We start from the raw sequence: 72,089 nt of genomic DNA on the forward strand, positions 1-72,089 counted from the left end.
AAAAATTATCCAGTAGCTCCTGCTTTGTTTTAGCTGGGTAGTGAAGTAATGTTAAACTAACATTAGTACTGTACAACAGTAAAACTATTATACCAGCCATTAACCATCATATTGTTGAATCAAATAAAGTCTAAACTATTATGAATACTTACTGTAATTCATGTTGTTATCATTGCTATGTAGTAACAGGTTTCAGAATGCAACGCAAATCTACAGTAACATAAACAGATTATAGAGGACAGAACTACTGAGAAAGTTTTAGTGTGAAAACACGTATCTTCACAGTGGCATGTTGCACCTTCTTTCAACACTAAAAACAACGATTTCGCTGTTAAGACAACCATGATTGTTTACAGTGTAAAAGACATTCTAAGTGTTACCATCATCTACGTTGTGGATTGGTTCTTGACTTTAGCATTAGCGCTGTCATTAAACAAGCAGAGGCACAGATTTTGCAGCTATTTAAAGCACTGTTAAGAATTATAGCTGAGTGAAACTTGAACGAAAATATTAAGTTTGTTGTTAAAATATATTCAATGTTGAGTCATTACTAAGCATTACATTTCTGAATCCATTTCCTTGAAAATAATGCCTGATTATATTGATTGGTCATTTATATGATTCTTAAATAAATAATTTTAATTGCTCATACTAATAGCCTCCATAATTATTCTTGAGTGAACTATTATTAATATTATTATTAATGCACATTTATGACTAGATTTCAAATTTTCTTTTATTTTTGTGTGAATGTTTGAAGGATTTTAAAACATTGTGTGCCTTTTATCTCGTTCATATTGAAATACCCATAATATAATTTATAGATTTGTCATTTTAATAATACATTAAGCCTTCTATTATAATTTCCTACACGTATTTAATAAAACTTTGACTCAAAAAGTCATCAAATTATATGAAAAAATGCATAATGTTTAAAAAAAAAAAATAACAAACTAATATTTCTAACTTGCTTTTTTCCAAAAAAAACAATCTTTCCCAAAAAGTTATAACTTTCGAGTTTGCATGACACTTAAGTGCACCCTAAACTTTTGCTTGTTTTAGAGTCCTGTACTACAGCTGTCCTCAGGTATGAGAAACTATACAGCGCCATCTACAGAAGGTGAGGGGCGTTGGTATGAGTGCAGAGGAACCTTCACCTCCGACCAATACCATGCACTGTAACTCCCACTTTGGAGCAGCACAATCATCACACCATCAGCTGCATGCAATAAAGGTCAACACATCTATTTTTAACCTTGATATATGTTTAATATCCAATTAAATCAAGAAACAAGATCAGAAAGTAATTTCTGGGGACTACTCGGGTTGAAATGTAAAGACAAATTATGGAAAAACTGACAAAATTAAATCGACAACTTTCACTAGTAAACGGACATTTTCATCTGAATTACTTTTATTATGGTTATTGTCCCTTTAACGTGCCGTTTGTCCGAAAAAATACAGGAATGTCTATTTTTTATCATTTTTATGACAATTTATTTTTTTCAATGTACTGTAAGCAAGAAGGTAACTTTTTTACTGTCTAATAAACACATGTTTGTAAGTCGGACTCTGTCTCTTATTTATTTTCCCTCCCCTTCCTGTCGGTGTGTCAGACAACTAGAGACCTCCTCATTTGGACCCCCATTTTTTTGCGCTGGCGAATCACAAAGTGTTGGCATCTATTGCCTTTGTCTGACAAGTCATCCATATAAGCAAAAAGGGGGGTCTGCAGAGGGGAGGAGGAGGGTGAAGAGTAGAGGGAGGGGAGGGTTGCAGCTTTTAGAACCACAGACACAGAGAAGAGGCTTCATTCTCAGCTCCAAAAATCCAGCCTCACGCAGCCAATCGCGCCAAGAAAGCGAGAAGCCGGTGTGTAAGCCTTTCTTCACCCGTGAATCGAGGCAACCAGGACTGAGGACATATCGCGGGCCCTGGACGGAGAAATTCTTGCGCGAAAAAAGGGAACCCGGTTCGCTCGCTGGTATGCTGTGAGAATTACCTCCAGCTTTGAGAAGCGCTCCTTCGGTCATGCCGTGCACCTGCAAGAAGACATCCAGCTGACCGGACCGGACTGCTGAAGAAAAAAAACAAGAAGAAGAGGGGGCAACTTTAAGGGGAATAAGTTGCCATTGGGTCGGGGCTGGACGGGGTCTAAACTATAAGTCCCTCCATCGATTAGAATCATCTATTTTTTCTCCACATTTCCTCCCCCTTGATATTAAGGCGAAACGGCGACTTCAGTTGATTATCTGTCTTTCCTTTGCTATCCAATGGATATTCACTGCAAAGCAGACCCCTTCACGGCGATGCACCGTAAGTAGCACAACCCGAGTTTGTCTGCCGCTGCAGCCTTTGCATGCATGCACATACATGGAGAAAAAAAAAATATTAAAAGGGAAACGTTTACTACCTGCATACTGCTGCAGAGCGCAGCAGTTTTTAAAGTGCAACCAGCATCTTAACGCATACAAAATACGCAGAACAAAGGCCAAACGAGGATGTGTTGGACTAATTGTGACTTAATAAATGTCAGTTGCAAAACTAATTACATTTTCTCACCCTATCTCTTACAATTATCCATGCGAAATGCATCCAAAATATTAAATAAACATAAAATATGTCACAGTAAACAAAGAACACAATTTTCAGCAGGTGCTTTCTCTATTTCCCATGTGCACCAGGCTGAGTCTTTCAGCGCCCAGTCTATATGCGCGTGAAAGGCCTTATAAATCAGGACATATTAGTTACACATCTATTATTCAAATTATCCGTGCAACTACATCCAACTTAAATGCTTATAAAGGATGCTTATTCCTAATTTGAGGAGTAGGTGTTCATAATTGATGACCTCTTTGTTTACAAGATGATTTGCAATATGAGTAATCAGAGTTAAAGTGTAGAGGAATATAATCAACATGCATGCGTGAATGATGAGCTCTGAAAGTGATATGCAAGAATATAACAGTGGGTGCAGATGGCTGTAAAGTATTCTGTTTCAATAAATTATTTTACATTTTTTATTACGTTTATAATTTAAAAAAAAACATGTAAACTTACGCGTCAGTGTAGACTGGGTTAGTATGGCATATAAAAAATACATATTTCTGAACTTAGCACTAATTGTAACATAATTTTTTTTTTCTATTGCAAATATTATTCTAGACATTTTAGTTAATTTTATTTAATTAAATCAAAATTAATCTGGCTGTTTTGAATGGATGCACGATAAGCAGAACAAAATTACGGTTTTAAATGTTCCCTAGTCCAAATGAGCAAAAATAAAGAAAATTATAAGTTTCAAAAACTGGAAGTGTATAATTATTAGAAAGCATGAATTTTATTTTATAAAACACATAAATCAGGGCTCGCTGTGAACACTGTTTCTGACATATATTTTAACAAAGACGTTTTTAAATGAAACCTTTTTTTATTTCAATCACCATTTTCGTGCGTTATAAACGGTTTTTATAGCTTATTTTATTCTTTATTCCTCCTTTTTTCACAACGACCTTATGTAATGTTACGTCTGTGTGTGTTTTTGCTGCTGTTGTATCCCACGTAGGGCACGGAGGTGTGAACCAGCTCGGCGGGGTGTTCGTGAACGGCAGACCCCTCCCGGACGTGGTAAGGCAGCGGATAGTGGAGCTGGCCCACCAGGGCGTCCGGCCCTGCGACATCTCCAGGCAGCTGCGGGTGAGCCACGGCTGCGTCAGCAAGATCCTCGGCAGGTGAGAGGCGGATTCTGCTGGAAAGGCACTCCTAAGTCTATAATAATCAGCTTGATTTTTCATCGTTAAAGCGCTCCTCATAATGATGGGAACTTTTGGTTTATAAGAGGCGCTTTTGTAAGTTCAGATTCCTTGTGAGCGCAAAACTTCCCAAAAGTCGCGTCATGTTTTTATACTACCTGTTTTCTTGGATGCTAAAATGTTTTGTGCGATGCTACATCATACCTAAACACCAAAACGGCAACTTTTTAAATTAAATAAGTAAAACTTTTCCACTTTTTTATCTTCAAACGTACAGTGTTGACTTAAGATTTTTTTTTTTTCTGCAGATACTACGAGACTGGCAGCATCAAACCAGGAGTTATTGGTGGGTCCAAACCCAAAGTGGCCACACCGAAAGTGGTGGAAAAAATTGCAGACTACAAGAGACAAAATCCCACCATGTTTGCATGGGAAATCAGAGACAGACTGCTGGCAGAGGGAATCTGCGACAACGACACTGTTCCCAGCGTCTCATCCATTAACAGGTAGAATAAATGTGTTATACAGCTTTAAAATGTGAACTAATTATAAATGTGCATTGCCTTTGTTTATTTTAAGTTCAATAATAATAATATTATGAATAATAATCACAACAACAATAATAATAAAGGGTTCTTTATTTCTTTATGATTAATTGATTTTTAAGCAAATACAAATGATTATTAAAAAAAAGTTGATTTTGGGATTGATTTGAAATAAAATAATAAAAACAAATAAATGTTTTTTTTTTGTTTTTATGTCTTAAAAAATACAAATATTGATAATCAAAAGAAATAAAGCTTTTTTTGTTTATTTTCATTGTTTATTTTTTGTTTTACTTGTTTTTTTATTAAAAGAACATTATACTGATAAGAATTTATTTTAAAAAGGAACCAAGCTTAGCTAAACATAACTGGTGTTGACGTTTAATGAAAGGGGCATACACAAATTCAGACTATAAAAAAAATATAACAATAATTTATCACATTAGCCCTTTCTCTGCGGCCAAAACCCGAAGAATATAGTTGGAGCAACTTTGCGCAGATACCTCTGAGAATTCAATCTTTGAGACAGAATCCACTCCCCCTCTCTCCTGCAATCAGCAGCTGTACATCCAGGACTGAGTGAATCTGTCGAGATGAAAACCGATCAATATGCGGTGACCAGAATCCTGTGGCGCTATAAAGCAGGCCAATTTTCTTTAGCGCATCTAATGTGCAGGAGGGCTGCACAGAAAGAGAGGGAGAGACAGATCAGTGCTGGATATTTTTGCAAGATGTTGCTTAACCAGAACATGTAAAACAAAATGTTTAAAAAGTCACGACGATGTACTGATGCAAATGGTGATAATGATGTGTAACAGTGCATGGAGGAATTCTTGTCCTAATTGAGTTCAAAATTGGGGCAAATTTTGCGTTTAAAATCTGGACGTTTTTTGTTGTGGCTAAACCCAAACCCAGGACCACCTTCCCCTCACATCACCTGTTTTCTCCCCACCACCACCAGAGATCCCTGGTGATGAACTTTGGTTAAGAGGCACTGTTCCATATAGAGGCAGTGTCAGCATTACATTTTAATGAGCTGATGGGAGAGCCTGGACAGCTCCACACAAGACATCTTTTAAATAGAGAGACATAGAGAGAGAAAGCAAAAAAAGGGTCTGAAGAAAATTCATTTCATGCTTTGTGGCTGCTTAAAAAGCCCCATTTAAGGAAGCTCAGACACATGTATGTGATAAATTCAAAAGGCACGATAATATAATCAAAAAAACACTATAACTTATTTCTTTCTATTCCAATTAAAGGTGGGTTTATTTGGGAAAGGATGATGGAAGTGGGGGAGGCATTGTGTGTCTTTGTTTATGTGGGGAAATTAAATTGTGAGCACAAAGAGCTGTAATTCTATCAGTCAAATAGGAGAGCTGGTGTGAATTTCTATCAGAGGCGGTTCTTGCATGAATACCGTCCCGGGCAGGCCTCTGGTTCACGTGAATATAACGGGGGAAATTTAACTATATTTGAGAAAATATTTTTTCAATAAATAGGTCCACAAATCCAAACTGATTTGCAATCAGTGATGTTTAGTCCTGGTTTGATTAGTCTATGTATTGCGATTTATCTCATTCTAAGGTAGTCTTGATGCAAAAAGAAATATGCTCTTTTTGGTATGTTGTCAGAAACAAATATTTCGCAAATCTTAAAATGTTTTCAGAATATCTATTCAGTGTTGATTGAGGTCAAGGTATTTTACATTTTAAACAAGAGTTCTTTAAATACCGTGCAGAGGCCTTTAATTTAGTGCTCTATAGGAGCCTGGAAACAAATTCCAGTTTCAGTGTCAGACAGATGGCCATATGTTTTACAATGCTTATATTATGCACAATACAGGGCCCTCCCACATTTCCATTGACTAGACATGAAAATAAGTATAAAAAAACTTATTTGGGATGCAACTGAGGTAACTTTTTTTGAGCGACTGCGGCAACCCCTGACAGAGTGGCTCCTGGGCGAAAGCCATATCGATCACATCAAATAGCAAAGTTAAATACTGAACATCTTACACATTGTAAATGTTTTACTCTCTTGCTCTGTATATGATATATGTGTATGATATAGCAGGTGAACACATCTTTAATGGTTAAATTTTGGGCATATTGTCACTGGAGATTTCCAAAAGAAAAGGATTAAAACCATTCAAATGACAGGAGGGTTTTTCTCTCAGGTTTTTAAACAAGAAACAAAAAAAACCCCACAAAAAACCACAAGCTCTTTTCCAGTTGGGTGCGCCAGTGGCAGACAGTCTGACCTCAGAGCCATTAACAAAAGAGGATGCTCGATTTAAACACCTTTCTCCTGCATGCATTATTAAATGCAACAGAGATAGTGTTGTAGTCATACAGAGCCACCAAAACCAATGCTTTCTGTTGGGCATAAAGAAAAAAAAAGCAACAAAAAAGAAAAAGGTCTTCAATGGTGCTCGATATTATTGATTCAGAAGTAAAGCAATTTTAATATCTCTTCAGGGGATTTTCAGCAACAAGCAGGTCATTAATTCATTCAGCTAAATTGCTTATTCGATATGAGGAACATGGATACCGAATAAAATCTTTTTAATTTATGTCGCGCAGACGAGTCGAGGGGCCAAATAACTGTTGTGGGGGGATAAAGGGGGAAAAAATTAAAATATCAATATATGCTTTCTGGGAAGGTGTGTTTTAGGCGGATTTTCCTCCAAGGTGAGATCTTTTATTTGTGACATTGTCAGATTTCTTTCTTGAAAACCTGCAGGCTACTGCAATAATTTCAGTATCTAAAATAACTCATATTATACTGCTCAATACAGAAGACAAAGGAGCAAAATCCCCTAAAATTTCTCAGCAGACCTCTCGTAACTGGCTCCTGCAGCGTCCATGATGAATAGTTTTAAAGTTTACAAATTATTGTGACAGCTCCCTTTCTCCCATAGTGCCATTCAGATTAAAGGAATCTAATGCTGGCGTAAGCTTGTGCAAGGCAATAAGGAACTATTGCTTTCCTGTCACATATAATTTATAGCTTTCTATTTGCATCTGTTTGCCCGTGTGACTAATCCCCAACTTTTTCCTCGCACTGGCCTCAATCAATACAACCTCATCCGTATTGGCACACGGGGGGCCACGGGTTGAGTTTGATCGGTCACTGTGAAACCCCTTCCAAACCTAGGTGGGTGGAGGCAGTGGGGGGTGGAGGTGGAGAGTGCTGATTAGTGTGGGCCAGGTAGAGCCAGTGAAGCTGATCATTGAGGTGAATTGATGTGATTTCATGCTTTGTTTGCAAGATCACCCAGACTAAAAAGTGCAATAGAGAGTTTTTTTCAAGACTTTACCTTTTAAGACGGAACCAATGACCAGATCCATGTTTGCATATGAGTTGCATTTGATATCTTTACCAGAAAGTATATCTGTGGTAGCTGGTGTGATGCTTAAATTAGAGGGGGGATCTGGTCTTAGTCCATCTTGTTGATTTGCTTTCATCCTACGAGTCTGGGTCTGGGTCTCCTGTTGATATCTAGCTAAAACTAGTTGAGGTGCATTTTCTCAAGCCTGCCTGTCAGCCAAAGGCAGCTGAGAGTCTGGGTGTTTTTCAGCTAAAGACACATTTATTCAGGAAGGCTTGCAGTTTCAGATAATTCAGTATTTTCAAATTGTTTGATTATCTTTCTGGCAAGTTTAAAGTCAAACAATTAATATCAAACAACAATGACAAAAAAGCTAATTTGGTATGGCCAACAAGAATGATGACGAGGGATAAGGTAAATAAATAAGTACAATTTGATCCTAGTTATGAAACAATTCGGTCGAGCTTAGGTTAATTATGCCCGCTGATAATAACATTTTCTAATGATGGGAGCCCAGCCAATCGCATTAAGTCACTGACATTGCATCAGTCTGTCCTCCTGAGCAACTATGTGGTGACAATGGACAGTTGACTGCATCAAGTCATCAACTTCGCAGCAGTCCCGCATACTGAGCATGCATGTGGTAAATGGAAAGAAAAACTTCTTTTGTTAATGGCAGCATGAGAAAGTTGAATTATTGACGGAAAAGTAGAGTATAAAGATTTATATCTGTTCTTGCAAGGCTGTCAAACCACGAACAGGCCACAGGTGACTTGGTGTAGGAGTCGGGCATCGCAAGAGTCCTAACCATCCTGAAGCTACACCAATAAGCAAAGAATGCCTTCCCTAGCCTTAGAATTTTAATGTCCTCATTTCCTTGTCCTCTAAAGCAATTTGATTATATAATATATTTGTTTGATCGTTTTCTATGTGTTTGTTTCCTTGGTGTATAATTATGTTTTTATGTCTAACTGTTTTAAACTTTGGTAAAGCACTTTATGTTACACTCATCTGCATGAACATATGAAAATGCTTTAGAAATAAGTTTTACTGAAGAAAAAGTTTACTGAGAATCCCTCATGACGTCTCCTTTTTTCTTTGTTCTCCAGGATCATCAGAACAAAGGTGCAGCAGCCATTCCATCCGTCTCCTGATGGGTCATCACTTTCAACACCAGGCCATACAATAGGTAAATAAATATCATCTTAGAACCTACAGATGTGGACATAAAGTTTCAGATCCATATCAAGTTTTGATGTTTTTTCATGAAAATTGTGAAGACGATGATGGAGATCATTTCTAAACCGTTAACTTACATCTTTATTTGAAACTGCTACATTCCCTGATAAAATAAAAGCAGTAAAAGTAAATTAAAGGCCTGAAATTAAAGACCTGTTTACCTGCTGGCACAATTCTCAAATCAGCTACTTTCTGACAGTCAGTGTGAATTTAGAACAAGGTAGTCTCAACATTGGCATAACCAGATCTCATTAAAAAACTCCAGGGACAAAATTATATTTACAGTCTGGATAGTCATACAACAACAAAAATATCCTCAAATATTTTACAAAAAAGCTGTAATGAACAGCATTCTTTTCTTTGATGCAATTTAAATCACATTTAAGTCACTGATTGGAGGTCTGGGAAAATAATTATAAAAGTTAATTATAACCACTGTATTAATTGCAACAAAAGAGCCAGAAGACGCACACATAATAACAGATTATTAAACACTTTTAAGATTTTTTAAGTACAAAAAATATGTATTTATATTGGTTGTACTCAGAACAGCACTGGTTATATTTCCTGTGAGGATCAAACTGTTCCGTGACAGAGAGTGTTATAATTTAGTTTATACGTTAAATCAGTAACTAGCACTAAACGGGGTAGGATTAAACAAGAGTAAACTTCATCCCACTCCTTTTCAGCAATGCAAATTGTGAGAATAATTGTGATGGCTTTATCGTTATTGTTTACATTCAAATGCTCAAAATAAAAAGTAAGTAAATCGATCAATGAATTTTCTTTCTGCCTTTTCCACAGTACCAAACACAGCTTCCCCACCTGTAACCAGCGTCTCCAATGACCCTGCAGGTTCCTACTCCATTAATGGGATTTTGGGTATTCCTCGATCCAATGGAGAGAAAAGGAAAAGAGATGAGGGTAAGAAGAAAATCTTTAACATTTTGCTTTTTAGACATAAAAAATGCCTAAAAAGCTAACAGAAAGTTTTGCATTTTGAACTGCTTTATCCTGCAAAGTCCTCTTTGCTGAGCTTGCATTAAAACCTGCCTCAGTTCCAGTAGATGACCCCTATAAAACACCTGAGTCTGGACTCTGTTACACTGCTGTGTCAATCTGCCAACGAGTCTTTTGATTTGAAGACACGACCTCCGCTGTTGTCTCCTGCAATTAATCTTTATGGAAGTGATTAAGGGGCTTTAGATAATTACATGTCAAGATGATGTAGCCAACCACCCAGGTCAGTCAAAAAAGCCGCTGTGGCTCTGATGAGGGCTTTTCAACTCCTCCTACCTCCCAACGACCAAAAGTAGCTTCACTTCTTCTGCAGGGGTGATGGATATAAGGAGGCTTGAGGCGATATAGATTATTGGTTCTGTAAGCAATAGGCCTCCCTAATGTCACTACATGAGAAGCTGATGAGAATAGCTAAACGGATGCAGCTGAGTTAGAAGGCCTGCACGGGTACGGAGCAGTTATCTCAAACAGGGTGGGGAATGAGTGCCTTATTTCTGCAGTTCTCCGGAGTGAGAGCTAATCAGAGCTTGGCGGCAGTTTACATAGCGTCTTTCTTTGTTCTGGCGTTTGTCGGGGGGGGGGGGGGGGGGGGGAGAGGTTTGTGGGATATTGAGTGGAATTGATGTTTTATGTGTGTGCAGGGAGGGGAGGGATGACTAATGACCTGTCAGAGGTAGATTTCCTGGCAAAGATATAAAAACCAGCATGACGTGGACATGGCAAATGACATAATCAAGTCTTTTCCCTGTAAGAGATGCAATCGCAGGGGCATAATGCAAACGTCTGGTGTTTTCAGGAGGTTCATTTTCAGTCGTTTGAGGACCCCTCTTGTATTAGCCAGGGTGTAATGTCTAGTCACTGAATGATAAAATGCAGGCATTTCTATGCAGATTGCTACTGAAGGGCAAAGAGGTATTAAAGGGCATGCAGGAGAATAAGCAGTGTGTTTGAGGGGAAACAGGCAGGCCTCCTTTTTGTGGAGGTCTTCTAGCTGACAGCACAATGTTTCTACAGCTATTCAGCCTCAAATGATTCCCCTGATGTGTTGCCATCTCCATGATTTAGGTGCTCGGTTAGCGTTACGATGAAAGAGAAGAAAGCTGTTCTGTAGGTGTGTGCAAGGGTGTGTGTTTGTGTCCCAGCTGGAGCATGTTAATATATATATATATATATATACATATATATGTGTGTGTGTACATATACAATCTATCAGCACCCACCTGGTGTGTACCTGGAACAATGGGGTCACAGATGCTTTATCTCTTCTGATCATAAACTTCAGATCTTGGCCAAACACACAAATGTGCTCAGATACACACACGGTTGCAAAAGGAATGTCTTGCCTTGGGCCACAGTTTGTAAGAATAGTATATTACACAAGGTGCTACCCTGTAGACACAATCGTACTCTTGCTCTCTTCTCTTAAAGAGCACCTCACCATAAACTAAAAAAATGCAGAATTGAAAAATTATTTTTAGGGAGGTGACAGCATGTTACCATTTTTGTATTGATAAAAATCATTTCTATTGTTTCCTTAAGTGTGCTTAGTGGGAATCTATATTAGCCTGCATTGAATATTAAGTTTTTCTTTCTTTTATTTTTAAGTAAGACAAACATTATTAAACGTGACTACAAGCTTGATCATGTTGAACAAAGTTAATTTCAAAGTTTCTTTTTAAATATTGTCAAGTTACTTTAAGTTTATTATTGCATAAATCTTATTCAGAAATCCTATTTAAATCCTACTTGCAGTATATTACTTATTTAAATGAAAATAAATGTGATGCCTGATTTAGGTTTTCTTCTTTTTTATTACAATCTGACTATGAAAATGTGAAGAAATATATAAGAAATATATAAGCATTATTGATATTTTCATGCCTCTGCACAAATTAGATATCCTTATTTTCAAATATTATTATTTATGTTTTTGAAAGATCAATTACCTTACAATTTGTAGGGTTTATGTTCCTTTAATCAGGATGGTTGATCAGGCTGGTTCAGATGTTTAAGTCCCTGTAGGTGATAATCTTCATAATTTATTTTGGTAATATTTGCTTTACTTTAAATAACTCAAATATTTTGCATGTTTACGTGGTTATTAGAGGAGCACCGCATCACAAAAATCAGCTTATCAAACTTAAAGTTTCCCATTTACCTGTTTGTGATGCCTAATGCCTTGTGTTATATTCAATAAATTAGAATATTATTAAATGTTAATTTATTTCTTTAACTCAATTCACTAAAAGAAACACATTATACAGATTAATAACACACAGACTGATGTTTCCAGGCCTTTATGTCTGTTAATTATGATGATTGAACACACATTTTTGATTAGAATATTACACCAGACGAATAAAAAAAGTATTTCTAGTAAAGGAAATTTGGAATAATTAAATGTATGACTAATACCTTCTTAAAGGTTGTTATTATCAAAAGGTACTTTTAATCTAACAAATTAGCTTCATCAGAACTCATATTTTTCTGAATATGACTATACATCCTGCAAAATGCAGCTCAGTAAAGACAGTTCGACTGCTGTGCTTGCTTGTTGATTTTTGTTGTGTTTCTGCGATGGCTTGTTTGCTATCCAGACATATTTTGCCTCGCTCAGTAGGCTGTAGTCTATACTGAGTTAATGCTTGGATTAAATTTCCTCACAGTGCAGTAGCTTCCCTGAGCCCTATTTAAGTTGGTAAGCCTCATGATTATTATGGCACAAGCAGTCATTATCAAAGGATGGAAACACGAACAAAAAATGAAGAGAGGGAAAGGAGGGGGAAAACACAGGGTACTGGGAGGGGAGTGCAACATAAGCTCCAATGAAATGGATTGGCTGTGCAGCTTGGAGTATTTGTTTTAGGCTGTGGCTGTGGCTCTCCGCCAAGCAGGCAGACAGCTCCTAAGTTTCCAAGTCAGCAGTGCCCTTAAAAAAGGCTCCCCCACCCCATTACAGGAAGGATGTAGAGATAATGTAGTGTGACACACGTTATGTACACTGGGTCTCTGCAAGAAGAGCTTCAGGGACACAGGTGTCATAAGAGCCATTAATCTACCATTGTCACATGTTATTGCAAATTAAAAGCACCGTGTTACAGTTGGCAGCTATTGTTGAGAACGGACAGGGAGCGGGAGTGCGGGCGAGACCCCTGGAGACGGTGACCAGCCTTTGGTGAACACGGCTGTCCGAACCTTTTACAAATTGACACTTATTAGAATTCACAATTCTGCAGAGAAAAGCTATTACCTCTCAGACTTAACATCCAAGTAGCTTTCCACCACCCCCACTGCTTCTGACTCTATTTGCTTCAGAAAAAAGAAAACAAAAGATGAGCTTAAGCTGCTCTTTACTGAGAAAAATAAAGACATTTTGTTAGTATTTAGGAATCAATTAATGACTTTATTTTTTCACAGTATAAAGGCTCCTTAGCACACATCAAACATGAAACCTAAGGTGGTTCTTGCATAAATTGCACCCAGTTTCACCCCCCCCCCCTCCCCCCTTATTTATTTATTGCTTTTACAAATAGAGTAGTGGTTTCATCAATCACAAACCACGTCTGTAATCAGTTTAGAAGCAAAGCGCTTTACTTTAGCAAAAGGTGCAAATTAGATACCATTCCTTCAACATAACCACGTTTTTTTAAGCAAGGAACCCCCTACATCTACCAGGGCAGGGGTGCCCAAGTCTAGTTCTCGAGAACTACCATCCTGCATCTTTTGTATGCATCCCTTCTCCAGCACACCTAAACCACATGGCTGAATTCCCTCATCGGTGAGTCATTCAACTCTGCAGAGGCCTGGAAACGAGTCAGTCATTTGATTCAGGGGTGTTGGAGAATGGGTGCATCTCAAGTTGCAGGATAGTAGTTCTGAAGGGCACACCTTTATCAGGGTCAAAATAATTTACCAGTGTGGAAATTTCAGCCCAGAAAAAGGCCCTGGTAGGGAGGTACCCAGTTAACATGTGTATGTGGGCCCAATATGGATTTTGTCATTTGCCAGTAAGGCACCCCTTGCAGGTTTTTGCTGGGTCCCAAATTGGTATGAAAAAAACTCTGTTAAAATAAAACAACTCATAAGAAACCAAAATGGGTCAGATTATCACAAGTTTAGGGCCTAGAACGGGGTAAAGCAACCTGCAGCTCCAAGCCACATGTTGATCTTCAGGCCATCCAAAGTGGGTCTAAATAACCTTGGCCAGAACTGACACAGAACTGAGCAGTGTTTTTAAAATACAAAAGTAATAAAAAAGTTGTAATTAGCTTTTCCTTTCATGCAATATGTACATAAACATTCCACAACAGAATGACACTGATAGCAAGATAAATAATTTTTGTTTTTCAGCAAATTTATTGTCATTACAAATTATTTTCATAAATATGGAATATAGAGAAAAAGTTGCCTTTATTCTAAAAATATAACAAAGAAATACAATCATGCTTATTTAATGGTAAAACAAACACATTTCAATTCAATGTGCAGAGCTTGATAAGTTACGTTTTTTTAAAGGGTTTTGTATGTTTTGTGACTGTAGACAAATGTTAATTAGAGGAAAGAAGAAAAATTACTTTTTGTATTGCCAAGGTTGCTGAACTCCGATCTTGAACAACGGGTGTGAATTTTCCATTCACTTTAAATAAGGAATCCTACAAAGAAAATCTGAATCCTAAAGAGAAAATCTGCTATAGAGCAAAAAACTTCCTTTTCCTTGCTGATGGAGTGAGAAAACAAAACATCTGAATCTGTGTAATCCCCTTAAAGTTTGTTTAATCTGTAGTGACTTTATGTAGGTTATTAAGTGTAATAGCTGTTACAGACTGATCTGTTATAACATTATTGCTATAACAGCTTTTTATTTACACAACATGAGCCTCTCGCTCCCACACACAAAACATTGCTCAACACTTTTGGAACAAAAGGAGAGACTGGCTAAGCAGTAGCGGATGTAATTTAGCTGAGCGGCAAAGTTTTGAACCCCACAGTGGAAACGTACAGAAGAAAAAATTAGGGTAGAATAGAAAAATATAAGGTTCCAGGAAAATAAGTTCCATGTGAGACAGGTTTAGGGTTGGATAGTCAAAATGCAGTTTTTTACAGAGTTTTTCTTTTTGATTTATGAGAGAAACACAAGCAGAGGAATTTTATGATAAAAATCATCATCATTCACTGAAGCAACACAGATAGCCAGAAGCAATCAAAATGTACATGATTGTGTGCTACAGTAACACACCCTGCTCTGTTTATCAGCATTTGTTTCGGGGGGAAGAAAGAACACAGGAAGTCAGAGAGCAGCAAAATGTCTGCCCCTAAATGCAACAATCCAAATTAGATTAATAAGGCATTTAACTCCCAATTTCTTCAGGTAATCAATTAGGCTCAGCCTGTAAATGCATAACCCTACAAATTTTTAGCTTTTAGTGAAAGAAAAGCCGCAAATCTTAGTTTTCTTTGTGTTAATTAATTGAATTTCCATCAATCCACTGAACAATTTGCGATCCAGTCCTTAAAAACTAATTACAGATCTTTGGCGATGCAGAACGAACATTTTACATTCCACAGACAGTATTTCATTTGTGTTTACATAATCAAAACATTCAATTAGAAAAGCAAAATGCAGCTGAGTTCATCCAAATGGATGCAAATGAGTTTTAATTTGATTCCATTTAGCCCAGAATTGCAATCAGGCCGGGAAATTATAGAGGTGTGTTATTGTGAAAATGTATGACGGTTTGTTAAGGTTACCATGCGAATATATGTTGGCATGTTATTAAAATAAATTGTAGAGTGGGTATGAGGAAAAATGAGTGGGAGGCAGAAAGCTTTCAGTGACCTTAAGGTGCCGGCTCAGCCTTCCCACACATCGAACAAAAACATCCAAGACCTCCATTTTTATTTAATCTGAGCACCCTTCCTTCCTCTGCTCAGGACAGGCTTTTCAGAGGAAAGTAAATGTCATTTAAAGCAAATATTCAGTCTTTTTGTTATTTTGAGGGCAGTCGTTCAAAGTCAGAGCAATCCTCAAAGATGTGTTGGCTGAAGCTGCCTGCTGGGGGTTGTGACCCTTGGGTGCCAAACCTGCAGAGAGGAGTCTGCTTTTCGGAGCTGGCTATCTGATCCAATGGAGGCTGTTACCTCGTTACCAGAGTGTTAATGCAGACTGATGTCAAGATGAATATTATCATTCTTAGGGATGACCAGTGAATGACCAGCGAGAATGGGATGGCATGTAGCTCACACATACAGAGCCACTCAGGTCAAAGATTGTTATAACTGCTTAGAATGGACTCATTTAGGTACATCTAAACACTTGGTTTAACTTTCCATTGTGAAAATCTGCTCTGACGGTGGACACTCTGTGGGGCCTTAAAAGTCTTTAAAGGTTAATATTTAAAAGCTTAGAGATCTTTTATATAAGTTTAATTAGCAATGCATATAAAATGAATAAGGCAGCAATCATAAGCTGATGCAAAAAACAGCAAATAATGATAAAAAATACTAAAGACCATCACCTTTCATTCAGGGCTGGAAGTTAGAGTAGTTGTCAACACTGTTACCTTGCAACAAGAAGTTTCTGAGTTCAAATCCTGGACTTTCTGTCAGGATTTTCTGCCCACCCATGCCCACCCATGAGTGGGTTTACTCTTGGTACACTAGTTTTCTCCCACAGTGAAATGCACATTAAGGTCATGACATAATCTCCTCATCGATAAACACAAGCTTCTTGTACTTTGCGGATAAGCACTCTCCCCTACTCATACTATTTTTAGCACAGCTGAATCGCAGCATTCTACCCAGAGAAAAGTTTTATTAAAGACTCTTAAGGGATGATATTGTGCTGGTTCATATACACTGACCAATCAGTGGAGGAGAAGAATAAAACAACTGAAATGAAAGAAGAAAGTGATTTCACACCAGAATCTCAGTGCAGTTTCTTTGTCCCTGAGAGATAAATTATGCAAACTTGAAAAACAGCATTCTATTTCTTCAAAGCTTCTGCTCATTATCTGATTTTTTTTTTATTAATCTACTGTGTGTTTGGGGCCACCCTCTTTTGGGGTTATTATTCGACTGGTGACTTGCCCAGGGTATCATATTGTGAGAATCTCCCCAGGCCCATGCCTACATATTGTCATGCTGTTATTCGAGCTACAGACATATCTTTATGTGGCATTTTTAATGGAGATGTCTCAGAGCGCTGTAGGTTTGTCAGAAGCAATGAGGGCAGATTGGACTGCCCTCAGTTTGAATGGGAGGAAGAGTGTGCAGCTTGACCCAGGATGGCTCATCTTGTGCGTGGGAAGTAGTGAATGACAAATATGGTTGTGGGAGGCTATTGATCAGATGCTGTGGCTCAGGCGAGCTGATGGAGAGTAATTAATGACTCTCTTTGCTTTAGTAAAAAGGAAAACAATTCAGCTTGATAGTGACAAAGAGCAGCAGAAGTAATAACAGGTGAGTGACCTTCGTGTGGCTGTGTAGAAAACATACATTCATGTGATTGAGACAAATTGTCACGGAAGGAAAAGTCAGTTGTTTTTATGAATATTTGGAGGATATATGTCCCATTTTTACTATTTCTCAGTTTGATATTAAGCCAAAACCACTATATTTATATGCTCAAATTAGCATTTTGGGGCAGTTTGGACAAAAGTGCCATTGTTTTACAATTTCAAATCACGTTTGTTGTTATAAGCATGGAGGCATAGGCAGTGCTGTGAATTGTCTACCTAAACTCACATCAGTCTTCTGTTGTTACCTCCACCCAATCATCACTATGAAAAGTTGAAATTTGACAAGTCGAGTGGCGAAACAAATAAGTGACATAAAAGCTGTATATCACACCAGTGACTTGGGCAAAGCTACTAAATGATAAAATGTTAAAAACGCACAAGTTTTCAACAAGTGTGATGTCGCAACAATATGAAGGCTTAAATTTTACTTATTTTCGATTCCTAAAAACATGAAATGGTCTTCTCAACCTACCAACACTAAGACCTCAGGTTTCTTTACATAGTTCTAAAGTACACACTCCTGTTGAATGAATGTTTTATCAGGTATTTTAGAAAGGACCAATGTAAACCTCGTACTCGTACTTGTCGTCTTCCGCTTTATCCGGGACCGGGTCGTGGGGGCAGCAGACTCAGCAGAGACGCCCAGACGTCCCTCTCCCCAGACACCTCCTCCAGGTCCTCCGGGGGGAACCCAAGGCGTTCCCAGGCCAGACGAGAGACATAGTCCCTCCAGCGTGTCCTGGGCCTCCTCCAAGTGGGACGTGCCTGGAACACCTCCCGAGGAAGGCGTCCAGGAGGCATCCGGTATAGATGCCCGAGCCACCTCAACTGGCTCCTCTCGATGTGGAGAAGCAGCGGCTCTACTCCGAGCCCCTCCCGGATGGCCGAGCTCCTCACCCTATCTCTAAGGGAGTGCCCGGCCACCCTACGGAGGAAGCTCATTTCAGCCGCTTGTATCCGGAATCTCGTTCTTTCGGTCATGACCCGAAGTTCATGGCCATAGGTGAGGGTAGGAAGGTAGACCGACCGGTAAATCGAGAGCTTCGCTTTTCGGCTCAGCTCTCTCTTCACCACAACGGACCGGCACAGCGCCCCCATTTCTGTGGCATCCGCACCGATCCGTCTGTCGATCTCCCGCTCTATTCTTCCCTCACTCATGAACAAGACCCCGAGATACTTAAACTCCTCCACTTGAGGCAGGAACTCCCTTCCAACCTGAAGAGGACAAGCCACCCTTTTCCGGTCGAGAACCATGGCCTCGGACTTGGAGGAGCTTCTTCATCCCAATGTAAACATTTCACCAGAAAATATCATTTTCTGGTGACATGTTTGCTGACTGTACTGTTGAACCACAATGCATCACCGTACTTTCTTATCTTCTGCTCTAAAATGTGGTATAATTAACAATAAATGTGATACTTAAAGACAAAAAAAGTAAACTACTTAGAGTGTAATAATACAAGACAACTGTCACTGCAAAGATCATAGTCTGGTGCATCTAGTTATGAGCAAAATCCTACCATAGTCACAAGGAATCAGTAACATTTTTTACTGCTTTGTTTTAAGTGCCATTATTGACAAGTAATATATATTTATATATATATATTTATATTGATAGCAAAGAGAACATTTGCATGCTTTGTCACAAGAAAACCGCTGACTATATGGGACTTAATAATGTTATTTTTAATAATATATTTTTTTCATAAACAGTCATATAATATTTATGTATTTCTATATTATTTTTCATGTATTTATTTATTTGTCATTTATATTGTTCAGATAAAAGGTAATGCTAATCAAAATATTATTTTAATAACTCGTTCTTATGTTTCAATTATATTGTTCTATAAAAATCCCTTGTACTGAGCAGTGCGCATTCCCACAAAAGCGCATTGAGTTTAATTTCACGTATTCAGATTTTCATTACTTCTCTTCATCCTTTCAAATATTATATTCACATTTCGTTGACAATATATTCAATGTTTCATCCTTGATTTTTGGGCTCTTTGTCCATATATCCAAACTTTGGTACTATGTTGTGGAGCAGATCATTCAACTATTGCGCCAGTTTCACACTTGGCACAAAAAAGCTTAATATTCTATACAAGACGATTATGAGTATGAGATCAACTTCGCCCTTTGAAGCCAAGTGCTTCAAAAGCCACCAGATGCTACAACACTATAGCTGAATACAGGTGGGCACATTCATTAAGCTATTTGAGGGTACTAAACTTGTGCATATCAGGTTTGCTTGGCCTTCTAATTCTGATCTTGGAAGCAAACAGATTTACTCCTAAACTAGCTCTACCGAGCAAATAACATATCTCTGTGCTGATACAGTTCACACACTCTTAAATTTAGTGTTATGTATGCATGTAGAGAATGGCCTGGTCACATCTGTGTATATTTCTTTTGAGAACAAATAGCTTGGCATTCTCAAAGACCAGAACAGTTTTTTTCACTCTGATTGCACAGACAAAGTACCATCTGCTGAAAGCTAGTGGTAATTTTGGTGAAGAAAAAAAAGAGAAAAGAAGTGGTTACTATATAAAAAACAGCAGAAACATTACTGAAGGTAGTTGAACTATTATACTTGAATTTGAATGTTGAACTATTCCCATAATGTACTCTCATACATCTCTTATAATGTCCTAAGTAAAGTTTCTAATAGACAAATTGCTTTGCCAGAGGTAGCTTATCTATCTAAAAGCCACCTCACTGGCAACCATGATTTTTTTATGTCTTGTATGTCTATGTTTTTATAAGAGATATTTCCTGTTCTGTACCAGTACACCCGAACACAAAACAGAAAAGGAATATTATTGATATTTTCAATTGTCCTATGTGGAACTTCTCAGCATTTTAAAAGAAAGCTAAAGGAGGCACAAATGTAAGTAATTCTGCCTGAAATACTACTCCTTAATGCCCTACGTGTGTGTTATTTGGACACAGTTTTTAATATGCAGTAAACTGACTATATCACATACAGGGAGCTGAGAATAATAAAGAAGAAAAGCTTTAAATGAGCTAAGAAGCAGAGGTTCTCTGAAATTGAAACTGATAATCAAATGAGAAATCGTTATTTTTAGTAACAAAAAGGTTTATAGAAAAATCGTAGCTTTCTTATTTTGCAGCTGTCAGCACAAATCTGGTTATACACATTTTACAGATGCTCAGAAACTCTCCCACTCCATTCTACATCTTCTCTAGCTCCTTTTTGGAGAGCCGGGTACATCGTTTGACCCCGACAAAAGGTCATGGAACCAAATGGAAAGGCACTAACCCTCCCAAATGGTGCTATCGTGCAGACATGATTGATCAATTGAATTCTATGGCAGGGGAAAACGTGGGATTAAGTAGAGTATTATACGCACAACGAGTTGAGGCATGATGTTCATTTCGAGTTCATTTCAGCTCCCTCTTTCCACCAGATCAGGCAATCAATAGCAGGGCCTTGCATATCATATATCACCGCTCTCCCACTGAGGGAAGAACATAATCTGCAACAAATTTAGAATGACAGATTTGTAAGGGAGCTGAAGCTTTTCTTTGGGTCTGGAAGGAGACCTACGCTGCAGCCACTGAAGGGGGTGGTGGGGCCTGTGAAAGAACTGTCTGTAAAAACGTTTTAAAGATTTGCACACTGTTATAAAAGCTAAGGCATCCTCCTCTGAACAGCCAGGTAATCAGGTCAGGAGTCGGGAGAAAATTCCCATGTTTGAAGAGCAGGGATGATTGAACTAGACTGTGCAGTTTTATTCTGCCTCTTGTCCTCTACTTCTGCTTCCAAATGGAACTGCATGCTCAAAGATAATAAAAGCAGTATTGAATTGTAAAAGGGTGATTGTACTTTAAAAAGCCACGTGATTTTAATGTACATTGGGCTTTTTTTCAGGAGGAGAAAGGAAGAACGAGATTCTATGGTGGGAATGAAAGTGAAAAATCACTATAATGGGCTCACTGCCGCTTTAATTATTTCACACACTTGCTTCAACGAGTATATCTGTGCAAGTGACTGTAATCCATCAATTAATAGATGGATCTCAGATCATGATGGCATAAATTCTTTGCAGCAAAAATTACGTGTGATGTAGCAACTTTCTCACCAAATCAAAGTAGATGGAAAGAATTTGCCTTTTTTTTTCCTGAGACCGCCTTACAGAGATGCAACGCAAAATACATGAGGAGAATATAAAGTGCATAGCTTGAAGCTTGAAGTGAAGGCCAGCTTCCCGGGGTCAGTGTCTCGAATGTTGCTCTCTCTTCTTGTAGATGGTTCAGATGGTTCTGGCCCAAACAGTGATTCTCAGGGTAGCGTGGAGAGTTTACGGAAGCACCTAAGGGCAGACGCCTTCACCCAGCAGCAGCTGGAAGCATTGGACCGGGTCTTTGAGCGCCCCTCATACCCAGACGTCTTCCCCACATCGGATCATGTCAAACCGGAACAGGTTAGTGGCATCTTTTCACACTCACACACAAAATAAAACACAAGTATATTCCCAACACAAGGAAGAACAGCTAATTAAAGAAATGGCTAAAAATGGCGAAACACAGAATTACAGTTCGAACATGTATAATACTAGAGGGATCAGTAGGAAAACTCCCACACATTATTGATTTTGTAATGAAAAACACATTCCTTGTACTTGCTGTAATTGAGAAAAACAGTCAAGCAGCATGAAATGAATCAATATCCAGATTTTCTTTAGGTTTTTTTCACTGCTTCCTATCTTTGTTCTTTACAGGGCTACCCTATGTGTTAATTGGTAGAGACTAAACATGGGCAAGTAGGACATTTTCATGGTGTAATAACTGCATAAAGTACCACTGTTATACAGAATTTAAATGTAAATTTAAATAAAACTGTATAGGAGGGCAGAAGTGCTTCTATTTAAACAATCGCCTACTGTTAAACCATAAACAAAAAATATGGAATAAAAACCCACTAAATGTTGTTGAATTCAAATCCCTTTCAATTTAGTTTGATTTATATAGCGCCACATTACAACAAATGTCCTCCCAAGCTACTATACAAGATATATCCATATCCAATTATATACTGTATGTCGAAGTTAATTTCAGATCAGTCAAAATAATACAATTCAATCATATAGTTGCATTCATATTTAAATACATGCAGTCCAATACCATCCTACTTATAGCATAATACAATCAATGTTGATCACATCTAGGAAAGCTCAGTTGAATGTATCAAATGGCTGGCTTTGCAACAAGCATGTGGCCACAGTAGGGAGGAATTACTCTCCTTATACAACTTTAAAGCAGATCCAGGTTCAGTATGAGTGTGTATGAGTGGCCATCTATGGTAACATCGTGGGGCTTGAGAGGACAGAAAGTAAAAACAGACCAAAACAAATTAACTCTGTATTCAATGACTCAAGTATAACAAACTGATATTAGATGGTTAATTAGCCGGGCTATCTGCTGTTGGCTACTTATCATAGTTTTATTTTTTCCATCACAATCAGAATTGTGTATTGCATTTTAAGTTGCAATATATACATTTGGTGGTAAATAAAAAGGATTTATTTTCTTAAGAGAAATTGTTATACATACAATATTATTACAAAAGAAGAAACTATGCAAATATGCATAGTGCTAACAACACAAATAAAATGAAAGCATATCTAAAATTCTGATGAGTCTGGACAAAGATTTATTTGAAATTTCTTTTTATTTAACTTTGAGCTGGATGTTGAAAATGTTCATATCTGCCATGTATGGTCAACATGAAAGGCTGGTTGGCTTGTATGTTTTTCTGTTTTATCTTTTGGAATTATGCCAGCATGTGTTACTGAGTTTGGGGTAAATACACTAAAAGATGATTCTACACTTGAAAGCCAAAGACCACAACGTGAATTTTATTGAGTGATTTATTTTTATCAGGTAGCCTTTCTGTCACAACTAACAGGTAACCTTTTCTTGCAGCCAGACCGAATATGAGCAGCATTGCCTATTGTCATTATCTAAAGTACAACTTTCCTGCCAGAAAATCATGCAAATTGGAGATTTTAAACTTTGGCCATCGCTGTATGGAACAGACAAAGTGGGAGTAATTTCTCCAAACAGTCAAGCAGTAGCTATCTGTTACATGTCCTGACACAAAAGCAGCACCCCTCTGCTTTCAGTGTCGAATTTGTTTTTTGTTAGCAAGGGAAAAGTGTTATAGCCTTTTTTCAGCCAGCTGACGGGGCAGCGTGCAGCAACAAGTATGAGAGGGATAACACTGGTTTAGTCTTTGCTCCAAACAGCAAAAGAAAAAAGACTAAACTTTATGAAATACAAATTTTTTGTGGTTATATAACCGCACCTTTGAAAAACCTTGGTATACTGTGATAAAGATAACTGGCCCGTGCCAAACATAGACAAACAGCATCCAGCAAATACATATCAACATATGAATACCATACTGTTATTTGTAGAAAAAATTAATAAGCATTTACGAAACTGCTAACCCCCGCACAACAAATCGACACTCAAATACCACCTTTTATTAAAAGCTCTTGGCTTATTACTATGGATAACCTTTATTTACAGTTCTTTCATTATACTATTAAATAACAAGAGACTATTAATTTATCCCCCCAAACTACAAGTCAGACCCATAAAACAAAAAGCAGTCCCCCTAATTGAGTTCATTTTAATTTCTCTCCAATCGGGGCGAATTACGCAGGTGATAAATCAGTGGGACAGGCCTCACCTCCAGAAGAAGGCCTAATTTGCAGCTAATTACAAAACTGATTCCTACTGGAAGATCAATACCGAAACGAATTGGAAATGACTTGCAATCACAGAGAGCATCAGGGAGACTATTAAAAGGCAGGGGGGAAAGGGTTAGACCTGACAAAAAGTGGGGTAAGGCAGAAAAAAGGAAGGAGGCCTAGAAAGAGTCCAGAAAAATCAGCTTTAATTTACTGCAATATTAATCAGAGCACTTTCCCCCTTTCATGGATGCCTCATGTTTTGTTTTGTTTTGTTTTTTTCTCGTGGAAAATGTGGTCCTATTAGCCAGTGTCTGGGTTCTGTAGCACAGAGCATTAAAAACCCATTCTGGAGATGCAAACCTCAATAGATTCACCCCTCCCACACTTCTGCTAGCCATTTGGTCATCCCTTTCAGACCCATCTTTTCACTTCTCTCCCTCCTGCCCTTTATCTGCATGATAAAACGTCTGTATGGCGTCTAAAGCCAGCATGAATACAGGAAAACATCCGACATTGTGCCAGTGAACAGTTGTAGACGGCAAATAAAGTTTATCTGTGATAGTGACAGACAAGAGCAGGGTCATGGGCGTCCCCCCCGTGGGAGCCCAGCCCACCGAACCATTTATACTCGGCTTTGGACAAACATTGTCAACACGGAAGTCTCATCTCATTAAAAAACCTGCCAACATCTGGTGGTGGTGTCTTTTTGCCTTGTTTGCAAAAGGACAAAGAGATATTTTCTACATTGTTATGTTTTTTAAAATATATTAATTAGATGCTTTTCAACAATGAGATTGAATATAATTTAAGTTTCTGCTTTAAGAGAGTTGAGGTAATTGATCTTTTAATTTCAAAACTACAAAAACATCAAAAACGTTTCAGATGTTGAGAGTTTGCCCTCATAGTGAGAGTTACACAGGAAAAAAGGTGTAAAAACTATTTTGAGCTAACTTGGAACATATTGCATCAAACATCATACATTTTGGCAAAACCAGGAAACTGAAAACTAATAAACTATAAGCTCACTTTGAAAAAAGCATATTTTTCATGCAGCAGGAGAGTTTCAAGCTCCCAGCAGCATGTATTGAAACTTCTTGGTTAACATTTTCAATCTTTTTATATAAACTATTTACAAAGCAAGCATACAGTTCATCCTACTCAGTGGCAGCATATTGACATAAGTGCAAAAACTAAAGTATTATTCTGTAGTTTGGTTTATTCAAGCCCAGTACTCAATGCTAACAAGAGAGAAACAACAGTTGTGCATGTGATTCTATTCAGTTTTACTTAAGGTTTAGACTCCAAATTAAAAGCAACAAACTTAAGAAAAAAGTAAAATTGAATTATGATTTTCAAACACAACCACATGGATTTTCTGAAACAAACAATTCATCACACTTATTGTTGGGAGGAAAACATAATAAATGTTTTTGCATTGATGTAAAATAAAAACAACAGCATCACCTAATAATTAACAAGATTTAAGTTGATATTATTGTCTTTTCCGTGTCTGAAGTTTTATTCAGACACGGTTTAGACTCCAAATTAACAGCAACAAGCTAAAGATAAACAATGAATTGTATTTTTTTCAAACAGGACCACATGGTGTGTCTGTAACAAAGCAGAACTGCTTTCTCCCTTGGCTGATCAGGGGTAGAACTGCAGTCAAGCACAAAGGGCCAGCTGACGCCTTGGCTTTTCACTCATCTCCAAATCCCACTTCCTCTCTCAGACAATACCAAAATACATTCATGATATGCTTGAACTGCCACCCTGCAGAATGCACACACACACACACACACACACACATACACACTGCTCTCCTCCAAATTTATACTCACACAGGCCTGTGTGGAGTGCTTAATGGAGGAGGAGAAAAGGAGGATTTCCATGTCGGTATTGTTTGGTTGTGTAATGATTCAACTGTCCTTTTTTTCCCAGGCTAATGAGTACTCGCTCCCTGTCCTGAATTCCAGCCTGGACGAAGTCAAGCCCAGTTTATCCTCTAGCGCCAACCCAGACCTGGGCCCCAGTGTGTCGCAAAGCTACCCTGTAGGTAAGATCAAGTGCCACATTAACAATATGCCTTTATGCTGCCAAGCTGAGAGGGTTGGAACTATAGAGATGCACCGATCAGAAAATAGTGGCCGATTTTCAATTTTATAAACCTTTGAGCTGCTGAAAATGATTTTAGATTAATCTGATTTATTTTTTATAAACTTTAATATAAGACATAAGAACAAATATTTTTTTTTCAAGCCTGCCTGCCATGAGCAGTCATTCATTAATTATTTTAGAAGCACAGGTCTTGCTATTTGCATAAAAGAGCTGTAACACAGAGGGTGGTGACATTAGAAATTAGCTTTTATACATTAAAATTGCAGTTTCTATGTGTATTTCCTTTAGAATATGGACCTTACCTTCACTCAAAGATGAGTGAGTTTTTAATTATGTAATGTTTAGCATTACCAATGAACAATAGTTTTCATGTATATTCCGTACAGAATAAAAATCCTTAACATAAATGTGAGATTTCCAACAGGCAGCAAATATTCCCAAATTGAGCACGTTCCATAAAAAGTTTACGTTAAAAGTTCAAAACACTAAAACAGAGCAACAATGCTTTACACTGTTTAGTTTACCTGTTATTAAAGTCGATCTCTTATATAGCCTGCATGTATTACAGGCATGTCTCAACATGTCTGGACTCATCGCAGAAAATACTGTTTGCTTTTAAATAGTTTTACCAGTTTTTTGCTTCGTCTCAATTGATATTTATTGATTTATTAGCGCTTTTGTTTGTGCTTTTGTTCCTTATACCTTTATAGAATCAAGTGCACATCTTTTGTTTATCTCGTTTGCACTACGTAATCCGCTTCAAGTTCTGGTTGAACCAAATTACAGGAAAAGACAGCCATTCTTGCTTAGTTGCTCAAATAAATGCTGCTAGTTTCCTGAAACGGTCGTTAGTTGAATGAATTGATGAGCGAGTGAACCCGTGGGTTCACAGATTCAAAGAAGACAGTTTGTAGTTTCCAGCAGGCTGATCTCTGGTCGAGCTGAAATCACCCGATTCTGTGTGACAATTTTTCGGTGCATCTCTAGGGAAACAAAAAGGATCCACACTCAATGAATTCTGTGATATGTGACAATAAAGATTAACCAAAAAGTTAAGTGTAAAGGCTTTTTTTAATACAGAGCTGAAGAAATGGGATTGATGTGCTAAAATAGTGAGCAGCTGTCCTCTGTCCAGTTTTTGCTGACCAAGTAGGGCGTTAAGAAAGACTGGGAGCTTGTTCAGTCAACGCTGGACAAGGACCTTTGGGTGTCAGCACATCAGAACTATGACTGTGTATCAGAGCAAGGCCTCTGTGAAGAAAAAAGAAAACGGGCCACAGTGGAAGACTGTCAGCTGCTCCTGTGATTTTTTTTTTTTTTTTCACAAGGAGGCAGTTTGTGTGGTTCAAAGCAGAAGTAATGTGCTTCGGTAAATACGCTCTGGCATTTCTGCTGCCTGACTCTAACACCATGATCATTTATTTCACCCTCCCGTTGCTCCTTTGCTCGGTTTCTTTCCCCTCCTCCTCCACGTTGTCTCCTCTCCTTGTCACACTTAATGACTGCCTGGCTAATTGAAATATTGTTCCGTTGTTGCAGTGTTATTACCAAGAAGAAGGTTAAGTTTACTGAAAGTTTACGATGACTGTCGGTGGCCCAAGATTAATATACGGAGCTTTTATTAAAATTCATATAATTATGCAGCAGCTATCAAAGGCAATGAGTTCTGTGTGTGATTGTGTGTGTGGATTAAAAATTGCTGCAGCCCTCCTTCTCAAATGACAGTCAAGCGGTCTTACAGGAAGAGAAAAAGCCTTTTTCTCATTTAGATGCGGGAGGTATATTTTACCCCTTGTGAGGTGGGCCCCTCTTGAGAAAAAGGTGTATTTTTGTCCTTTGTGTATGGTCCTACAGAAAGCAGGTCTGGGTCTGCAGGCAGCTTTGTTTGCACCTGGGGATATTTTAGATGGCCTCTGCAGAAAGGCTCTCCTTACTGATTCACAGGTGCAAAAAGACAGGTACAGGGGAAAAATGATGGATTTTTTAACATATCAGGGTGCTGACCTGCTTTGGTATTAATTAATATGCTGGGAAAATAAGTATTGAATACATAAGCATTTTTCGTAAATATAATATAATAAATATTACATTTTTTACAGTGCTGCTAGCATGAAATTTACACCAGGCATCAGTAATAACCCAAGGAATCCACACATATAAATAAATCAATACAAATTGGTCCACAAATCAAATTATGTTTAATAAAACGGAGTGGTGCAGGAAATAATTATTGAACAAGCATCTTTTGCATTTAGAAACTTGTGACATGCATTGCTAAGCTGGGAATTTTATCAATTCTTTCAGGAAAATTTTGTGGTGCCTCTTCTCTGCACTCTGATCTTCAGTTCTTTCCATAAAATTTCTATTGGTTTTAAATCGTATGATTGACCATTCTAGCAGCTTTATTTTCTTTCTCTGATACCAGTTAAGAGTGTCCTTGGCTGTGTATTTGGGATCTTTGCCTTGTTTGTTTGATCATTAGATTCTTATCAAGCATATCTCAGCATGCTTCTCCATTGATCTTTTCTTCGGTTTTATAAAGTCTGCCAGAAACACATGCTGGAAAACAGCCTCACATCATAATGTGTCCACCTCCAAATTCCATTGTCGGAAGTGCTTTTTTTGGGAAGATGTGCATTGCCATTCTTTCTCCAAACATGTTGCGAGCAATGACATCCAAAGAGTTCAGTTTTGAACTCATCTGAGCAGACTATACTTTCCCAGTATTTCGTTGGCTTTTCTAATTGTCATGCTGCAAACTTGAAAAGAGTTTCAACATGATTTTTCTTCTGTGGAGTATTGCGCAGTGAATGTGCGTGGAGGCCATTGTGGTTGGAGTGTATTACTTGCGATGTTATTGGAAAAACTTTACTTGTAATATTTCAAAAGCTCTGCAACTGGTCCTTTATTTTGGGATAACTGTTCTGACTATGTTTTGTCTCCTCTGTCAGACATTTTAGGAGGAGAGGCTGACGGTGACTGGTTTATGGTGAAATTAATTTCTACTTGTACCTTATGGATCCTATGGTTATCTATGCAACTTTCAGAAGTTTAAAATGTGTCTATAATCAATGCCATCTTAATCTTTTGCAAAAGCAAAGTTGCATAGCTCTTGAAAAAGATCTTTGCTCCTACCCATCATGACATGCTTCTTGTGTGATACTATAGGTAATGTAAAACATATTTTCCCGCCATCAACTAGAACTAACTAGCTGATATTAATTTGCATGGATAGGGGGCCTGATTGTTTACTTAACACTAATGGATTCCAGCAGGTGTCTTGGCTTTCTATGGCTTTTTGCAACTTCCTTTCATCCTTTCTTCAGTACTTTGTTTACCATGACCCATCCCACCATATAATAATACCTTTATTTATGAGCTACTTTATTTTTATTTATCTGTATGTGTGGCGTACTGGGGTTGTTACTGACATCTGGGGGCATGTCAATAGACCTATTAGAGATATATCTGCTGAGGAAAATGTTAGGCTTATCCAATGTCCTTCTATGTTCTCACAGGAGGCAAAGAAATAAAGCATACAGAGGTCAAACTAATGGAACAAACATTGCTGTGACTCACTTGGTAATTACTATTTGGTTAGTGGGTTCTCTGCTTGGTTTTTCCCACTTAGTGCCTGTGTGGATAATATGTGATATTGAGGTGTGTGGTCTCCCTAATGACTGAGTATTACAGTTTACTCGCCAGTGATAAGCTTACCAGAGGAATTTTAAGCTGTGCAAAAAAAGACACAAATTATCTGCAGCATTTAGGCCAAGATCCAATTTCAAATTAATTGTTTCTTTACGGTGGAAGGAACTGAAGAGTATATTCATCCTTAAAATGTTTTTTTTTTTTTTATGCCAATTAAAAATGCCTGCAGTTATTGATCTTGTTGATTTTATGTCCTGGAATTTGCATAATCTATTAAAATATGAATGATTCATGAAGTGCTCATTGCCAGAGATTGGGATTCTCAGTGAACTGAAAGAGTTAAGCAATAGAAATCTTTTGTGTCCTCTGCTTATCCTCTTAAGGCTCAAAAAGTACCTCCAATAAGAAAAGGGATTTAAGGGCATTGTGCACATCATCGAAATTCAGAGGCAAGAAGGCAGTTCCATTAAAAGTGTGCTTTTTCTCTCTCTCTCTCTTCCTCCCCTCCACATTAATTCTGTATTACCTGCTAAATAGTCCCTCTTACCCCATAAAAACACCAAAGGGCTCCATGAATATGTGGAAAGGACAATTGCATATTGTGAGGTAATTTCTATTGTTGATATGGGAAGTAATTTCTTTGATGAATTCTCTTTCGAGAGACAGATTTCATCTCAAATGCTTCTTATTCTTGTTCATTCAGATTGCTTAAAATTCAAATAGTAAGGGGCTGTGCGGGGAATGGGTGAAAAGCCGAATGAGGAACCCTAAACTTTTTGTATGTGTGTTTTTCAGAAATAAATGAGGAGATGGGCCTCGATATGGCCAATTGTCCACTATTTCAATAGGAAGTTTCAGTATTGTCCTGAAAGTAGTCAGAGCCCGGCTGTTTTCTTGATGGTGCTTCAGACTCGTGTGCCATCTTGAGGTGATGAGTGGTTTCCTTTGGGTGTTCAGAGGAAGTTTTACTTACCTCCACTTGGATTTTGTCACTTAGGGAACTCAGTTTGTCAGACAATTTTAATATTACGTAAGACCAACCAGAAAGGAATTTTTATACAGTAATGTTTTTGTCATGTTATGGCCTAAAACAATCATGGGGAAGACTGCTGATTTGACAGTTGTCCAGCAGACAGTCATTGACACCCTACCAGTATAAGCCCAGAACTATAATTGCTAAAAAAGCTGGGTGTTCTTGAAGGGCCAAATCCAAGCATATTAATGGAATATTGAGTGGAGAGAAAACAGTAGGATGCAGTAGAATAAGGCGCACAAACAATGGGACTAAATGCAGCCTTGAGAGAACTTCAAAGTAAAGCCCATGCAGACGTTTGGGGGAGATTCATAAGGCTTGGACTGGAGCTGGAATTACTGCTTTAAGAGTCCCAACACAGACATATATAGGACAAGAGTTACAACTGTCACACTACTTATACCTGAACGACTGACAATGTCAGAAGTGTCTTAACCGGGTGAAGTAGAAAAAGGGCTGAACACAAAAAGTCAATTTTGCATTATATTTGAAAAAATCAAGATCCTAGAGTCTAGAGGAAAAGTAGAGGAGTACAATATCCAAGCTGCTGTACGTCCAGGGAAAAGTTTTCACATTCAGTGAGGATTTGGGGAGCCATGCTGGTGTTGGTCCACTGTGTTTTATTAAATCCACAGTCAGCACAGTGTACCAGGCATTTTGAAGCACTTCATGCTTCTGTCTGCTGGAAGCTTTATGGAGACTATGATTTCATTTTCTTTCTTGATTTCATTTTATAATGACTGTGGTATCAGTGTGTCTGATTGGCCAGCGAACTGATCTAACCTGAACCCTAACCTAACCTGGGTCTATGGAGTATTGACAAGAGAAAGATGAGAGACACCATAACCAACAATGTAGTTGCGCTGAAGGCCAGTATTAAAGTAGCTGGTACTTTATTAACACCTTAGCAGGGTTGCAGGCTGATCGCTTCCATGTCACGCTGCATTGATGCAGTGATCATGCAAAAAGAGCCCCAACATAGTATTAAATGCATATATTGTAGAGTATATGGACATACTTTCAGTTTGCTGACATTTCTGTAATAAAAATAATTTTAATTGTTCTTATGTAATATTAACATTTTCTAATGAAAAAGTTTTGTTTTTTAATTAGCTGTAAGCCATATTGAAATATATCACTGTGTGTAATGAGTCTTGAAAATGCATAATTTCAATTGATAAATTGAACTACCACAAAAAAAAACTTTTTGATGATATTCTTATTTATTAAGGTGCACCTGTATTTAAAGTGAGGACGTGAGGTTTACATAAAGCATCAAGACCTAAAGAAGAGAGAATAGACCTGCTACCATCCTCACAAACCACTTGCATGTCGCCCCACAGGGAAAAATGGGGCTCTGAAATTAATGCTCATCTCGTCTTTACAAAAGCAAACTAACCTTTGAGCACACATTTGGTAATGAATGACTTTCAGCTGGTGTTTGGGGAATTAAAGCAATTTGGCTCTCCAAACATTCTTTACTTAGTTGTAATTAATTAGGGTGTGAATTTTTTTGTTGTTGTTGTGGGGGGGGGGGCTGGTGATAAATTGCCCCATTCTGCATATTGCCCCGAAAATGGAGGTCAGAGATATTTGGTTGTTGCTGTAACAAACATGAAGGTGTCCCTGTCATGCTAAATCTAATACTCTTGCAAGCAAAAGAGTAATTCACAAATGACTTTGTTCATGTGCCAAATACAAAGAAGGTCACCCTGCTTTTTTTTAGTGTGGTAAGAAACTGAGCTGACGCCAATGCAAAGCCTTAAAAATAAAAACCCATAATTCAAATGATCTGTTTTCCATTGGTAAAATAACTTAGGATGATTTCAAAAGCTCTGTGTGGTTCATATTATATCACCCTGAGCAAACCTCAAGCTAAACTCTGGTGTTCCATATATGTCCAGCTCTAAAGAGAACTGTATTCCCAGCTTGGCATTTACTCCTACAAACTGCTTCTCAATTTGAGGCAGAAATCAACAGGCTTTTGTAACAGCAAACCAAAAAATCGTTGAATTGATTTTTGCAGGGGTGGGGAAGAAGAAAAGGGGGCGTTGAGGAAAATAAATAACTTGATTTGCTGGCGTTCAATCTAAGCGGGGATTGTCAGAGGAAGCAGACAGTATAAAGAAGGCCATCTTTTAATGAGAGTCTCGACACACATCTCTGTTTGTAAAAACAACAAAAGGCTAGGAGGCAGCTAATGAGGCTATCATTGCTGTACAGAGAGTTTGGCGAATCTCCAAAAGAGGGCTTTAATAGGGGGACATAAAGCAGCGCGTCAGAGAGCTGCTCGCACTCTCCACCAAAAACATGATTAAGCACAGGCTATACATATTCAGCATGCATTGGTTTACAGTGCTTTGCAAAAATATTTGAACTTTTTCATGTATGTCATGTTGCAATCATTGACTGTATTCCACTTTATTAGGACTTTATAAATGGTTATAACAGATGAACGGAACTTTGTGAAGTGATAGGAAAATAAACATGGTTTTTAGAATTCATCAAAAATAAAAAGATTTTAAAAGTGCAATGTACATTTGTATTTCGCCCACTTTACTCCGGTACCCCTAAGTATAAGCTAGTGCACATGCACTAAAAATCAGATGTCACAACATGAGTCAACAGAATCCACCTGTGCGTAATTTAATCTCTGTATATATACAGGTGTTCTGTAAAAACTCAGAGATTGGTTGGAAAACATTAAGGAACAAAAAGGATCATGAAGACCAAGAAAGCACAAAGGTCATTAATCAGAGAATCAGCTAAGAGACCCATGGTAACTGCGGAGGAGCTGCAGAGATCCACATATCTGGGGTCCTCCCAGTTAGGAGAATCTGTCATTAGCCCTGTACTTTAGAAATCTGGAGTTAATGAAAGACAAACACATTGATGAAAGAACTCAATAATAAGAGTCATGTTTGCAGTCTGCTCTAAGCCATGCAGAGGACACAGCAAACATAAGGAAAGAGGTGCTCTGATCAGCTGAGACCAAAATCAAACGTTTTGACATAAATGCAAAACAGTGTGTGTGGAGGAAAACTAACAGAGGACATTGCATTGAATACCATGACCACATAGAAAAATTGTGTCAGTATGATCACGCTGTGGGGATGCTTTTCTTCTGCAGGAAAAGGGAAAATAATCAGAGTTGGGAAAATAGTTGTAGCTAAATACATAATACCTGTTATACTGGAAGAACTTACTCACAGATGCTCATCATCCAATTTAAACAAGGTTGGGCAACTTTGCAAAGAAAATGGGCAAAGAAATGCTCTAGGTGTACAAAGCTGGTATGGATACACCCAAAAATACTTGTGTTGCTGTCATTGCAGCAACATGTAGTTCTATGATGTATTGACTCAGGGTTGCAGAATACAAATGTATTACAAACCTTTATGATTTGTATTTTTTTATATGAACCGTGTGTATTTTTCCTTATGCTTTACATTTACTTGCTACTTTGTGTTGGTCTATCACATAAAAATTTAATTAAATACATTGAAAGTTGCTGTTGTCATTTTACCAAATGTGGAAAAGTTTAAGGGAAATGAATGTTTTTGCAAAGCACTGTAGGCTTGCATTTATCCTGTTTTTGTCTGTTTTCATTGGAAACTTGTGTTGCAACATTGACTGAGTCTTAATGATGCTCTTTAAGTCAGAGTGAAGGCTGAAGTTTCCAATGCGGTTTGACCTGAAAGTATTGATCCCCTGATTTGATCCACCAAATCAATATCGGGACTTGTATTGATGAAGTGACTAATCCACGTTAACAAGTTTCTTAGCCAATCATTGATGTTTAACTATTTTCTCCACTTTTACTTCATCATCTTAAGACTTAACAAGGTCTTGTTAATGACATCTTGAAAAATATTGTGGAACTGGTGTACTGTAAGCTTCGGTAAAATTATCATCACGTATTGTTGAATTTAAATAAGGTGTTGACTCCAGGAAATAATTAAAAAGACAAGGCTTTCATCGAAACAGCTATGGCTGCTGCAGTAATAATAAAAATAGGTTCATTTTGCAGAGACTGGTAGTAGTTACCCTTGTCCGAAAACACACACATGCACACACTAGCACACAATGGCTTCACCCCTGCAGGACCCCCCACTACAGTACTCCCACGGCTCCCTTTGACTCATGTGCACTGGCTTGTGGCTAACTAATTCTTATAATAAATGAAAGGTCCAGCATGATCTCACTCTTCCCTGCAAAGCTCTTTAACTCTCGACCATCGAGTCTGAGCGCCTTAACAAAAAGACACATTTCAGCAGGCACTCATGCAACGTGGCTGTCGATGCAAACAAAGGAGAACAGTTGTTCAACAAGAGATGGTTAGCTGTTTAATGTGAAAAAAAAAATCAAAACAGACATTAATCACCATTATTTTAGTAGACAATTCATGGCCATGTGATTTGTGTTCACAATAATATTTTTCTATGAATTTTTCTAATTAATAAAAGAATCCAGTATATTATGAGGAAACCAAAACTTTTCAAAAATAAAAAAAAATCTTCATAATAATTTTGTGTCAAAAGATTATGGTGGTAGAAATTGACTTTAGGATTTTATGAACTGTATGTCTTGATTTCAGCAGGATTTTTGTGACAAGATGTTTTGCTAACTACTTTGTAAAATCTGAAAGATGTTGAAAGCTTAAAAGTTAACAAGGCTAAAAACATAGATTTATCCTCATTTTGGACCATACTCAAGCTCGAGCTCAGTCAGATTGGATGGAGAGCATAAGTCAACAACAATTTTTAAGTCTTGCCACAGAATATCCGTTGGATTTAGGTCTGGACTTTGACTGGACCATTTAAGCAAACAATATGCATTTATGTAAACAATTTAGTTGTAGCTCTGGCTATATGTTAGAAGTTGTTGACCTGCTGGAAGATGAACCAGTGTAAAATATTCTGCAGCCTCTAATAGGTTTTCTTCTTGAATTGTCCTATATTTTTGCTCCATTTATCTTCCACCAGATCTGACCAGCTTCCCTGTCCCTGTTGATGAAAAACAGTCCCACAGTAAGATGCTGCCACCACCATGTTCAGGGTGATGTGCACCTGTGTTCTGCTTTCAGTTTGTACTGTGGCAATAGGGTTTTTTTCCAGAGGATTTTCATTCCAGATTCTTCCGTGTGAGCCATAAGTCTTTTCAGCTCATTCAGAGTTGGCATGAGCATCTTGGATGTTTCTCTAAATAATGCTCTCCATCCTGGCATGGGTGTTTAGGTGGACCATGTTTTGGTAGAATTGCAGGTGTGGTATACTCTCTCTATTTTGAAATGGTGGATTGAACAGTGTTCTGTCAGACTTTCTAAGCTTGACATGTTGCTTTATAACCTAGCCCTGCTTTAAACCTCTCCACAACTTTATCCAAGACCTGCTGTGTTCCTCGGTCTTCATGATGTTATTTGTTTACTAATGTTCACTAATAATCCTCTGAGGCTTTCACAGCTGTGTGTATACCAACATTAAATTAATTCTATTACCTAATTAGGCAACTTCTGAAGGCAATCTTTGCAATGGAGTTTATTTAGGCACATCATAGTAGAGGGGGTTGTATACAAATTGGACAGAGTTTTATTTGCAAAACTAGATGAAAGCCATGTATAATTTTCCTTTCACTTCAGAATTATGAACTACTTGTGTTGGCCCACCACAATTCATTCCAATCAACACACATTAAAGTATTTGGTTGTAAAGTGATAAAATGTGAAAAGTTTCACAGGTTAGACTACTTCTACAAATCACTGTATAAATGCAATAGGGTTTTTTTGGCTGTATAAAAAAATAAAGCTAACAAAGTACTATATATAGAAATAAATATGAAGAGGAAAAAAGCTGAAGAAAGTAGGGTATATATATATATATATATATTAATATGTATATACATTTATATATATACAAATATTTACATATAATGAGGAATTAAATATACAATGACAGAGAAAAAAATCTGATCAGATATGTGGAAAAAAGGCAACATTAGACAGCAACGGGAAAGGAAACTTTAATAATTCATGAACTCTGAAACAAGTCAAATATAAACAAGTGTTGCTTTATCCACTAATTTCTCATTAAATTTCTATTTAGGGGCGAGCTACTCTGTGGTCCTCATGGCTGACAATATAGCAGGGGCCTCCTTTACCCCAGCCACTGTGTAGATTGGGGTTACATGCTGGGGCCCAAATATCCCTGTGGCCAGCTAGGACAGCCCAGCCGTCACTCTCAATTATAGAGCTGAATATTTGCAGCCAGAGAATTGATGGTGTGCAGAAAAGCCCCTGAATGTTCTGACTGTACAGCCCATAAAGAAAAGAAAGGCACCTTATTGGGTTTGGTTTAGCTGGTGTATTTTGAACAGCTTTAACTGGTTAGTTAGGGGTCTGTCATTAATGTGATCCAAAAGGTGGCAGTAGCACAACTTAAAGCAGAACAATACTTTCTGGTTTATTAAGTTTATGTAACACCAGACTACTTCTTTTTTTTAAGCAAGTGTTATTGTGTTGGCTGACTTGTGGTGGTTGTGGTGAGACATGGTGAAGATATTGAAAAACTGTTTCAGTGACTTTTAATATTATTGTAGCACCTTGTTAACATTTGAGAAATTGGATTCTGTAAAACAAATACTGAAAAGTTGCAAAAATATTTGCTTTTAAATTCCATATTTATGTGTAAAACAGCATACATCACCCTTCACTTTTTGTTAGCACCCCTTATAATCTGTTTAAGCATTTATTTTTTACTTTACTTTTTAAAGTTAATAAAAAAAACTCAAGGAACATTTTATAAGTGACTCATGGCTTCCCTATGGTATAAATAAACCGTGATGCAAAGGTCAAAATGTTTTAGCTTTTGTTAAAAAGCTTGTTTGTTTCATTACATTTTGTATTTCATGATTTAACTTTGTAATGGTTTTCAAGAAGTGGAATAAACTGTTGCACATTAACTCATAAACCTATGGGTGACAGGTCTTTTTTTGTGTATTTACTTTGTCTCTGCAGGCCGGGATATGGCCAACACGACCTTACCCGGGTATCCTCCTCACGTTCCCCCCACAGGCCAGGGCAGCTACCCAACCTCCACGCTTGCTGGAATGGTTCCTGGTGAGTAAGAAACTGCGTCACTGTTTCCTGCTGCCATTAGGGTCGACTATTTAGTGTGGTGTCACCTTCAAGATGAAAATGTGTAGAAGCTGTGAAGCAGGTGAGGAGACATTAATGATGATTCATGCAGACAGACAATGAATATTGATTTCTGTGTTCAATGAAAACAGTTAAAAGACATAAACCATGGCAGCAATGGCTCCATCCAGGCCACAGACACAGCTGAACATAGATGCACTCAGCAAGGAATACTTTCTTTGGGAAAGAAAAACAAACAAAATGCACATAGATATGGCCAATACCATCAAAGGTTCCATTCATATAGGGGTAGTGTAGTGGCAGAGATTTCTCTGTCATTGGTTTAATCCAGGAAAGAGGCAACACTAAAAACAGAAGCACTGAGTCAGGAGTACGTTCAATGGGGAAGAAAACCAAACAATACACAAAGTTAATGGCAGCAATAATTGACTCAATCCACATAAAAACACCCATCTAAACACAGACACACTAACCAAGCATACTTTATATGGTTACGAAAATCAAAGAACAGACAAAGGCAACCGGAGCAAATTGGTCCAACAAAAGCCTTGTTTTGGAAAAGACACAAATGAGCCGAAAGGACTTTTTATGGTAAGGAAGACACTGATTACACAAAGTCATTAGGTAAATCAATGTCTTTGTGCAGGAACAAGCCAAAACTAAACACAGATGCACTGAAGCAGGCATACTGTCTATGGCTAAGAAAAGCCTAGGTTTATTGAAAGCAATAGGTCAGTGGTTCTGACATCTAAACATACAAGTACTGAGTCAGGAGTACTTTCTACAGAAAAGAAAACAAGAAATACAGAAAGTTAGTGGCAGCAGTAGGTCCATCAATTGCTCAGTTTAGGAAGAAATAGCTAAACACAGAAGTACTGAGTCAGGAATACTTTCTATGCAAAGAAAAAACAAAGCACACAAAGCAAATGGCAGCAACAGCTCTAAAAATGAATTAGTCAAGGAAATGACAGTACATTTGAAAGATTTAAGTTAACAAAAAGAACAAAAAAATTTTTTTGTTTGCTATGTTTGTTTTTGTTGACCTTTTCCTTTTTAAATGGTGGACTGATTTTAATTTGCTCTTATGTATCTTTCATGCAGAATTAACCTAACATCACCATGAAAAAATCCAGGTTAAATTTATTCTTTTGAAATCAATAGGCTTTATATTTATGACAAACAGCAGTGTCCATTTAACACCGGACAGTAAAAATGAAGCCAATCGCCCCCAGTAGCAGTGCAGTCTACATTTATGTTTGGATTGTAGATGCTGAAACAGCTAAATCACATGGGAGAAAATAATCCAGACAGACCTGCTTTTACTTTCCATTTGTTCTTCTGTGGCAAACAGCAAAAGATGAACACCTTAATCATATGGCTTGTGGCTTTGTGTTATAACCAATTCATCCTATACACAACAGCTAATTTTAAGTGACAGGGCCCAAACACTGTTAAAGGAAAGCCATTTCTCACCAGCCTAATATAAAATCTAGTCTTTATTGTCTCATAAAAGAGAGAAACTTGTTATACCAACAACAACAATGTTCACTGACATGCTCCAAGTTACATTCCCTGCTGTGAAATTTTGCCGCAGGAAACATCCGAGCTCAGACCAAAGAGGTTTCAGATACAACATGTTAAAATTCCCCAAAGAAAGGTGACAGGATTTATGGAAGCAAATCAAAAAGCTATGCATGAAGCTGTTTATTACCACTCTGTATTTATTAGAGTGGCTTAAAATATGCCGGGCGCAGAAGAAAGGTTTGATATCCATAAATGGGACAGGGAAAGCCACCTTCAGTGTCACATCCTGTATTGTTCAGTGTTGCATAACTTAAGTGAAATGAAAAAGAAATAAATTACTTGCTTGACTGGGTGCACACTGATGACTATCATTCTCCGTCTCAAATTGCGTCCTGTTTTGAATGACGAAAGATGAGTGCATGTGAAGTGGCATGGGTTTGGATGCATTGAAATGCTAATTGATTTGTTGTTTTGTTTTGCAGGGAGTGAGTTTTCGGGGAACCCCTACAGTCATCCACAGTACACGACCTACAATGAAGCCTGGCGATTCAGCAATCCAGCGTTACTAAGTGAGTAGTAAATAACTAACAAACCCAATCCTAAATTATTGATTAAGATAGATGGAGCGTTTATTACTGAATGCCCTCATCCAAGGAGTTTTACATGTAAAATGTACCTGTCTTACCAAAAATGGTCCTATAGGGCTACAGAGTACTCACTCAATTAAAATATGCAAAGGACTTTGTGAATAAGAAAATATTTGTGTATACTTTTTGTTTTTGTTGTTCTATAAGGGGTTTCCACCAAAGGGGTTCCGGTACCTAATAGTCATAAAACCAGCTCACTAAAAACTACGATATTTGAGATTAGATTCACAAGAATGAAATAAGATTGCAGCAGAGGTTTTGCAAATCACCAACTATTGCTTAAAGTAACTGTTCAATACCCAGACTCATTTCATCGCTATTGTTTGCAAGTTTTCAAACCTCCCTAGCAACTCTTTCTTAAAAAAGCAACAACTGTAAAGTGTTGCTACTTTTTCCCATGTTATAAGAAACTTTTGAAGATTCACGAAAAGACATATTGTTCATACTCTACAAAATGAGCAGCTGGTGCTGCCATACGTTCCTTCCCCATCTTACAGCACTCACAGCAGCTGAGTCCTCTCGCAGCAGTCCCTCCCTGCTGGAGCCAGATCCACTCGGTCCACGTTAACACAGCTATGAAATTGTGCATATAAAGCTGCCACTGTCTTTCTTCTTTTTGGGTCCAATTAGATTAATATATCTACAAAAGGTAATAAAGATAATGTTTATAGCAATCATGTTGTACTGTGATTCCTAGAAGTTTGTAAGTGGGTGAAAACCAAACTCAAGAAATAGAAACTAAAAAATGAAAAAATACAAAAAAATAATTTTAAAAATGACTTTTTGGTTCTAAATACATTTAGGGTGTTTAGTAAATTATTGCCGTGCCCACAGCACCATCTTCTCTCCTACAGCATTCATGACAATTACATGCAACTAAATACAGATGGGCAATAATGCAAATTCAGTGACAATGCCACTTAGCAACTTCTTGTAACATCTAGCCACTACTAGGACAGCGAAACCCTACTTATTGAGGTGTTAGTAACAGTGACTAAAACAAGCGTGAAATTGCCCCTTAGGTTAACACTAATAGGAAGCTGCATAGCAGAGACAAACCTAGCCATTGTTAGCGGGTAATGGTTAGTCAGTCGCAGTATTCTTAATGTTCTTACAAATAGTTTCACTGGCTTTTTTTCTACTATGAACTCAAAACGCAGCAAAACAAAAAAATACTTAGGGCCTGATCTTCAAAAGGTTTGCGCATACAAAACCACATGCAAACCTCTTTGGGCTCTCAAAGCTGATCTAGAAAGGTGGTGCTAATTGGATTTCTTGCACAAAATCAGTGGAACACCGGGTGCAAACTTTTTAACGTGTTTGCCTTCATGAATATGCAAAACATATGACAATGACCCAAACGTGTTATTTCATGGAAGGAGGATATCCAAATGTCAAACTCAGCCTTTTGCATGCCCAATTACGCACTTAGAGGCGCATAGCGCAAATGAACATATAGGAGAAATAATCTTGTCAGGGCAGAGGCTCAGTTGACAAACCTGCTACTGTGAATAGCGACAAGAATGGGTAACAACTGTAACAGTCCAGAAAAACAAAAGGAAACAGAAGGAAAACATATCAGCAAATGAAACATTTATAATGATGAGGCGTAACAACCCTTGGATATTTCTAGCAACACAGCAGACAGGATCTGTTTGCGTTTCCTCTTGTTCCACTAGTGGCAGTAGCAGCCAGCCAGTAGCACACAATTTCCTCATTTAAATAGGGCGGTCTGCAACTATTTTGCACATGCTATCCACAGTACGCGCAATCTTTGAAAATTGCACGCAACACGCCCACTTATTGCACCTGCAATTTATTTATAGTACATGCAAATTAGCACCCGCTGAATGGGATCTTTGAAGATCAGGCCCTTCATGTTAACATAACTAAGTTGATATTATTGTTGCCAAATCGTTAGTAAGGAATGTAGCTATTGGTTGTGCTCAAAGTCACCAGATCTTGCTTAATTATGTTCACATCTTATTTGCATAATTGTCCATTAACAAGTAACAGCAATTTATGCTGTAAAAGGGATGAATAATGTCATGGGAGAGAAAAGGTGAGTAAAAGACATGTTAATTTTGTTTAGAATTACAGAATAACTTTTTCCTGTTGATTCTGAAGATTTTTAATCATAACACTCAACAACATTAATGAAAAATCTACTTTAACCATATAAATTGAACAAAAAGGCCCAATATAGACATGAATGTCAATGCAAATATAAATAAGAGGGCTGCAGCGATTGGGTGGCCTGTGAGTGGAGAAGAGAAAGAACAATATGTACTTTTAGGTCAGAATCTCCAAAAGTCCTCAATAACACCACAAGAAAATTGCACAGTTACCTAAATTGTTGCTAGTGTTCTTTTATGAAAGAGTCACTAGAGGGGTCTAAATACTTACTAAATATAGCTGTAAAGTTGCAAAATTGGCAACATTGCAAGTCTGTCAACACAAGGGGACAACTTTTTATATCAAAATAGGAGTCTATAACACCTTCTATAACTCCTTCATATATGGGAATCCTAATGAAAGCTTGGATTTATTTTAATAGATGAAGTCACATGCTAACAAACAACTGGATAGTGCTTCACAAGACAGACTTCACTTTGACAAGAAATAGTGTGGTGTTTTAATATTGCAATCTCATAGCCTGAGATTTATTACACAAGCACTCAATTCATGGCAACATTGCTTTAAACCATTGGTGGTGTTTGTGAACGCTTTACAAAAGCAGATTAGCTAATCTCTGTTCAGTACTAACATAGCGTTTCATGCACGATTGAATAACCCTACCTGTTGATATTAAAAGACTCATAGTGTTTAAGAAATGACTTAGGACTTGCATTAAAGATTTCACTGGAAAATGGCAGACTTGTACTAGACAAACCTGAGCTCGTTTCTCATCGGATATATTAATATTGTCTTTCATCTCAAGAATGTAAGTACACTGCTAAGAGATGGATTCACAGTTGTTTTCATGAACAAATATCCTCTAGACCTGCATTTATAAACATTGACAAGTCTTTTAATACAAACAGAATAGTGTTATTGAATACTCCTTAAAATAAAACATGGAATGACGCACTATTGCAGCACTATTAATAAAGGCCAATCAGAGGTTGAAAATGCCAGCTGACATTGTTAAAATCTTTCAGAAACCAGAACAGCTTGTCAAACAGCATTTAACTAGGCTGGAGGTATTAAGACATTTAATTACAGAGATGATGTGATTGTATAAATAAGTTTGTCTCTTGTACAATAAAAAAAAACAGCTGATACTGAATTTTGCTATTCTGTGAGGTCTTCTCTGCCGAATCCAGATTTGACTGATTCTGATTTTTTTCTTCTTCTAAGAACTATAACATATAAAAGAGAAAAAAGTGCTGCAGATTCTTTGATAGATGTAGTAGTAAATCCATCATAAAATTATTGTTTAATTTAATTAATGAATTTAATCACTGATGAGTGCCGATCAAGGAAACATTTTAAAATTTTGTCAAACAAAGCTTTTTTACTAGTCTATATATGGCAAGAAGATTTGGTTAGCTGGCTCTCTTGCTATGAAACACAAAAACATTTATTTGCCATTCTTTAAAGAAGCCAATTAAGAACCAGCACCAGCATTAGCTCTTTGGAACCTGAATCAATAGGAAAAACTTAAGTTGTCTTCAAATAATACTGACTTCCTCAGCGAAATGGTAAAAGACTTAAAATAAATGGATCTTTTATTGCACTCCTAAAATGAAAAAATTTAAAAAACATGTGAATAAATAATAGCTTTCTACAAAATCACTGGTAAGGAAATGGCTATCCACCTACACGTGCCAACATCTATGACCAGAATATTTTCTACAAAGCTAAAACAACTGGAACTGTGAAAAATAAAGCTGGATGAAGACTGAAGTTTATCTGGCCACTCATAAATGAATCAAATAACATCATTTCCTACAACTCTTGCACAATTCATCTCCAGTTTAATGTACATTGTTCATTTTAATATATTTGGTAAATGGCAGTGAAAGCTATAATTTGTTGTTTCAAATGGTTCATTCTTCTGTTAACTTTCAGGTTCCCCTTATTATTATAGTGCCGCATCGAGAGGCTCCGCCCCTCCCACTGCTGCCACTGCCTATGACCGTCACTAGATACCATGGAAACCAAATCAACCTGCAGGACCACGGCCTCAGTCTCCATATTGCCCAGGTGTGAACATCACGGTCCACTGGACACTGAACGAAAAGCCCATAAAATGTTCCCGACTCACAAAAAATAAAAAAAATTAAAAATAGAAGAGAAGAAAAAATTTATGGATTCCAGATGACCGCCGTCTTCTCTCATTGCAGCTTTTTCTTTGGATTTTTTTGGACAACCAAAGCCAAAAGAAATAAAAACACCATGATGGACACTGAAAGTTTGAACCCTCTGCTAATTGCAGTGGTTTAAAAAAGGGACTCTGGACAAAAACATCCTGAATTTATTTTCCCCTCCTGTTTTGCCACCCTTTTATCCAGCAGCAGATCAATACTGTACATTCCTCTCCTCAATGGGTCCCAGCAGGGACACAGTCCACAGCTTGAAATGTATCAGCAGCCATTTATTTTTCCTTTTGTCATTCGTCTCCCACCCGAATCAAATCGCAATGCACAGAGATCAGGGGAGATGAGCAGCAACCCGCGCAGGCTGTGGCAGTTGCTTTTCAGTCCACCTGAGAAGGCACTGACCAAACATCCAGCACGAGTGGGGGAAATCGATCGCTTTTGATGCCGTGAGAAGATTAGGACATGTTTTCTGTGAGACACAATCAAGATGTAAAAATGAAAATGAAATAAACACCTGATTGAAAAGTAGAGAGAGCCATGTTATTATAGCATCATGGCCCACTATTTGCAAGGTTTCCAGTAAAGATATTCTTAAAATAATTTTTTATTTCTTTTTTTTATAATTTGTAAAGAATAAATCGCTCACTGCGTGGCTAATGTTGGACTTGTTCTCAATTTGTCAGGAAGGTAATCAGGCAAAACCTTTTGAGTGTTTTATTTTTGTGTTAATTTTGCACTATTTTGGAGGTTTGCAACACTGGACTGTGGTTATGCAGAATAATAAATGTGCATATTTGTTTTATGTAAAAAAAAAAACTGACTGTAAGTCTTATGCGTCTCAGTCTGTAAAGGCACTTACAGTTTTACAAAGCCCATCATCTCACTGACTTGATGTGCACTATGCTACTTTATGTTCTCACTTCTTATGTTTAAGTTCATTAAGTCTTTGGCATTCAACTGCAGAAGTAAGGATATAACAGCCATTCCAAGTCTTCATTTCTCTGGATTCACTCTGATTAGATGATTCTGACATCAAAATGCAGGGTGACAAATTCAGCTCTAAATGCCTTAAACATGTCCCCTCTTAACTTTAACTCCCGCATGTTTTAGGCCAAGTAATGTTTTTTCAGTAAAGCTGGAATCCTTTTTCCCATCTGTCAATTGAATGTATTTGCATTTGCCAAAGACTTAGTTCTTTTTAATGATAATTTACAGGCCGCCAATTTGCATCACGAGAGCAGTATTATGATTATTATTATTATAATTACTGTTATAATTATTGTTATTAGAAAAGCCCACAATGGTCATAAGGAAAATTATATGTATAAATTCTATGCAGTGCAAAGATGGTCATCATATGCATATTCAGCTGTAAACCTAAAGGTAGGTGGAGTTTATTTAATGTTATTTTTATTTACATTTCATTCATTCATTTTGTAAAAGCATTTTGTGCGTGCGAATGAGTGTGTGTATTGGGGGGGGGTGTATGCTTGTGTGATATGAAGACACTTCTCTGTATATACAGTAAGGAAAAACTGTCTTTCATGTTCCTGGGTATTATCACTTTCATTATGCCGATATCACTTGTACAATAATAAAAGTGTCTGAAATCTTTTATGCAAAAACAAATCTGTGTAATGTGTCTGACTGAAGCGATTAGTTCACACAGATTATACGCAGATGGATGTATTTCAAGTCACTTTCTGTTACTTTAGAACTATAATGTTTATGGCTTACAGCTAATGGAAACCAAACAATCAGTTTGATTTCCTGACATAAAAGGAAGGAAGGAAAATATTTGGTTGAAAAACGTGCACAGGACTAGTAAAGCCTAATCAAGGGTTAGGGGGAGACACTATGGGGTACTGTCCAGAAGATGACAGACACCAAACCCAGCAATGAGGTGAACCGAAGGTCACTATTAAAACAACATAGGCTTGCTTAACATCTCAGCAGATTCACAGGCGGATCACTTCCAAGCTACGCTGCATTGATGCAGTAATTTATGTTAAAAGAGTTCTGACTAGGTATTGAGAGAATATGCTGTATAGTACATAGACATACTTTACAGTAGGTCAACATTTTTGTATTAAAACTTTTTTCTTTTTAATTCTTATTTGTCTTATGTAGTAAATTTTCTGAGGAACAGAATTTTTGTGAAAGACAGCTGAATTTCACTTTTTAAACTGAATTACTGAAATGAATGACATTTTCAATAATATTCAGATTTGTTGAGGTGCACATATAAGTGAGCTGTTTAAAAAAAATAAATTTCTGGATTTAATTTTCTTTTATTTGACAATTTGACTTTTTATTATTATTAAATAATGATAAATACACTCATGGAATTAACTTTTCAATTCAGTGATTGTTTCTGAATATAAAAACACAAAATTAAGAAATGCCAGCCCTAAAAAAACTTTATAGAGCTGAACAGTAACTATGATTAAGGCTGTAAGCAGAATTGGGCAGCCCTCAAGCTCAGCACCACTCAGCCTGTGTCACGACCACGGGAGCCTGGCATTGCCGCCCCTCTGCTACCGACAAGCTTGATTCCGCACATCACCACTAGTAAGCAAGCTTTCATGCGACCTTGGTTCTGCTCTAGTGAAAACCGTTAAAAACACTTCCTGTTTAGTGGTGAAGGATTTAAGACTTCCTGTCATACTTTGAAAATGTGATTACAATTATTTTGTCTCATTAGACAAAGTTTAAAACTTCTGAAGACTGTCATGGAAAGTCAATCAGCTAAGAAACCTGTAATTTCATCGTTAGTGGGTGGGGCTAAAGTGATGTCATTAATTGACTGTGCCAATGTGTTTACCTTTCGCCCACAATGATGCATACCAAATTTGAAGTGGATTTGGTGATGTTTGAGGGAGATAAAGTGGTTGAAGATTCCTAGGGGGTGCTGTTGATCCATTGTATCAATTGTTCAATTGTATTGAATTGTATTGAATTTGGTGCCGATCGGATGAAAAATGTGGAAATCAGTAGTACATGTAAGGCCATGGCGTGGCACTGCCACGGCAAAACACCCTCTGCCAAATCTCTCTGTACTGGACGCCAACGTAGACCATGTTATCTGTCACTTGGGACAGTTACATGTTGATTAGGTGAAGGAGAAGTATAGACCTTCCAAATTAAAACAATACTCTTCCGGTTCTCAGGAGGCAGGGCTACAATGATGTCTACATTTGACGATTGAATAGTGTTTGGGGCCAGATGAGGCTCAATCCCAAAAGGTTTTGTGTCTGCAACTTTCCTTATAGGAGCAAGTTTTGAGGCCAGGCCCCACCCCTTCAGTATGCTCAAAAATTCACTTTTAATCCCCCATGCCTTTAGAGCACACTGACCAAATTTGAAGATGGTAGCTTCAAATCCCTAGGAGAAGTTTGTCAAGGTTCAACATGTACGAAATGTAAAAAAAACAAAAACGTTTGACCCAAAATGGCCGACTTCCTGTTGGTTTTAGGACAAAATGGCTGTAAACAAAGAATGCTTTCAAAAATGTAAGTGTTAATCTTTTTTTTTTTTTTTTTCGATCAACAAACTGCAGTGAATGAACAAAAGAGAAATCTAAATCAAATCCATATTTGGTGTGACCACCCTTTGCCTTCAAAACAGCATCAATTCTTCGAGGTACACTTGCAAACAGTTCTTGAAGGAACTAGGTTGGTAGGTTGTTCCAAACATCTTGGAGAACTAACCACAGATCGTCTGTGGATGTAGGCTCCCTCAAATCCTTCTGTCTCGTCATGTAATCCCAGACACACTCCATGACGTTGAGATCAGGGCTCTGTGGGAGCCTACCATCCCTTCCAGTAAGTCTTGTTCTTCTTTACGCTGAAGATAGTTCTTAAGGACTTTGGCTGTATGTTTGGGTTCGCTCACTTAGCATTTTGTAAATTGATAAAAAATAAACAATTACCGTTTGTATTTCTGAAAGCATTCTTTGTTTACACCTTTTTTTAACACCTGCAAAACTATGTAATTTCCCCCACGACTGAGTCCCGTGCAAAATTCATTGAGTTTTCATACATGTTTAGGCCTTCAGAAAGCCAAATCATTTAACGGATGAATAATATTAAATGGAGCGATTACAATAGGCTTTCACAGTGCTTACACTGCTCGGGCCTAATTATTGGCACCTGGTGAGGATTTGTAACAACCCTTGAAAAAAGTTTAATTAAATGCAGAGGTGAAAATGGAAAGTTTGGACATATGGCCCACACCTGCAAGGTAAGTTCAGTGGATCTGTTGTCATATATAAACTTAAAGCAATGCAATGTTTTAATCAGCACACTTCACAACCTGATCCCTGGATGCTTAGGCTGGCTCTAGGGATGTGGAATGTCACCTCGCTGGGGGGGAAGGAGCCTGAGCTTGTGCGGGAGGTCGAGAGATATCGACTAGAAAAAGTCAGGCTCGCCTCCACGCACAGCGTGGGCTCTGGAACCAAGCTCCTCGAGAGAGGCTGGACTCTCTTCTACTCTGGAGTGGCCTGCGGGGAGAGGCGGTGGGCTGGGGTGGGTTTGCTTGTTGCCCCCCAGCTCAGCCGTTTCGTGTTGGGCTTTACCCCAGTGGATGACAGGGTCGCATCCCTGCACCTTCGGGTTGGGAACGGGACTCTTACTGTCGTTTCGGCCTACGGGCCGAGCGGTAGTGCAGAGTACCCGGCCTTCTTGGCGTCCCTGTCGGGGGTGCTGGATAGTGTCCCTCCCGGGGACTCCATTATTCTGCTGGGGGACTTCAACGCCCATGTGGGAAACAAGAGTGACACCTGGAGAGGCATGATCGGGAGGAATGGCCTCCTCGATCTGAATCCGAGTGGTGTTTCAGTGAGGCCATGGAGAAGGACTACCGATTGGCAGACCCAAGCACATAGTGATGGTTTGCTGGGAACGTCTGGCAGAGCCCTCGGCCAGGGATGTATTCAACTCCCACCTCCGGGAGAGCTTTGACTAGATTCCGGGGGATGTTGGAGACATAGAGTCCGAGTGGACCATGTTCTCCGCATCTATTGTCGATGCTGCTGCCCGTAGCTGCGGCCGTAAGATCTGCAGTGCCTGTCACGGCTGCAATCCCCGAACCCGGTGGTGGACAGTCGCAGTAAGGGACGCTGAAGAAGGAGTCCTATCGGCTGTGGTTGACTGGTGAGACTCCTGAGGCGGCTGACAGGTACCATGAGGCCAAGCGTGCTGTGGCCTGGGCTGTGGTAGAGGCAAAAACCCGGGCCCGAGAGGAGTTCAGTGAGGCCATGGAGAAGGACTACCGGTTGGCCTCGAAGCGATTCTGGCAAACCGTCCGGCGCCTCAGGAGGGGGAAGCAGTGCTTCGCCAACACTGTTTACAGTGGGGGTGGAAGGCTGCTGACCTCGACTGGGGACATTATCGGGCGGTGAAAGGAGTACTTCGAGGATCCCCTCAATCCAGCCATCATGCATTCCCTGGTGGAAGCAGAGGCTGGGGACTCGGGGTTAGACTCTTCCATCACCCAGGCTGAAGTCACCGAGGTGGTTAAAAAGCTCCGCGGTGGCAGGGCTTCGGGGGTGAATGAGATCCACCCTGAGTACCTCAAGTCTCTGGATGTTGTGGGGCTCTCATGGTTGACACGCCTCTTCAACATTGCGTGGCGGTCGGGGACAGTGCCTCTGGACTGGCAGACTGGGGTGGTGGTCTCCCTTCATAAGAAGGGGGACCGGAGGGTGTGTTCCAACTACAAGGGGATCACACTCCTCGGCCTCCCTGGTAAGGCCTACGCCAGGGTATTGGAGAGGAGTGTCCGGGCAATAGTCGAACCTCGGCTTCAGGAGGAGCAGAGTGGTTTTCGTCCCGGCCGTGGAACACTGGACCAGCTCTATACCCTCTACAGGGTACTCAAGGGTTCATGGGAGTTTGCCCGACCGGTTCACATGTGTTTTGTGGACCTGGAGAAAGCATTCAACTGTGTCCCTTGTGATGCCCTGTGGGAGGTGCTCCAGGAGTATGGAATCGGGGGCCCTTTATTAGGGGTCATCCGGTCTCTGTACAAGCGGAGCAGGAGTTTGGTCCACATTGCCGGCACTAAGTCGGACTTGTTCTTGGTGCATGTTGGGCTCCGGCAGGGCTGCCCTTTGTCACCGGTCCTGTTCATAACTTTTATGGTCAGGATTTCTAGGTGCAGCCAAGGGCCACAGGGGGTCTGGTTTGGGGACCAGTGGATTTTGTCTCTTCTTTTTGCAGATGACGTGGTCCTGCTGGCCCCCTGCAGCCAAGACCTACAGCATGCGCTGGGGCGAGTGTGAACTGGCTGGGATGAAGATCAGCTCCTCCAAGTCCGAGGCCATGGTTCTCGACCGGAAAAGGGTGGCTTGTCCTCTTCAGGTTGGAGGGGAGTTCCTGCCTCTAAAGTATCTCGGGGTCTTTCTTGTTCACTCCCTTAGAGATAGGATGAGGAGTTCGGCCATCCGGGAGGGGCTCGGATTAGAGCCGCTGATCCTCCACATCGAGAGGAGCCAGTTGAGGTGGCTCGGGCATCTATACCGGATGCCTCCTGGACGCCTTCCTCGGGAGGTGTTCCAGGCACGTCCCACCGGGAGGAGGCCCAGGGGACGGCCCAGGACACGCTGGAGGGACTATGTCTCTCGGCTGGCCTGGGAACGCCTTGGGCTCCCCCCAGAGAAGCTGGAGGAGGTGTCTAGGGAGAGGAATGTCTGGGTGTCTCTGCTGAGTCTGCTGCCCCCGCAACCCTTTCCGGGATAAAGCGGAAAAACAAAGAGTACGAGTACTTCACAGCTTTATCTTTGTTCCCCTAAGGCGTCCAAACACATCCAAACTCTCGACAGATGTCACTGAGTAATCTGCACAGATTGCAAAACCAAACGCACAGTTTATCAAACCGTGCAGACGGTGTGTAGAAACCGAGAGCAGAGTCTTGTTCTCTGTGCGCACAGATTGCAAATCTGAGCGCACAGCGCGTGAGCACGTATTTCCACCGGCTTGTTTTTTTTTTCCCGCTGACATTGCCGGGCTCCGTCGTTTCCAGTTTACTTTTTAGTGTATAACAGCTTGTAAATCAGTAATCAATAACTTTCTGCTTCTCTGAGTTGTAATGTGATGTGACAGAAGAAACATTATCTGCGGCCATTTTTTCTACATAAATCAGAAAATTGGGTCGCCAAGTCAACATAACAACAATTTATTTTACGGTTTTGTATACATCTTTTCCTGAGGCAACAATTATTGTAGCTGCCATATTATAATTATCTGTCAAGCTGTGTCATCTTTAGCATTTTTCATGTACATCAAGAAATTGAATACATTTTTCTTTGTGAAAGGCTGCAATTAACACAGTATCTAAAGATCCAAGTAAACCCAACTTTTTAAAGGAGGTTTGCTTTTTTGGTCTGTTTTTTTTTCTTTTGTTGAATTATCTGTTGTACTCAGAAACTGGTTCTTTCCTTAAGTTAGTGAGCATTTTTTTTGCTCACTAATTCAAAGGTTAGAGGTAAGGCGTGTTATAGAAAAGCTACAGATTATTAGCAGATTTCTCCAAACACAACTGTTATGTGAAAAAATACATATAAACATACATTATTCTAACCACAAAAGACACAAAACAAAATAGGACAATATCTGGTTTAAGTTATCTAATGTTAGGGTTTGATGCATGGAGATGCTTTAAACAGTGAAAGGATACATGTTTGGGTTTTTTTTAACAAAAGAAAATATAAAAAATGTGGCAAGATGTCTTTACTCTGATACTTTCAAATAAAATCCAGAGCAAATAATTGCCTTCAGACTTCACCTGACTGGTAAATTGAGTGGGCCTCGTTGTAATTTCAATTTAGTAAAAATCCAGCTGTTCTGTAGAGGCCTCAGAGGTTTGTTAGAGAATATTAGTGGGCAGACAGCAACACGAAGACCAACAAACACAGCAGAAACGTCAAGGAGAAAGTTGTGGAGAAATTTCAAACAGGGTTTGATTCTAAATCAACTTCCCAGGTTATGAACTTCCCTCAGAGCTCTGTACAGTCCAACATCTGAAAATGAAAAGAGTAGCTGCACACCTACCAAGACCTGACAACACACCTAAACTGACAGACATGGAGAGCATTATTCAGAGAAGCTGCTAAAGGTCAATGGTAACTCTGGAGGAACAACAAAAATCCACAGCTCAGGTGGAAGAATCTGTTGGCAGGACAAGTAATGGTTGTGGACTTCACAAACCTAGTTTTTAAGGAAGATTGGTAAAAAGAAACACAAAATAATCCATATTTAAAGTTTGCCATGAACAATGTTGGAAAATATTTGGAAGTATGTTTTTTGGTCAGATGAGACCAGAATGTAATCTTTGGCCAACAATAGGGCTGCACGACATTGGAAATTCATGCAACTGCAATATCAATTGGGATTAATCAACATCTCTATCTCAACTGTGCTTCCCACTCACAATTTAGAACATCTGAACATTTTAATCTGTCTTTGAACATCTATTGCAGTGAGACTTTACATTGGCATGCAAAGTGTGAATCCATGACCCCTGGAAAAAACAATTATTGGATTCCATTTATTTTACCATGGAAAACATTAAGAACAATTTCCTATTTACAGTGCTAGCCTGAAAGCGCTAAAAAACTTAAAAGGAAAAATGGGCAGAGGGCAACAGACATTTACAAAAAATACAGCAAGCAATGCGCTCCTTCAACAAAACAACAACATACTTCTGCAATACTATTATTGAATTACCTCATAATTAGCTTATAATTTGTCCACAAGGTTTTGAGGAATTGTCAATTCCCATTTCCAGTACAAAACAACAACCATTTCATTGGTTGTGCCTAAATTTTACAATCATAACCTATTTGTGTGAACCCACTGTTCTTAAACAAATTTTGAACTATGCAATGTCCACAGATTTGCCTTGAGAAGACAAATAACTATCTGTGTGGTTTAAAATATACGTATTTCCATTCTAGGTATAAAGATCACAAAGTGGAGAAAGAGACTACAGTGAGAATGCCTCTGAATGTTTTCTCCATGATTTGGATCACTGAGCAGCACATAAAGTGTTTAACCTCTCCCCGCTTTGTAAAGCTGAATTAATTTTTCTAGCACTGTGTCTGAATTCAATTTGTGCCAAGTTGCAGGGAGAGATTTATGCATAAAATCCTTCTCAGAGCTTCTTTTCGCTCCTTCTTTGCTCCGTAATCCCTCCACTACTGCCGCCTTGTGTGACTTAGTTAAATCGTTATTGATTTATGACAAGTGGACACTGTTCTGATTAGAGCTTTGCGATGTGCAAAGGATTTGGACAGAGTGAGCACATGATTATGTAGCGTACACATTTTAATTTATGTCAGCAAGAATATAACACACCAATTTAAATAATTTCTTTGTTAAAAATAGTTTTAAAACTTGGGTGAAATAGGAGTTTAACATGCTTGACCTGGGTGAATATTGTTGCAATGCCTCAACAATAAAACTGTTCTCTTTGCAGAACCCTGAAACCTCCTTTTGCTTTGTAATTCAATTTCTCTGCCTTTTGTTTATTTCATAGCTCCCCCACGAAGCATCAAAATCTGATGTTCTGTCAGCTTCTAGCTGTCGTGTATGTTTGTCATTCACAGCTCAGCTCTAGTTAGGGGGGGGGGGGGGGTGTAAAAGAGTTGGACGCTTTCCTTTTACCGCATGTGAGAATTCCCAGAAGTGGAATTATTCTATTTAGATGGAAACTTTTTGTCCCTTTTCTGTCCAAATTGGCAGTCTGGCTCTCTCTTCTGAAACTAATAAACTTCAAACCTGGACATATCTGTCAGTCAAGCTCAAATTAAATGCAGCACGCCAGATGACAAATGCATCCTAGATATAAATGAACATGTAAATACATAAATATGTATATTTACTGTATGAAAAGGATGTCTCATTGGCTGTAATCAGCACCTGTCTCATTTCTTTACACATCAAGCATGAAATATGAACAAACAAATTATGCTTTGCTTTTATTCTTGATGAAATCAAGTATTTCTCCGTAAAACCAAAAAAGTTTGGCTTAGCCAAAGATTAAATGGGGAGAATTTAAAAAGATAAAATCGAAGCCAGCAATCAGCTTAATGTGCAACTGTAGAAATCTTGATTCATTGCTCACAAGGACAAGGAGCTTTCATTTATTTGAGAGAAAAATGTTTTTTTAACCCCCTGCTTCATCTAACTGTATCCACATTTCTTTAAAGGCCCAGAGCTCCAGATCTAACAGAGATTAATGCTTTACTTCTAAGCTGATTCGCGGTAATTACATTTATGACCGGACCTCATTCTACATATTGTTTCTGAAGTAATTGAATCATTAGAACAAAAAGTTGCACTAGATAAAACACATTTGGCAGGATCTTAAAAATTTCCATTATACAACAGCAAATTAGTACTGTAAAAACATTTGTATAGATCTTTGATTTTATATATTATGTTTTTTTTTTCTTAGAAGCTGCAAGTCTTTTAAGATAAGTCTCTACCAGCTTTTCACATCTACAGACTGAAACGTATGCCCCTTGTTCTTGCTTCTCCCAGTCTTGCCACTCAATTGGACTTAGACCTGGACTTGGATTAGGCCATTTTAACAAATGAATATGCTCTGATATGAACCTTTCTATTTTACCTGTGGCTGTATGTTTAGGGTCGTTGTCTTGCTGGAGGATGGACCTCTGCCCCAGTCTTAAATCCTTTGCACTGTCTAACAGATTTTTTTTCCCAGGATTGGGCAGTATTTAGCTCTATCAATCTTCCCATGAACTCTGACCAGCTTCCCTTTCCTCGGCTGAAGAAAAGTATCCCCACTGCATTGTACTACACCCACCATCTTCACCATGGAGATGATATGCAGTGTTAGTTTTCCATGTGTTGCATGTGCAGTGTTTTGCATTAAGATGAGGAAGTTCAGTTTATTCTAATCTGACCAAATCTTCTTCCACATCTTTGCTGTGTCCCCAAGATAGATTTAGGTAAACTGCAAATAGGACTTCGTATGGCTTTTTTTAACAATGGCTTTCTTGCCAATTTTACATAAAGGTCAGATTTGTGGAGTACACAACTAATAATTATCTTTTTCACAGCTTCTACCACATGAGTTGTGAATCCCTGCAGCTCCTATAGTGTTACCATGGACATTTTCTGTTTTTCTGAATAATGTTCTTTTTGCCCGGCTTGTCAGTTTAGGTAAATTTTTGCTTGCAGTTGTCATACTTGACAAGTGCTCTGTGCTATGTCCAAAGCTTGAGATAATATTTTCTTACCTAATCCTTCCTCAACTGCTTCTTCATCTGCTGTGTGCCTTGGGGTTCATGATGCTGTTCACTAATGTTCTCTAACATTTGTCTGTCAATGTTTGAATTGAGGGATGTTTTACTACTTCAAGACACCTTCATGAGGACCACACAATTGAGGCACGTGACATTGCTCAGATACAGCGGAGCCCTTGTCCCACCCTGGAGCCAAGCCCGGGGTCGGGATTCGTCGGAGAGCGCCTGGTGGCCGGGTTGCTCCCCACGGGACCCGGACGGGCCAAATCCGAACGGGAGACGCAAGGTCACCCCCCAGTGGGCCCACCACCTGCAGGGTGAACCATGAGGGATTGGGCAGTGGACGAAGGTGGAGACCTCGACGGCCTGATCTCCGGATGGCTCTAGGGACGTGGAATGTCACCTCGCTGGGGGTGAAGGAGCCTGAGCTTGTGCGGGAGGTCAAGAGATATCAACTAGAAATAGTCAGGCTCTCCTCCACGCACAGTGTGAGCTCTGGAAACCAGCTCCTCGAGAGAAGCTGCACTCTCTTCTATTCAGGAGTGGCCCGCGGGGAGAGGCGGCGAGCTGGGGTGGGTTTGCTTGTTACCACCCAACTCAGCCGTCTCATGTTGGGGTTTACCCCAGTGGATGAGAGGGTCGCATCCCTGCACCTTTGGGCCGGGGACAGGTTTTTGACAGTAGTTTCGGCCTACAAGCCGAGAGGTAGTGCAGAGTACCCAGCCGTCTTGGCGTCCATGTCAGAGGTGTTGCATAGTGCCCCTCCAGGGGACTCTGTTATTCTGCTGGGGGACTTCAACGCCCATGTGGGAAACAACAGTGACACCTGGAGAGGCGTGATTGGGAGGAATGGCCTCCCCGATCTGAATCCAAGTTGTGTTTCATTACTGGACTTCTGTGCTAGTCACGGATTGTCCATAATGAACACCATGTTCAAGCATACGGGTGTTCATCAGTGCATCTGGCACCAGGACACCATAGGCAGGGGGACGATGATCGACTTTGTTGTCGTGTCTTCAGACCTGTCACAGCATGTTTTGGACACTCAGGTGAAGAGAGGGGATGAGCTGTCCCCTGATCACCACCTGGTAGTTAATTGGATCTGCTGGAAGAGGAGAGAGCTGGACAGACCTAGCAGGCCCAGCGTATAGTGCAGGTCTGCTGGGAACGTGGTGGGAACATCTGGCGGAACCCTCAGTCAGGGATGTATTCAACTCCCACCTCTGGGAGAGCTTTGACCAGATACTGGGGGTGGTTGCAGACACAGAGTCCAAGTGGACCATGTTCCCTGCGTCTATTGTCGATGTTGCCACCTGTAGCTGTGGCCGTAAGGTCTGCGGTGCCTGTCGCGGCGGCAAACCCCAAACCCGGTGGTAGACACTGTCGTTAAGGGACGCTGTCAAGCTAAAGATGGAGTCCTATCGGATGTGGTTGGCTTGTGGGACTCCTGAGGCGGCTGACGGGTACCGTGAGGCCAAGCGTGCCGTGGCCCGGGCGGTGGCAGAGGCAAAACTCAGTCCTGAAAGGAGTTTGTTGAGGCCGTGATGAGGGACTACTGATTGGCCTCAAAGCTATACTGGCAAACCATCCGGTGCCTCAGGAGGTGGAAGCAGTGCTTCACCAGCACTGAGGACTGAGGACATTATTGGGCAGTGGAGTACCTCAAGTCTCTGGATGTTGTGGGGTTATTATGGTTGACGTGCCTCTTCAACATTGTGTGCCTCTGGACTGGCAGACCGGTGTGGTAGTCCCCCTTCATAAGAAGGGTGCCTGAAGGGTGTTTTCCAACTATAGGGGGATCACACTCCTCACAATCCTCAGCCTCCCTGGGCAGGCCTATGCCAGAGTATTGGAGAGGAGAGTCCGGCCGATAGTCAAACCTCAGCTTCAGGAGGAGCGGTGTGGTTTTTGTCTCCGCCGTGGAACACTGGACTCTACACCCTCTGCAGGGTAAATGGACTTAAATGGACTGAACTTATATAGCGCTTTTCCAGTCACACTGACCGCTCAAAGCGCTCTACACTAGAGCCACATTCACCCAATCGCACTCACTAACGCTCACACATTCATACACCGATACACAGATCAGTAGGCAACTTGAGGTTAAGTGCCTTGCCCAGGGGCACATCGACATATGGCAGGAAAAAGCTGGAATCGAACCCACAACCTTCTGATTGCAAGACAACTACTCTTCCTACTGAGCCACAGTCGCCCCACTCGAGTGTTCATGGGAGTTTGCCCAACCAGTCCACATGTGTTTTGCGGACCTGGAGAAGGCATTCGACTGTGTCCCTCATGGTGCCCTGTGGGGGGTGCTCCAGGAGTATGGAGTCAGGGGCCCTTTATTAGGAGCCATCCGATCTCTGTACAAGTGGAGCAGAAGTTTGGTCCGCATTGGTGGCACTAAGTCGGACTTGTTCCCGGTGCAAATTGGACTCCGGCAGGGCTGCCCTTTGTCACCAGTCCTGTTCATACCTTTTATGGACAAGATTTCTAGGTGCAGCCAAGGGTCTACATTGCTACCCTCACCTATGGTCATGAACTTTGGGTCATGACCGAAAGATCAAGATCCCGGACACAAGCGGCTGAAATGAGCTTCCTCTGTAGGGTGGCCAGGCACTCCCTTAGAGATAGGGTGAGGAGCTCGGCCATCCGGGAGGGGCTCGGAGTAGAGCCGCTGCTCTCCACATCAAGAGGAGCCAGTTGAGGTGGCCCGGACATCTATACCAGATGCCTCCTGGACGCCTTTCCACAGGAGATGTTCCAGACATGTCCCACTGGGAGAAGGCCGAGGGGATGGCCCAGGACATGCTGGAGGGACTATTTCTCTTAGCTGGCCTGGGAACGCCTTAGGCTCCCCTTGGAGGAACTGGAGGAGGAGTCTGGGGACTGGGAAGTATGGGTGTCCCCTGCGACCTGGTCCAAAATGAAGCAGAAGATGACAAGTATGAGATGACAAGGATGTTTTACTATTGTATTTATTATGGTGTTAACTTTTTTATTTTCTTCTGTTCTATGTTTTGTTGTGAATGTCATGCAACTCTGTACTGCTGCTGCTTGTCTTAATCACAATGGGACTTTCTTGGTGAAATAAGGCTAATAAATAAATAAATAACCTCTGAGGCCTTTCCAGAACAATTGTATTAATACTGAGATTTAATTACAAATAGGTTAACTATTATTACTAATTAGAAGACTTCTGATGGCAACTGGTTGTAGTGGATTTGTTTTAGCAAATACAAATGCATGCCACACTTTTTTTTATTTTATTTGCAAAAAACCTCGAAAACCATGAAAATGTCCCTTCTGCTTTCATTTATGTGCAACTTTGTGTTGGTTTATCAGAATATATCCCAAAAATTACATTTTAGTTTGTGGTGGTAATGTGACACACTGAGAAAAGGTTTAAGAGGTATGAATAAATTTGCATAGTAGTGTAGAAAGCTATGAGACAATGATAATACTCAGATGTTCAGAAGTATTACGTTTGTATTGATCAGTGAGAAAACCCTACTCCAACCACCTGTAGGTATCTTCCCTTATATTTGAAAGTTAACCAGACAAGAAACAGGCTGAAGCTCTAATCGCTGCACACTATATGTTTAAATATAGTTTGGCAGCAATTAGAAGCCTTCAGGTATCCTAACTGAGAAGCTGTTCATGCATAACATCAAACCACACCTTTTATTTGACTTATGACCTTTCGGGCTGCTCCACACTAACACTGAACACTCTTTCTGTGTGATTTGTACAGTGGTTCTGCAAATACGCCGACTGCAGCTGAATTCTAATTTGGTTACTGGTGTATCAAATGTACTATGAATTCTCAGGATGTTATCATTTGTCGTGACACCCGAAGTAGACGTCGGAAGAGAGAGAGAGAGGAGAGAGAGAATATGAAAATGCATTTCACATTTTCATATTATGTGAGTGTCATCTGAGCTGCGGTTTGTGAAAAGAGAGAATGGATCTACTGCTTTATGTGCTGTATCTAATTGGATGTGGCAATATATAATATGATTCCTCCAGTATCCATCAATTCCTGTGTTAGACCTGTGTGTATGGTTGTGTCAGAGGGGCAGCCTAGCTTGTTATGATGCCTGAGCAGCAATTATGAGGTAATTTTTGACTCTTGCTGCATGAGGCCATCCAGAGGATACTCAGAGGGAGGTTCCTAATGAGTGAGCATTGATTGATTGGAGATAATCAGTGCCCTGATTGACTGAGGTGAGCGAGGGAAAACCGGAGTGGGGTTTCGATGGAGGGTGTGTTTCCAAATGAACTAAATTAGCAGTTATTAGATCTGTATAGGTGAGCGCCACACCTCTGCCAAAACTGTACTGGCTCAGCCCTGTGCCAGCCCTCATTTACACTTCACCGGTAAATAATTACCCTAATGGCTATTGTGTGATACATGAAGCAATTAAAGACTGGTACAGTGCACCTTGCTCAGTGATCCTGTCAGGTTCCACATACTGTAACAGGCGCCGGTGGTCCTGGGCTGATAGTTCCTTGCCACCTGACTGGCCGATAATAGGGATACCCACCAAAGCAGACAGAGGAACTCGCTAATCGGCTGGAGCTGTCAGGCAGGCCTGTTTGTTTGGGAAATATTTAGAGAATAAATAAGAAATTCAATGCAGACTAGATAATAGAAGCTGGTAGAGAATCATCAACCCCCATCCTTCTTTTTCCCCCTTCTGTAACCCCAGCTTCTCCTATAGCTCCCCCCTCCACCTCTACCTCCCCCACCACACTCCCAACACCCCAGTCACTGTCAGGCCAAACACATGATGAATTGCCCTGTCAACAGAATTCATTCAGGGACCAATTAATTCAGCAGAAATGAACTAGAGCCATCAGTCGCTGAAAAACTCAGAGCAAAGAGAGCAAAGTAGCTCGCCGCTGCAGAAGGAGAGACCGCATGAGGGTGAGGAGGAAGAAGAGAGAGACGGGGAGAATGAGGGAGAGGGTGCCAGGGGAGTGCAGTGGAAGTTAGCCTGACAGGAATTGGTCATTTAATGCTTTAGCGCACTGGAGACAGCCCCTGTCATACAGGAAGCCATGACAGGACTCCCCTGGTACTTTATTTATTAATTATCCAGAGCAGCAAGGGGCATTTCACTGTCTCACTCCAGGCCTGTCAATCTGACTTCTTGTCATTTTCTTTTCCGCAAACAGGTTCTTTTAGAAACAAGGAAATGTAATTATTCACAGAGCAGATAAATATTTTTTCTGCAACAGCTGTTAGAGTCAAATAAACATTCAATTATCTTTCTCTGAGTTGTTCAAAGTTTGTTCTTCTCTTTGAAAATAAAACAACCAATTGTCAGTCAAGGAACGATCTTGTGTCACATAAAACGGCAACAGTTTTTTATCTTTTTTTACAGTATGATAGTGTCTTAAACATTCACTGCTTTGTGCAATAGTTTAATCCTGAAGTCCAGAGCTGTGGAGAGTTACTAACAGTGGTGGTTCTTCAATGAATGGCGCCTTGGCAAGCTCCTCATTTTACGCAAACCACGGTAACACACACATCAAAGGTCTGACATTATATGCAGATCACGAGAGAAGTCACTATACGATAAATATGATGATGATAAAGGGATCTTTCAAATATTGAGTGGCAAAACAGAATTAAGCAGAAAAAGACAAAATTGAACTTGAGTTTCAGTTTTATTAGATCAAACTTTTAATTCAGGATGTGTTTAAAAAACATTGTAATCAATAACCTTGTAATTCTATTTTATATAAAGCTGAATAGAAATAGGCTGCTTTTGACACAGTGGACCACAGCATTTTATTGCTATTACAGTACCAAGTAGGCATTGATAACACTGCGCTTGAGTGGCTTAGGTCCTATTTAAGAGATGGAACGTTTTTGGTAAAAATTGCAGGATGTGAATCTTTTTCCGCTCCACTCTCTTTTGGGGTCGCCCAGGGCTCAATTTTAGGGCCTTTGCTTTTTTCGCTGTACCTTCTTCCTTTAGGGTCTATTTTCAGAAGACATGGCATCCCTTTCCATTGCTATGCCGATGACTGTCAAATCTATGTGCCTTTAAGGTGAGGCAATGTGGGGCCCATTACACCTCTTTTAATGTGTCTTCAGGAAATTAAAGCTTGGATGGCCCTAAAAGTCTTACATATTAATGAGAATAAGATGGAGGTTCTTGTTTTTGGACCTAGTGGAAGATGCTAGAGCCCTTCGGTTGACCTTGACTTTTTGGAAGCGTATGTTTGACCCATGGTAACATATTTTGGTTTTAAGACAGACAATGATTTTGAACTTGAAAGTTAAATAAGGGCCACATTGAAGTCCAGTTTCTATCATTTGACAAAAAATAGCAAAAATAAAAGCTATTCTTCCAAGGCAACAGTTGGAAACAGTAATCCACCCATTTATTTCATCACGATTGGATTACTGTAACTCCTTTTATCTCAGAGTCAGTCCTTACTTGCTCGCCTGCAGCTGGTGCAAAATGCTGCAGCACGTCTTTTAACAGGAACACGTAAAAGGGAGCATATTACCCCAGTACAGGCTTCTCTCTTCTCGCTCCTAGTATATTTTAGAGTTAATTTTTTTCTTCTGTTTGTTTTTAAGGTGTTAAATAACTTGGGCCCGACTTACTTGGTGGAGCTTCTCCGCCGCTACGTCCCCAATCGGCCTATTAGGTGGGCCGATCAGTTGCTCCTAGTGGTTCCCAGCTCAAAGCAGACACTTAGAGAAGACAAGTCCTTCTCTATTGGGGCCCCGAAGTTATGAAACGCTCTACCCTTGCACATTCGACAGGCCCCTTCACTGTCCATTTTTAAAACCCGTTTAAAAACATATTTTTACTCACTAGCCTTCAAACCAACTGAGAATTGATTTTATGTCATTTGTACTGGTATTGTCTTTATCTGTTTGTATATTGTTTTATTGTGTTTTATTGTGTTTTATTGTTTTTAATGTTAAGCACTTTGTTTCAGCTGTGGCTGGTTAAAAGTGCTATACAAATAAAGTGGATGATGATGATGATGAAAAAGTTTCCAGCTGGTTTAATAAACCATTACTTGTATTGGGGAGAAGCTTTCTATTTCTATTTATAAAAGCAACAGTCAACCTGGCAGAGAGTACCATTAGTAACAACATCAATGCCAGTACCAACAAGTGCAATTGCCAGAAAGCTATCAAATATATTAAATCAGCATAAATCGTTTTTGAAAGAAGAAACTGTTGCAGTTTGTGTACCACCGGAGCTATTATTGCCCTGCTGCTGAAACAGTTCTGTTTTCTCAACTTGAAACTCAATAAGTCTGTGGTTGACTGCGGCAGTCAAAGGTTTGATCTTTCCCTATTGTGTTGTGTTGATCAAGTTTTAAATATTTGATGAAACCTTTTCTTCAGGTCATCATGCGTTCCAGTGTAACAGGAGGATGAAGTAGCAGCTGGGAAGCTGCTGACGTTATAAGATATTCCTTCCTGAGATCAAACAACAACTGAAAGCAAAAACAATGTCAGTCTCCCCAAAGGCCATTACGAAAGACTTTAATGACGCAGAAAATTCATGGAAACTTCATAAAGAGACATCATAAATGGCATGCTGAGGGAGTTACAAACCTAAACACCTATTTCACTGTCCCCACATGAAAGTCTCAGTGCTTATTGAACAGCAGCACCCAACTGAGAACTGACGTTCCCTCAAGTTTCAAACAAAGCCGACACAATCCAGAGGAAGCCAGAAGTAAGGAGATGTGCTGCAGAATATAATTAATTAAATAAGACTAATTAGGAACATGAGAGCAGGTGCCAGGCTATGGGCTGACAGCATAGACAGCCAGACAACAGAAAGGGAGGAAGGAAAAAAAACTATGGGTAAGGGGTGTAACGTGACAAGAGGAGGGACAAAGCAACTTTCTGTGTTTTGTCACATGAAACCTCCAAGGAATATTCGTGACAGAAATTGTAGACCTAGACACCATGGGGGTCTCTTCCTTTGTTTAAGACAGGTTTTCATTTCACCAATTTGAGGTTGATGCAAGCAGGAGATTTTCCTCCTCATTATGCCTGCATGTTGATTTAGAAAATGGAACTAAATCAGTGGTACATGAAGATGTGCAGGAGCTTACAAGAGACAGCACTGAAATGTCACACATATGGACAAATGTTGTTGAAGACACTATTTAGACTGCCATGGATTCTCTTTTCGGCACATGGACAAAAATATATTGTTGATGGATTGAGGTTAGTTCAAGACAGACCTAAAGAAAAAGATATATACATTCAAAACAAAACTTAAAGGATGTGGAGGTTTAAACATAATCTTCAACAGTATCTTCTCCATGGGTTTCATAGAAAAAGGACTTGCACTGCCAACTCTGATGGTCCACTGCAGTTTGAGATATGCACTCTTGATATTGCCCAAGTCCTGAAATTGTTGGTTTTTTTTGTTTTGTTTTGGTTTGCTTTTTATTAAAGCTTGTGCTCAAAATGTGAAACATTCAGTCTATTAAAAGATATAAAAAAACATTTACCTTTGTTCATAAATGAAGATTAACATTGTTGTAGCACTCTTGATAGCCAAGAGTTAAATTTGCCGGGCCATGTTTAATTGCCAAGGTACTTTTTCTGCAACACTTAATTTAACCCCTCTACCCTGACCCTAAAATAAAATTTTCTAAGGTAAGTACGTCAGGTGATGTGATTAGCTTTATTTGGCATATCTTAGCTAATATGCCACTTTACCCACTGAAGGATCTAATGCACTTTAAACACGATTTGCAAAAATGTATGGGTGTATAATGATGCATCCAGGTCATGACCCAAAATTATACATGACATTAGATACTATACTAAAAGGTTCACAACCTGTGTTTTAATTTTGGTATTCAGAGTCATTTAAAAATCTACAACGGGAAGCTATGGAGCTAGCGCAGTGTTATTTTTCTTCCATCCACCCAAAATGCTGCCACAATATATAAGAAGTGGAGTCTTGTTTTATTGCTTGTGTAACTGAGCACCGTTTGGCCTATGGAAGCAAATCGTTACCATATTTCAAACGAAGAAGCATTTTCAGAAATGCTTTTTCATTTTAAGAATGTGGTTGTATTATTTGACCCATAAATAAAATTAGTAATCAATCATCCTATTTGCATTTGCATTTTCTTCTTCAAGACTGCTCATTCCTTCACTAAATGAAAATGAAAATGAAAAAGACATTTGAGATTTATTTTTCAAAATATGCCCCAGCAAATAGATACCAAAATTAAATTTGAAATGTAAAATTTGAAAATGAAAACACATTTGCTGAAAAGCTTTTTCATTTTAAGAATGTGGCTGCATTATTTGACCCATAAATAAAATTAGTAATCAATCATCCTATTTGCATTTTCTTCTTCAAGACTTCACATTTTATGCCATAATCAAAAAGAAAACAAAGCAGACATTGCTTTTTCGTTTTTGTGGTCTGCCCGCAAAGTACTGCCCAGAGTACAGAAAATTATAAATAAATGCTTAAAAACACGCTGGATGTCCCAAGCCATGAGGATGCCACCGGAACTGCCAGTTCTGCCTGCCATTGCCACAAATTGAGCTCAGCCCTGCTGCAATTCAATCAATTTCTCGGCACGTTTGCAATGTAATGCAATGCAGACGTGCACAGCGCCCCCTACCGAACAAGATGGGTAGCTCAGTCAGCAGGGAGCTGAGGAAGAGCGGCTGCTGACGTCACTCTCCTGCGCCCGCAGCTCGGAATGCTTTTTCGTTTTCGAGTTCTGGGCAGTACTTTGCGGGCAGACCACGAAAACAAAAAAGCAATGTCTTCTTAGTTTTCTTTTTGATTATGTCATAAAATGTGCAGTCGTGAAGAAGAAAATGCAAATAGGATGATTGATTACTAATTATATTTATGGGTCAAATAATGCAGCCACATTCTTGAAAAAGCATTTCTGGAAATGCTTTTTCATTTTCAAATTTTACATTTCAAATTGAATTTTGGTATCTATTTGCTGGGGTACATTTTGAAAAATAAATCTCAAATGTCTTTTTCATTTTAATTAAGTGAAAGAATGAGCAGTCTTGAAGAAGAAAATTAAAATGCAAATAGGATTATTGATTACTAATTTAATTTATTAGTCAAACAATGCAGCCACATTCTTAAAATGAAAAGCATTTCTGAAAATGTTTTTTCATTTGAAATGTGGTAACGATTTGCTTCCATATTTGGCCAGCCTGATAATCAGCCTTTATTAGCTGACTCTGTCAACACAACAAAGCAACTAAACAACTACTACCGTTCATATTTCAAAGAAAGAGTCTCAAATGTAGAAATGACAGGGTGTCAAGCTTACAGCAATTGTCTTCCTATCTGGGGATCAAAATTCTGTTACCATTACATTTTAGGTACCAAAAGTACTGGACAAATGTGTTTAAATTGACTGAGGCTGTTTCAGTTGATGTTACCAATTGTTGTCACCAGCCATTCATCAGCCAGTGTTTCTTATTCAATTCTGGCAACAAAACAGTGCAAAACAAGAACAACTTCCTTTCTCACTTCAAAATAAGAGTCACAAATAAAAGAGATTGAGATATCTGAGGCTTATAAGAGTCACATCAGCTCCAAAACAGATGACAACTTTGTCATCATTACTAATGCAAGTTTTAAAAGTGCTTACAAATTGCTGGTAACTTATCTATAGCTTTCTTTGCCAAGTATCAACATTTTTTATAAAACTTAAGCAGAGACAATCAAATGCAGCTCAGAATACCTACAAAAACTATGAACTAGAGTTTGTTAGCAGCCTGATGTTAGCCAGTTGTGATATTCTCACAGTGCTTACAATTCATTTGTATCCTATCTGTCACAGTTTCCTTTTTCTACACAGTACTTAAAATGTAGCCGCACAAATTATTTAAAAGGGTGACTGTCATACAGGGGGAAGAGTAGTTGTCTTGCAATCTGAAAAGTTGTAGGTTCGATTGCAGCTTCCTTCTGTCACACACGTTGCACAGCGATTTCCATATTGTTGTGTGAATGTGTGCACATCAGTGAGTGGCTCTAGTCCTTTGAGTATTTGGAATGACTAAAAAGTCGGTCAGTCAGTCAGTCATTTTCTTTGCCGCTACTTCCATAGTGGGTCGCAGAGAAGCTGGTGCCTATCTCCAGCAGTCTATGGGTGGGAGGCAGGGTACACCCTGGACAGGTCGCCAGTCCATCGCAGGGCAACACCCAAACAACCATGCATACATTCACACACCTATGGGCAATTTAGAGAGACCAATTAACCTAACAGGCATGTCTTTGGACTGTGGGAGGAAGCCGGAGTACCCGGTGACAACCCACGCGTGCACGGGCAGAACATGCAAACTCCATGCAGAAGGATATATAAAAATATATAAATTAAGTCCATTAACCATTTAAAAGTAATGTCTTCAACATTAATTAAAGTGTTTACTAAGAGTTGTCAGCTTGTCTGCCAAGTTTTCTCAGGTTTATAGCCCCTGCTCCAACAATCTCACCATTGCGGCTTTGAAGCATTTTGTCAAACCAAAACTAGATAATAAGCAATTTGAATTTGTGCAACAAAAGAAGCCTCTCTTTCTCCCTTTTCTCCTCTACCATTATTATAGAAAGTCCAGCTTGATCAGCCAGAGAAGCTCCAGGGGGCATCAGCCTATTTTATTACAATTTCCTCGCTAAGCAGTTACAAATGTGGCATGTGATGGCAATAATGAGGCTTGATGTCACTTAGCCTTTGGGCTGTGTGCACAGAATAGTAAAGCAGAATGTCAACGGTGCTGCAGGTTTTTTTACTCCAACACCGAAAGGCCTCCTGCACGGGAAGTGACAGACACCTTGGTTAGAGACTGAGCTGCCCCTCTAACAGCATTATAAATTACTGTAGATCCTATTTGTGTCAGTGGAGGCAAGTGAGAGGAAAATTCACCATCAGCCTATTTATTCATTTACTTATTCCCTGGCTCGATCAGGCTCGCTGTCGCAGAGGAAGAGCTCTGCAGAGCCATTCTGCCCCAGAAACAAATATAACATGTTTACCGGGGGATTTATTGGCGTATCATTTTAAAAGCCCCGGTAATGTCAGAGTTAGTCAGGTTGGAGAGGGGAAAGTTTTACAGTATGTCTACATTTTGATTACACAATCTGGATGGTGGGGCTACAATTTAAAACGTCTATTTAAGTTTAGATTGCTACAGCTTTTAGCTTTCCATAAAAGAAGAGTTTTCGTTAATTTGGTATGTTAACCATGTAGCATTTAATGGGCCTAGGTTTTAAGTTGTAGACTGGAGCTTCAGAATGTTACAACATGTCAAAGGATTCATATTCCATATTCACATTTATAAAAGCAGATGAGATGAAGATCCTAAATTAGTTTTAAAAATAAAGACATTTTTGAGACAATTTTTGTCTGATCAGTTAACAGGCTCACCTACAGCGTTTTGCAAAAGTATTAATACCAGTATGACTGTTTCACATTTTGTCACATTACAACCACAAAGTTCACTGTAATTTATTAAGTAAAGCGAAGTACTGCATAATTTTTTAGAAATAGAATCAAATATACGGTGGCCCTGAAGTGCAAACCACATCAACAAGTTGCCAAACAAAACTACAAATTATAAAACACAACATTTCAAAAAACACATTCCAAAAAACACATTTCAAAACACGCAAAAACATTTAAAAAAACATATTTAAAAAAACACAACTTTTCAAAAAACACAACGACATTAACAAAGCACAACAACAAATTAAAAAACACAACTACAAATCAAAAAACACATTTCAAAAAACACATTTCAAAAAACGCAACATTCCAAAAAACGCAACAACATTCCAAAAAACGCAACAGCATTTAAAAAAACACATTTAAAAAAACGCAACATTCCAAACAAATGCAACATTCCAAAAAAATGCAACAGCATTTAAAAAAACACATTTCAAAAAATGCAACATTTCAAAAAACACATTTAATAAAATGCCACAACATTTAAAAAATCGCAACAACATTTAAAAAAACACAACATTCCAAAAAACGCAACAACATTCCAAAAAACGCAACATTTAAAAAAACACAACATTTAAAAAAACACATTTAAAAAAATGCAACAACATTTAAAAAAATGCAACAACATTTAAAAAAAACACAACATTCCAAAAAACGCAACAACATTTAAAAAAACACAACAACATTTTAAAAAATGCAACAACATTTAAAAAAAACACAACATTCCAAAAAACGCAACAACATTTAAAAAAACACAACAACATTTAAAAAAATGCAACAACATTTAAAAAAAACACAACATTCCAAAAAACGCAACAACATTTAAAAAAACACAACATTCCAAAAAACGCAACAACATTTAAAAAAAAAAACGAAACAATATTTCAAAAAACAAAACATTAACTTACCGGAAAAGGTAGGTACCAATGGAAGACATGAGACATCGCTGATTGGTCGACCGCGCTGTTGGACGGACCAAAGCAAGTTTTGGCACAGTTCTTGTTCCGCCCATATCGAGGATGCATTGATCCATCCTTCTGCGGACTTGGGTAAGCTAGGTTTCCCATTGTGCACTCACCAGCAGCGGTCAATGGAGAAGGTGAGTGCAGACATTTATCTTTTTTATACCACTATTATTTTCTGACAAAAAGTAGTTATAAGGCGAGAAAGTCAACCTCAAAACTTCATCCATGCAGTCAGTTTACCAAGAGTGAGCCTAGTTTGAAATGTGCTCCGGTATTTTCGGAGCAGCAGAGCTCTGCAGACAGGCCGCAGTGGCTGCAGGCTCAGCGGGCGGCTGGAGGGGGTTTTCCCCACTAACCGCAAACCGACCTCAGCCAGTCACTCTGTGATTTGCTGCTACCTGTTATTTGTTTGCAGCAGCTGAAAGTTGATATAACGTTGTGTGTTGTTATTGTGATGGGTGGGCTGTCTCAGATCCTTCCCTGTTTACCACAGACTGGCCAAAAACTTTCACCCTTCCAGATGCTCTTCCTGACTCTGATGCACCTGAGGCTGAATCTTCCCATCCAGTATATGGCACACCTGTTCTGCATCGACCGATGAACTGTGTCCACCACGTTCACAAATACCATAGATGTCATGTTTACACACCTTGCTGCGCGGTAACATACCACTGAGCATGGTGCTGCCATGTGAAGGTGAGGAGGTGGTTTTACTGGACAAAATTGTGACAGTGTGCTGTGATCTGACCAATGTGTCCCAGTATTGTATTGAAAGTGTAAACCCTAACAGCTTTGTGAAACTTGTGTTAAGCAGAAAGCAGTGTACCTAGGTTGCCTTATGTGAATAAATGTTGGACAACTTAAAGGTTCTTTTGCATATTTATTAAACTGTAAATGCATAACTTCCGCAAAGAAGTCACATAGTAAAAACAGCATTACTGTGCAGAGCACTGGAGGTCTGAGGTAAACAGAGGAACAGAACGTATTTAGTGATGTCTCAGCTATATCTTTCCTGGAGTTTCAATAATTGGTACTGTTCTAATTGGGAATGTTATTTTTTTCATATGTTTAAAGGATAGTAAGATCAAGAAAAATTTTTAATTTGACAAATATCAAATACATAAGTAGAAATATTTTAAAATCATAATTAAGCTTTACAGATTGAATAATGGTGGTTTCATGATTGTCTCCTAAAAAAAATTTAAATCATTACTGCCTTCAAAAAACTTAAAAACTTTTTTGTCCTAACTGACAAATAATAGGAGATGATAAGCAACTCCAGAGTTATATAGTTGATTCTTGATTCCATTATTCCTTAAGTTGCTCTCGATCCATAAGCAGGCAATGTTTTAACCCTCCCGCAGTCTTGGAGGGGTCGCACAGAACCCGCTTGCGCTGTTCGAGTTTTCCCCCGTCTCTTTCATGGTTTTCCCACACGTTGGGCTGCAGGGAGCCCTCCACATCACATTTCCGACCATTTCTCTTGATTTCTGGTCCTTCGGGGGTCAGAGCAACTCCGGATTCAGTTCTTTCTGGCGCCTCCCGTGACATCTGCCTCACTCTGTACTAGCGCTTAGCCAGGACAGCGGGAGGGTTAAAGAATTACTTTACATTAAACTTTTTACCAACCTGTATATGGCCAGAGTTTTTGTTTTACAACTGCATGTTTCATTTACAATAGCTACTAAACACTGATCAACACACTTTTTCTTCTTTTTAATTATCTTCAGGTAAACTCATCAGATAACTACAGCACAAACAGAGACAAAATGTTTGTAGCAAAATCTTTATTTGAATAACGAAAAAAAAATAGATACTCAGCCAGCAAGTACAGGAAGTTGATACCTTGACTGTGTAATCATAAGCTATTTAATATAATTTAGAAATGTAAAATAAGATGAGGAGACAGTGGAGCAGACCACGGCAGGACATGATGGTGAAGATCCCCGGGAGCCTGTGGGAAATGCATACAAACCTGGAAGTGTGCTCACTCCTCCTGCAGAGCTGTCTGCATAAAACCAGAAAACATTTGTTCTCACTTCATTAAGGTTTACATGAACAGACAATCTTGGGAAAATGTGGGTTTTATGTACAAGGAAAGTAATAATAATATATAGACTATTGATCTCATAATGAAGAAATTGTCCTCTGCATTAAACCATCCCTTAGGGATCATTGGGGAGCAGCCCAGGGAGCATGCTAAGGGTCTTGCTCAGGGACCCAGAGTGGCAGGCTGTATTTTGAACCCGGGTACTTGTGGCCTATAACACAAATCCCCTATTCTAACCACTAGGCCACTTCCAAGACAAAAGTGAAAGAGCTCTGTTTGATCACTAGCAATGGCCCTCATTTACAGACAGGTCTGAGACAAGAGCCTCAGCGCTGATCTCTGTAAATATTCCTCTGCCTTATTTAGATTAAACAGCTAAAAGTTAGAAACAGTTTGAGGGTCATTCCTTTAGGAGCAAGTGTTACTTAGAGTGTGATCGCTTCTGGGGACCAAGGACCGGAAGGACTCCGAGGCGTTTGATTGCCAGCAGGGTACGGTAGCTCGGACAAATGTTTCAACATTTTCAAAAATTTTCAAAAGAGAAAATATTATATTTTACATTCTGGTACTTGCAGTTATCCACCACATATTATAATATGTTTTATATCAACTTTCAGCCGCTGCAAACAAATAACAGGTGGAAGAAAATCACAGAGTGACTGGCTGAGGTCGGTTTGCGGTTAGTGGGGAAAACCCCCTCCAGCCGCCCGCT

At 39.2% G+C, this 72,089-nt stretch overlaps 1 protein-coding gene across 6 annotated transcripts; it reads left to right on the plus strand.

Annotated features, from left to right (window-relative positions):
- The first annotated feature begins 1,788 nt into the window (after positions 1-1,788).
- On the plus strand, positions 1,789-46,212 carry pax2b (paired box 2b). 6 transcript variants are annotated; one of them, XM_047376031.1, is made up of 10 exons: positions 1,789-2,316; positions 3,551-3,731; positions 4,061-4,258; positions 8,738-8,817; positions 9,672-9,791; positions 21,680-21,855; positions 26,074-26,188; positions 37,947-38,048; positions 40,094-40,180; positions 44,333-46,212. In XM_047376031.1, exons 1-10 carry the CDS (start codon positions 2,274-2,276, stop codon positions 44,407-44,409), a joined length of 1,179 nt encoding a protein of 392 aa, XP_047231987.1. In that variant the 5' UTR covers positions 1,789-2,273; the 3' UTR covers positions 44,410-46,212. The 6 variants fall into 6 exon arrangements, with proteins under 6 accessions (XP_047231987.1, XP_047231984.1, XP_047231989.1 ...); XM_047376028.1 differs by having other exon boundaries at positions 44,352-46,212; XM_047376033.1 differs by having other exon boundaries at positions 3,554-3,731.
- The last annotated feature ends 25,877 nt before the right edge of the window (positions 46,213-72,089 follow it).

Source organism: Girardinichthys multiradiatus, chromosome 10 (assembly GCF_021462225.1).
Source record: "Girardinichthys multiradiatus isolate DD_20200921_A chromosome 10, DD_fGirMul_XY1, whole genome shotgun sequence".
NCBI lineage: Eukaryota > Metazoa > Chordata > Actinopteri > Cyprinodontiformes > Goodeidae > Girardinichthys > Girardinichthys multiradiatus.

Bases quoted from the DNA above. Each gene is read 5' to 3' on its own strand.
- pax2b (XM_047376028.1), top strand. From the start codon at position 2,274: ATGGATATTCACTGCAAAGCAGACCCCTTCACGGCGATGCACC. The intron at 4,259-8,737 runs GTAGAATAAATG...TTTGTTCTCCAG, and splicing joins AGCGTCTCATCCATTAACAG to GATCATCAGAACAAAGGTGC. The intron at 8,818-9,671 runs GTAAATAAATAT...CCTTTTCCACAG, and splicing joins AACACCAGGCCATACAATAG to TACCAAACACAGCTTCCCCA.